The 69,786-nt window shown below is 39.2% G+C and overlaps 1 protein-coding gene across 4 annotated transcripts; it reads right to left on the bottom strand.

Moving 5' to 3' along the window:
* On the bottom strand, positions 30,755 to 63,271 carry UAP1 (UDP-N-acetylglucosamine pyrophosphorylase 1). 4 transcript variants are annotated; one of them, XM_018046424.1, is made up of 12 exons: positions 62,670 to 63,271; positions 59,437 to 59,508; positions 57,569 to 57,905; positions 48,794 to 48,998; positions 46,383 to 46,558; positions 44,906 to 45,078; positions 39,401 to 39,594; positions 38,137 to 38,277; positions 37,289 to 37,477; positions 35,908 to 35,958; positions 32,350 to 32,416; positions 30,757 to 31,334 (listed from the first exon to the last, which is right to left on the bottom strand). In XM_018046424.1, exons 3-12 carry the CDS (start codon positions 57,846 to 57,848, stop codon positions 31,242 to 31,244), a joined length of 1,569 nt encoding a protein of 522 aa, XP_017901913.1. In that variant the 5' UTR covers positions 57,849 to 57,905; positions 59,437 to 59,508; positions 62,670 to 63,271; the 3' UTR covers positions 30,757 to 31,241. The 4 variants fall into 4 exon arrangements, with proteins under 4 accessions (XP_017901912.1, XP_017901915.1, XP_017901913.1 ...); XM_018046423.1 differs by lacking the exon at positions 59,437 to 59,508 and having other exon boundaries at positions 30,755 to 31,334; XM_018046425.1 differs by lacking the exon at positions 59,437 to 59,508 and having other exon boundaries at positions 35,908 to 35,955.

Raw genomic sequence — 69,786 nt, 5'->3', positions numbered from 1 at the left:
ATTGACCTTTTTTTTTCTCCTTGTAGTCCAAGGGACTCTCAAGAGTCTTCTCCAACACCACAACTCAAAGACATCAAGTCCTCAGTACTCAGCCTTCTTTAAGGTCCAACTCTCACATCCATACATGACTACTGGAAAAACCATGGCTTTGACTAGACAGACCTTTGTCGGCAAAGTGATGTCTTTTCTTTTTAACACACTATCTAGGTTTGTTATCAGGTACAACTGATTTTAAAATATGCATAACTTAGGGTATATGATATGATGTTTTGATATATGCATACATTGTGAAAGAATCACCACAATCAACTAATTAATATATTCATCACTTCACAAAGTTACTCTTTTTATGTCTGGTGAGAATACTTAAGATATAACTTTGAGCAAACTTCAAATATACTATACAGTACTGTCGACTATATTCGTATTACTAGATCTCTAGAACTTATCCCTCCTGCATAGCTAAAACTTTCTTTCCCTTGACTCATCTCCCTTTCTCTGCTCTGTCACTTATTAACCATGAGAATTTGGTCAAGAATTACCAAAATTCTCACAACGAGAAAGGAAAGTTTCCATTTTAGGATTCTGTGCAACTTAAGAGGAAGCCATTCTACCCATGACCTAAATTTTCTGTGCTTCAGTATTCTCATCTATAAAATGGGCGTGCTAATAGTATCTATTCTGTGTAAATGTTAATAGGTGTAACTGAGTTGGTACTTTAAGACTTTAAGAATCTGTAATGGTACCACAATTCCTCATTTAATATTAGACATTTTTACAATTATTATTATACCATTTATGTTTCCTTTATAATTATTACTCTTAAATGCAAGCTTGACCAATTCTTTTAGGGGTCTCTGATCACTCGAGGTTCCCATCTGTCATTTCCTTCAACCCTACCCAGATCTAAGTTCATCACAGTGACTTAATTTCCTCTCAAGAGTTAAATGCTCCCTCCTGGAAACTATAAGTTATTTTCCTAAATGTTACAATAAGCCTTTGGTGTCTCTGCCAGAAATTTTCCAAGGAAAGAAAAAAAGGTCTTCTACACAGTTTCAAAGCATAATGATTAACTGGGGTCCATGAGCCTCTTCAGGAACCCCTCCCACAGTCATATTTGCAGTGGCGCTTCAGTATCAGTACCCCTTACTGACACAGTCCCTCTCCACCCAAGTAGCTTGAATTCAGCTGCTTGCTATCAGAGTGATTTTAAACAAGTTATGTAACCTCTCAAAGCCCCGTTTCCAGGATACATAGCTTGGATGAGCTAATCAATGTAAAGCAGTCACAACAGTATCTGTCTCATAGTAACCATTCAATAAATGTTAACTAGCTAGAACAGAGAAGGCAGAAATACACACATACATACACACAAACATGCACACATATAAATATATAGAAAGATGGTTATCAATGAAATTGCGAAAAGTCAGTTATTACATAACTAGAAATGTCTTTTGAGTTACAGAAAAGTGTACTTAAGCACATTGAACCCAGTGTTTTCCCTGCCACACACTCTGTTCCATTCTATAGATGAAGAAATCTGAGGCTCAGAAAAAACAAACAACTGGGCCTCCAAGTCACCCTGGTTAATAACAAGGCAAACTGAGGATCTAAGGATCTTGACACCCAATCCAGTGTAGAGCAGCCATTTCACAGAAAATGCTGTAAAGTTCTGAAGTAATTTACCAGTAGAATAAGAGGGGGACTCAGAGAACTTAAGGTGTGAAGGTTACTGAGGACCAGCTGCATTGAACTGGCCTCTTATCTCTCAGTTTCAATCCTCCAGAATTTTATTTCTATTTTGACATTAGTTTAAAAGACAGTGGCTCTAAAAACAACCCACAAATATCCAAATCTGAAACACAATATTATATAATCATAATTATATCCCAAAATGTACATTTGATAATAATGTCTCAAAGAAAATGGAAAAAAAAAAGTAGAAAAAGCAACCACACAAAAATCTTGTGGAATGATAAAAATAAAATATTGGTTAAACTTTTAATTTTCTACTTTCAAATTTTATCAAATGATATAATTTTGGTATATCCTGTTTTCTACTAAAAAGTCTCTATTGTCTATGGAAAACTAGATGAGAATGTCTTAGTCAGAAATAGAGATATATTATTCTCAAACATATTAAACAAAATTTGGTTACCCAATAGGTCAAATTGTGTTTCTGATTAAACAGCTTGCTAGCTAAATATAGGACTTAAACCAGCAACAGATTACCAGTGGTTTGCTATTGTTTGGTTCTTCACAAAGAAGCAATTATTTGAGAAACAAGGGATGGAGAAAAGAAAGGAAGCCTGTTTTTTGGATAATATAAAGGGACTTAATTTGCAGTTTTCAGAGAAAAGAAGAACCAAACAAAAATAAAATTGGTGTTCTGGGTTTAGGGACCTAAACAGACCCAATATAAAAAAAGAAAAAATAGATTATAGAAATGTGAAACTACCATTGTAATTTCAGTTGCACACTTGAAAAAAATGTCTAAAATAGAACTTTCATCTCATTTGCCAACTGAAAACTGATATTTTCATTATGCTTTCAGTCAAGGGTTTATTTGTAAATACTAGATAGAGTTTTCCTCCATGAGTTAAACAGCGTTTTACTTCACAGACTCTTCTCAAGATTATGGGAATTAAGAAAAGCAGTGTGTTGGGAGATTTTTTTTCATGACAGCAGAAACAGTGGTCTCATCTCTTGCATTCTTATAATGGTGTAGAAAAGTTCTGGGTCCAACTTTACTACTCATTAAATCTTTTTTGGTTCATTCACTTAAACCAAGTAAGGTGAGCAAAGACTCAAAGATTTATGGTTCTTAGCCAACAGTAGGTTATAAATTATTCTGGTCTGAACCATAAAATTTAATACTTCAGTTTGTTCACTTATAAAAATGAATGTTAAGGATGATGTCTGTACATATTTAAGGGAACTGTCAAGGGAGAAAATATTTTTATCTTCTAAAGGGTATCCTTTAAAAATAAAGCATATAGATGCATTGCCATCCACCAGTTTGTATTCTCTCCAAAAATCAAAGTCACTAGATCAGTTACGAGATGTGTTTTCTTTTAAGTTAAACCTCCAGGTTTTAACGTTATACTCACAAACCTTGAGACATGATTATAACATAATTTGCCTGTGTGAGATGTGTTGAGGCCAGTATCTTACAGGATGAATAATAATACAGAGGTTCAATTATTAAAAAATCAATTTAGCCATTTCAAGATAATCTGTTTACGTGCATTTGCATCTCCTTCCATCTGGGTTTGTATGCAAGTATTAGGAAAAGGGGAAGCACTTCCCAAGTGGTGGAGTAAGCGTCTTTAAAACTCTACTCCAATAGAGAAACAAAACACTGAAAAAAATTGTCAAAACCACCTTTTTCAAAACTGGAAATTAATCAAAGGTTTGCAACAATATGAGGAGCACTTATTGAAGAAAAATGGCTGAAACTAGGTAGGAAGAGTGAGCTTTGTGGAGTTTTAACTTGCTATTTTCTCATCCCCTTCTGCTCAGTTTTATGGTAAATTTTAAAAAACACAGCAGCTTCAAAATCATGATATGTGTAAAAAAACAGTACACTAGTAGCCACTAGGAGGGACAGAAGGGTTTAAAGCTCCCCAAAAGGCAAAATCCTCAGAAAACTCACTATTTTATCTGCCTGATAACTCCCTGGAAAAATTTCATTCATAGGGCCTGATCTGAGTCAGCTCTCAATCAGTAATAAAACTCTATCCCTAAGACCTTAGTCAAAAACAAGCAGTGGCAATGGTTTAACACTGCAGTGATATGACGCAGAAATACTAGCTAAGGGAAACAAGAGGCTGGCCAAAAAACTTAAAAGAAAAATCTGGGTATCCTGTGTCTGTAGTGGACTTTGAAAAGCCTCAACCTGTTCCTGGAAGGCCACATACATGTGTAAATCTGGAAGCATGCAAAGGAAAGATCTGAAAAAGACACAAATTGTCACCTCTGACCAATATCAAGGCTCTGCACAAGTAGGAACTGAAGACTAAAGAAGCGTAAGCTGCTAGTCAATGGATTTAAGGTGTGTCCAAGTCACAGTTCCTCAACAAAGAGTGGGAGACTTTTTGTTAAAAATATTTAAGGAAATCTCTGTCTAATCAATAACTGACCTTTAAAAATATAGCAAAGATTCCAGTGGCCACCTATGCAAAGGGTACAGAATTAGTCAAGAAAAGCCACTAACCAAACAAATAGTAACAGCAAAAATGCAACAAGCCCTGCTGAGAGAGAAGGACCTGATTTCTAGGTTGCCACATTATTATATTTGAATTGCTCAGTTAAAAAAAGAGACATATGCACACAATGAGGAAACTATGGCCCACACAGAAGAAAAAGGCGATCAATAAAAACTGTCCTTGAGGAAAACCAAATGTTGAACTCAAAGACCTTAAATCACCTATTATAAATATTTTTCTAAAAATCTAAGGAAGCCATATCAAACAAATTAAAAGTAAGAGAACAACACTTCACCTAATAGCATAAATAAAGAGCTAGAAGTTACAAAAATAACTAAATAGAAATTTTGGAGTTGAAAAATACAATAACTGAAGTCAAAAATTCATTAGAGGGGTTCAACAGAAGATCAACCTGGCTGAAGTGAGAATCAGTAAACTTGCTGCTGCTGCTGCTAAGTCACTTCAGTTGTGTCCGACTCTGTGTGACCCTATAGACAGCAGCCCACCAGGCTCCCCCGTCCCTGGGATTCTCTAGGCAAGAACACTGAAGTGGGTTGCCATTGCCTTCTCCAATGCATGAAAGTGAAAAGTGAAAGTGAAGTCGTTCAGTTGTGTTGTGACTCTTCACGACCCCATGGACTGCAGCCCACCAGGCTCCTCCGTCCATGGGATTTTCCAGGAAAGAGTACTGAAGTGGGGTGCCATTGCCTTCTCAGCAGTAAACTTGAGAAGAAATCAGTTGTAGTTACTTAGCCTGATAATTATAAAGAAAAATAATAAAGACAAAGGAACAAAACCGTAGAGACCTGTGGGACACTACTAAATGTACCAATATATCCATAATGGGAATCCTGAAAGAAAAGGACAAGAAGAATGAATGAGCAACCAACTATATTCCAATAAAAATTTTAAAGACTATAGACCACCTGACCTGCCTCTTGAGAAACTTATATGCAGGTCAGGAACCAACAGTTAGAAAGGGACATGGAACAACAGACTGGTTCCAAATAGGAAAAGGAGGACGTCAAGGCTGTATATTGTCACCCTGCTTATTTAACTTTTATGCAGAGTACATCATGAGAAACCCTGGGCTGGAAGAAGCACAAGCTGGAATCAAGATTGCAGGGAGAAATATCAATAACCTCAGATATGCAGATGACACTACCCTTATGGCAGAAAGTGAAGAGGAACTAAAAAGCCTCTTGATGAAAGTGAAAGAGGAGAGTGAAAAAGTTGGCTTAAAGCTCAACATTCAGAAAACGAAGATCATAGCATCTGGTCCCATCACTTCATGGGAAATAGATAAGGAAACAGTGGAAACAGTGTCAGAGTTTATTTTTGGGGGCTCCAAAATCACTGCAGATGGTGATTGCAGCCATGAAATTAAAAGACACTTACTCCTTGGAAGAAAAGTTATGACCAATCTAGATAGCATATTCAAAAGCAGAGACATTACTTTGCCAACAAAGGTCTGTCTAGTCAAGGCTATGGTTTTTCCAGTGGTCATGTATGGATGTGAGAGTTGGACTGTGAAGAAAGCTGAGGGCCGAAGAATTGATGCTTTTGAACTGTGGTATTGGAGAAGACGCCTGAGAGTCCCTTGGATTGCAAGGAAATCCAACCAGACCATTCTAAAGGAGATCAGCCCTGAGTGTTCTTTGGAAGCAATGATGCTAAAGCTCAAACTCCAGTACTTTGGCCACCTCATGCGAAGAGTTGACTCATTGGAAAAGACTCTGATGCTGGGAGGGATTGGGGGCAGGAGGAGAAGGGGACGACAGAGGATGAGAGGGCTGGATGGCATCACCGACTCGATGGACATGAGTTTGAGTGAACTCTGGGAGTTGGTGATGGACGGGGCGCCTGGCGTGCTGCGATTTATGGGGTCGCAAAGAGTCAGACATGATTGACTGACTGAACTGAAGTGAACTGATACGAGCAAATAATACCCAAAAACATACCAAATTTTATGACAAAAATTAATCTATATATCCAAGATCAATAAAATGCAAGGAGAATAAATGTAAAAGTTCTATGCTTGCATTCACCATCACTCAGTTGTGTCCAACTCTGCAATCCTATGGACTGTAGCCTGCCAGACTCCTCTGTCCATGGTATTCTTCAGGCAAAAGTACTGGAGTAGGTTGCCGTCTCCTCCTCCAGGAGATCTTCCCAACTTAGGGATCAAACCTTCGTCTCCTGCATTGCAAGTGGATTCTTTTACCACTGCACCACCTGGAAAACCCTGTAAAAGATCTATACCTAGATACATTATAGTCAGACTATTGAAAACAGAGTCTTGAAAGCATCGAGAGCAAATTTACTCATCATGACAAGAGATCCAAATTAAGATTAAATGCTGACTCCTCATCAGATATTACGAGACACCACAGGGGTCAGAAGGCAGTAGGATAACATATTTAAAGTACTGAAACAATAAGAATGCCACTCAAGAATTTTATGTACTATAAAACTATCCTTCAAAAATTGAAAAGAAATTAAGATATTACCAGTTATTTTTAAAACTGAAAGAACTCATTGTTAGCACACATTCTCTGAAAAGAAATACAAAAGGGAGTACTTTAGGCTCAAATGAAAGAATTAGAGACAGAATTTCAAATCTACATGAAGAAATTAAAAGGACTGATAAAAGTCACTACAAAATTATATGTAAAAACAGTATAAATGTATTTTGTTTTTAACATTTTTTCTTCTAGTTGATCTGAGATAACTACATAAGCAAGAATTATAAAAATGTGTTGATGGACTTATAATGTATAACAATGTAATTTGCATAATCACAGCAGAAAGGAGTTGGCTAGGAGCAGAGCAATACTGAATACTAATTTTTGTATATTACTAAAATTAAATTGGTGGCTTTTTATTGAGGTGACGTTGATTTATAACATCATATAAGTTTTATGTGTGCAGCATTGAAATTTGACTTCTGTTTACACGGCAGCATGCTCACAGGAAAAGTTTAGTTTCTGCTGGTCACCATAGAGTTGGTCCCCTTTATACATTCCCCTTCTCCATCCTCCTTCCCCTCTGGCAACCACCGCTCTCTTCTCTGAATCCGTGTGCTTGCTTTCATTTTGTTTTGTTTGCTTGTTTGTTTTCTACATATGAGTAAAATCATATATTTGTCTTTCTCCATCTGACTTATTTCACCTAGCAAATACCCTCCAACCCTATCTATATTATCACAAATGGCAAGATTTCATCTTTTCTAAGGCTGAGTAGTATTTTGTTGTGTGTGAATTGATGCTTTTGAACTGTGGTGTTGGAGAAGACTCTTGAGAGTCCCTTGGACTGCAAGGAGAGCCAAGCAATCCATCCCAAAGGAGATCAGTCCTGGGTGTTCATTGGAAGGACTGACGTTGAAGCTGAAACTCCAGTACTTTGACCACCTGATGTGAAGAGCTGACTCATTTGAAAAGACCCTGATGGTGTGAATAGAGGGTAAAAAAGACATAGGCAAATAGAAAGCAATAACAAAATGGCAGACTAAATCCTGCATTATTAGTAATTACATTAAATGTAAATGGATCAAATACCCAATCAAAAGGCCAAGATTAAACATATATCTGTATATTGGTGTTTCTGTATAATACATTACCTACCAGAGATTCACCTTCCTTAGATTTGAACACACACATAGATTAAAGTTAAAGGACAGAAAAAGATATACCATACAAACAATTACAAAAAGAGAGCTGGAGTAATTTTACTAATATCAGACAAAGTAGAATCTGAAACAAAAAACTGTTACTAGAGGGGAAATCCACTTTATAATGATAAAAAGATCAATCCTCTAGGAATACACCATAATTATCAACAATTATAAACATATATGCACTTAACAACAGAGCCAAAAACAAACAAACAAACATAAAGTGAAACCTGGCTGAATTGAAGGGTAAAATAGGTAATTGACCAATAATAGTTGGAGACTTCAATTTTCCACATTCGATAATGGGCAGAACAAGGCAGAAGACTGACAAGGAAATAGAACACTGAACAACAATATAAAGCAACCAGATCTAACAGACATCTATAAGCACTTTACCTAACAAAAGCAAAATACACATTCTTCTCAAGTGCCCACAGAATATTCTCCCACAGACTATATGTTAGGCATAAAATGAGCTTTACTAAATTAAAAAATATTGAAATCATTCAAAGTATGTTCTCTGACCACAGTGGAATTCAATTCGAAATCAGTAACAGAAGGAAATTTGGGAACATTCATATAGTGTGAAAATTAAACAAATGGCTAAGGAATCCATGTGTCAAACAAGAAATCCCAAGAAAATTAAAAATGCCAGGGAATTAATAAAGTGAAAACACAGTATGTCAAAAACTCAGATGATACAGCTAAGGCATGTATCACAATGGGTAATAACTATCTGACAATGTTTTATCTTTTCCAAAGAAATGAAGGTTGAAAAATCCCAGAGATATTAGCTCTCCCTGTCGTTATTTTATGGAATGCAAGTACTGTACTTAAGAGAAAGTAGTCCCATCACAACTGAATACTTCTAAGTAGAATTATCTATCATTGTAATAATGTGTTTATATTAATTCTTGAGATAAAACTTAAAAATTTTAAGAGAAAAAAACATATCTATTTAACCCACAAGTTCAGTTCAGTTCAGTTCAGTCACTCAGTCATGTCCGACTCTTTGTGACCCCATGAATCGCAGCACACCAGGCCGTCCTGTCCATCACCAACTCCCGGAGCTCACTCAAACTCATGTCCATCGAGTCAGTGATGCCATCCAGCCATCTCATCCTCTGTTGTCCCCTTCTCCTCCTGCCCCCAATCCCTCCCAGCATCAGAGTCTTTTCCAATGAGTCAACTCTTCGCATGAGGTGGACAAAGTACTGGAGTTTGAGCTTTAGCATCATTGCTTCCAAAGAAATCCCAGGGCTGATCTCCTTTAAAATGGACTGGTTGGATCTCCTTGCAGTCCAAGGGACTCTCAAGCGTCTTCTCCAACACCACAGTTCAAAAGCATCAATTCTTCGGCGCTCAGCTTTCTTCACAGTTCAACTCTCACATCCATACATGACTACTGGAAAAACCATAGCCTTGACTAGGTGAAACTTTGTTGGCAAAGTAATGTCTCTGCTTTTCAATATGCTATCTGGGTTGGGCACAAGAGAAGGTATTAATAAAGGAACACAGGGGAAAGAAAGATACAAGGCTAATAGAAAACAATAACAAAATGCTAGATGCGAAACACATTATTAGTAATGACATGAAATGTAAATGAATTAAGCATCCAATCAGAAGATCAGAATCAAAATATATGTATGTATATTTGTGTGTATATGAACATAATATCCACAAAAGACCCACTTTAGATTCAAACACATAGATTATAGTGAAAGGACAGAAAAAGATTAAAAAGAAATTTTAACCATAAATGTATCTGCTAAAAAAAATTGAAAATAAATAACCTGATTTCCAACTTCTTTCCAATTAACAAATTAGAAAAATGCAAGAAAGCTAAATGAGCCCAAAGTACACAAAAAATAAAGATTAGGGCAGACAGAAATAAAATAGAGATCAGAAAAATAATAGAGAAAATCGAAGAAAAACAAACATTCGTTCTTTGAAAAGATCAACAAAATTAACCAACTTTTTGCTACACTGACCAAAAGAAAAGAGACAGGACTCAAATTACCAAAATCAGAGATGAAAGGAGGACTTTATTATTAATCTTACAAAAATAATTTTAAAAGATCATAAGAGAATACTATAAACAATTGTATGCCAACAAATTGGAAATCTAGATGAAACTGTCAATTTCTTAGTAAAACACAAAATACAAGAACTGACTGAAGAAGTAGAAAGTCTGACTAGATTCAAAATAATAAAGGAAACTAAATTGATAATCAGAAAACTACACAAAGGGAAAAGCTCAGATCCAGATGATTTCACTGCTGAATTCTACCAAACATGTGAAGAAGATTTATGTCAATTCTTCTCAACTTCCTGCAAAATATAGTTGGGGCCACTTTATACTCATTTGATAAGACCAGCATTGTTGTTGGTGGTGTTCAGTTGCTAAATTGCGTCCAACTCTTTGCAACCCCATGGACTCCAGCACGCCAGGCTTCCTTGTCCTTCCCTGTCCTTCCTGGAGTTTGTTCAAACTCTTGTCCATTGAGTCAGTGATGCTATCTAACCATCTCAGTCTCTGCTGCCCCCTTCTCTTCTTGCCCTCTATCTTTCCTATCATCAGGGTCTTTTCAAATGAGTAGGCTCTTCACATCAGGTGGCCAAAGTATTGGAGCTTCAGCATCAGTTCTTCCAAAGAATATTCGGGGTTGATTTCCATTGGGGTTGACTGGTTTGATCTCCTTGCAGTCCAAGAACTCTCAAGAGTCTTCTCTAGCACCACGATTTGAAAGTATCTATTCTTTGGAAGTCAGCCTTCTTTATGGTCTAACTCTCACATCCACACATGATTACTAGAAAAACCATAGCTTTGACTAGATGGACCTTTGTCAACAAAGTGATGTCTCTGCTTTTTAATACACTGTCTAGGTTTGCCATAGCTTTTCTTCCAAGGACCTAGCATCTTTTAACTTCGTGGCTGCAGTCACTGTCTGCAGTGATTTTGGAGCTCAAGAAAAGGAAAATCTGTCACTGTTTCCACATTTTCCCCACCTATTTGAAGTGATGGGACCAGATGCCATAATTTTCTTTTTTGGAATGTTGAGTTTTAAATCAGTTTTTTCGCTCTCCTCTTTCACCTTCATCAAGAGGCTCTTTAGTTTCCCCTCACTTTCTGCCATGAAAGTGTTATTATCTGCATATCTGAGGTTGTTGATATTTCTCTCAGCAACCTTGATACCAGCTTCTGAGTCATTCATTTCCTTCAGGCATGCATTTCACATGATGTACTCTGTATATAAGTTACATAAGCAGGATGACAATATAAAGCCTTGACATAGTCCTTTCCCAATTTTGAATGAGCTCCATGGCAGAGCATTGGGCAGCAGAAGGCACAGATTTGAAAACAGAGTGAGCTTGGAGAAGCTGTCTGTACATTCTGAACCATCCAAATTGCCAGCTAAAACCCATCAGGACCCTAGAGTCAAGCTTACACAAACATGAGCCTCACTGTGCACACGGAGTTTCCTATTCCTTTTTAGAACTACTCTTAAATATGAATATATTTATAAATTAAAAATACATTTATTACTATATAGGAATGTTAGAGGAAAACTTCTGACATGAATATACTAAAATAAACCAAAATGAAGGGGATTTGGAAAAAAATATACATAATGCAGAAAAGAGAGGTAATAGAGACAAAATTTTAAAACTTCAAGATGTTTTTAGGGAACAAAGTAGAGGAATGACACTACACATAAAACAAGAGCAGGAGGAGATATATATATATTTATATATATTAAGAAGCATAACTGATTAAGGAAGAGCTTTTAGAAATTAAATAAATATGATAGACAACATAAAAAATTAAGGAAAAGGGGAGCCAGAGGCTAAATATAAGGAAATTCCCCATAAAACAGAACAAAGAGAAAAGAAAATAGATTGGACAATATGAGAAATTACAGGATAAATTCTGCAGGTCTAATATCTCATTGGAGTTTCAGAAGGAAAATGAAGGAGATTGAAGGAGAGGAGATTATCAAAGAAATAAGGCAAAAGATCTTCTAAAAGTGAAAGACAGGAATCTCAAGTCTGAAAGCATTCTCAAGAGGCCAAAAACTCAGTGACAGGAATTAAGCATGAAATCAGAACAATAGAGATAAAAGATTCTCAAAGCTTATAAACAATACCCACAGGGATCTATTCTGAGAATCCGTGTTCCATCAGATTTCTCAGCAGCAGTGCTTGAAGCCAGAGTCTTCCCTGGTGGGCCAGTGATTAAGAATGAAAACTTTCATTGCAGGGAGTACGGGTTTGATTCTTGGTAGAGGAGCTAAGATCCCACATGCCATGAAGCATGGCCAATAAATAGACAAATAATAAATTAGCAGTACTGGAAGCCAGAAGACAATGAGTCAATGCCTCCCAAATCTGAAAGAAAATATTTTTTAATGTAGAAAATAGTACCCAACCAAAATAATCTATCAAGTATGGCAGTAAACAAAAATATTTTAAAGTATGGAAGAACTCATAAAATTTACCTGTCATACGCCGTTTCTTAGGAAGTTACTGGAGTATGTTCTGCACCATTGCAAGGGAGTAAGCCAGTGAAAGAGGCATGCAAATAGACAATCCAACATACAGAAGGTACAAAAGAAAGAACCTGGACAAAAGCCAGGCAACAGGCTTAGAAAACAACCAGCTCAGGCGAGGAAGTGGAAGGGAGGGCTGATGCGTTTGAGAACATTTAAAATACTGTTGCTTTGTATTTGACAGATCTTTTGGAGCATTTGGATAAAACAGCAGTAGGTAAACAGAAAGAAAAGCAAATGGAAAAAAGGAAATCATTGACCCTAGGTTTACAAAAAGTTATGTATAAAAGAAAGCATAATCACAGCATACTACTTAGAACAATTGCAGGACATATTTACACCATTATGATACTATAAACGCTAATGTTGATTTGACCAAATGCTGTGATGTAACATTAGGACATTAAGAGGATGAAGGAGAGATAGCTAAAAGAGGGCATTAGAAAGCTGATTATCCATCTACCTAAATAGAAGGTTAATAGATAACATCTAAAATTGCTAAATTAATAAATCAGAGTATACACACACACACACACACACACACACACACACACATGCAGATGGTCCTTCACTTGCTAATTCAACCTAAAATTTTTCAAAATTAGGAAGGTACAAAAGCAATATGCATTCAGTAGAAATCATACTTTGAATCTGGAATTTTTTTTTTTTTCCCAGCTAGCAACATGGGATATAATACTCTCTTGTGATGTTGGGAGGCAACAGCAGCCATAGCTCCCAGTCAGTCACACAATCACGAAGGTAAACAACTGATATACTCACAACCAATCTGTACCCCAACAACCATTCTGTTTCCATTTTCAGTATAGTATTCAATAAATTACATGAGATATTCAACATTTGACTATAAAACAGGCTTTGAGTTAGATGACTTTACCCAACTGTGGGCTAATGTAAGGGCATGTTTAAAGTAGGTAGCAGTAAGCTATGATATTCAGTAGATTAGTTGTCTTACATACACTTAGACTTATATTTTCAACTGAGATGGGACATTGCTGCATTGTAAGTTGAGGAAGATCCATATATGGAAATATGGAAGTAAATATCAGAAGAAAAAGCTACAAGAGTTTAAAGTGGTTACTTCTACAGAACAGGACTGAGAAGAAGTTGAACAGAAGTGGGGTAGAGGATTAGCATTGTTTTATTAATCCTTTCTATATTATTTAACTTTCTAAACCCAAGATAAGTAACAGATTTAATTTGTGAAGCATCATTTTAGTATTAATAAATTTATCAGATACTTTTTGCAAAAGGGCTTTTGTTGGAGTGAAATCTGGAGAAAGCATGCAAAAATAAAAATTTTTACTAATTTCTTTAATCCATACCGTTGGTACTATTTGGGTTCAGGGTCCCATTCCACCCTGCCCTTCCCTGTCTTACACTAATAATCTCTAACATTTTATCCACATCTAGGCTTCCCTGGTAGCTCAGCTGGTAAAGAATCTGCCTGCAATGTGGGAGACCTGGGTTGGATCCCTGGGTTGGATCCCTGGGTTGGGAAGATCCACTGGAGAAGGAAAAGGCTACCCACTCCAGTATTCTGGCGTAGAGAATGCCATGGACTGTATAGTCCATGGGGTCGCAAAGAGTCAGACACAACCGAGCAACTTTCACTTCACTTCACTTCAGACCTTTAATTGCTCTCAGTAAATTCATGCCCCCAAATCCTAACTCCAGCACAGACCTAGAATCTAGTCTGAACCTTGTTACTAACAAGCTGTGTGACTTTGAGGGAGTCATTCCTTTTTGGCCCTCCGTTCTCTGTAAGTGAAGTACTCATGTAAGTAATCTCAGGTCTTTTGTGATGAAAGTTGTGCTGAAAGTGACATGTTTGTGTGGGTCTGGGCGTGGTAGGACTCGTCCTGAAATCTTGATCCAGAGTGGAAAGAGGGGTTATGGAACATTTATGCTGGCATTCTGAGATACATATACATATCCTAGTACTCTCAAATGTCAAGTTCCCACCTTTCTCCTAATGGCTAAGCATTTGAAAATGCTGCCCTCTACTGCACAGAAATAACCCTACCAGGAAGGCTAAAGAAAGAAAGAATTTTTTCCATACAATACTGGAGTGGCTGGCCATTTCCTTCTCCAGGGGGTCTTCCTGATCCAGTGATTGAACCCGGGTCTCCCGCACAGCAGGCAGACTCTACCATTTGAGCTACCAGGGAAGCCCCCCCAGGAAGGCTGGGAGGTTTCCAGTAACCAAAGCTAGCCAGGACAGTGCCCCCAGGGAAGTAGCTTAGTCACAGGAACTAGCCTAATTCAGTTAGAAAGTAAGTGAAAAATCAAGCCATAAAAATTCGCTTAAGTAAATACATTCTGCTCTAGGACTTCAGATATGACCTCATCATTACCCTCAAGTTTTGCTTACGCAGCCCCCCTGACACCAAGGCAGGTTAAGGTAGGACAAGCAAAGTGGACCAAGGGCTGCTGCTATATCCGGATGACCCAAAAAATCTCCAGAAACAAGTCCCTGAGAGGGTTATTGTTGGAGGCCAATTAATATGGATACAAGGATAGTGGGAGGCAAAAAAAAAAAAAAGCTTTTTCCTAATAGCTGTTAGTTGAAAGAGTATTGAGTCTTTAATTTGATCACCATTTGGATATTTTCATCTCTGACCAAGAATAGGCCAATAAGCAAAGAAGTTAGTCTTACAACTTTGTTCTCTGCAGGGGTCCAAGGCCCAATTGCAGTCTGTGCTTTTTTCTCCTTACTCCCCAGAAGCAAGCTATCAAGATTCCTATTCCATGTTCCAGTGGCTCACTAAAAGGGATTGAATAGAATTTAGTGTCCTGTGGCCTTTTTCTCTACTCAGACGATCCACACAGTGCCAAATTCAGCCTGCCAAATGCACTGCCCCTCAGTATGTCTTTTATAAGCAGTGGATAGATGTGTGCTGAGAATACCAGAGAGGGAGGGGGAAAAGTATGAGAAAAACTTTTCCACTGAAACAACTACATTTATCTAAATATAGCCCAATTCTACTCTCGAAGGTTGATTAGTTATTCCCATAACCGCTCTTTGCTATTCCCTGAAACTACACACACACACACACACACACACACATACACACACACACATACACACATTTTCCTATGAAGAGGAAACATAGTGTAGACTCAAGAACATTAACTGGCTTGGGACTGGTGTTGCATAATCTTGTTGTGATTCCCCTTATTTCACGTTGACTTGAGCATGGCCCTGGCAGTAGCCATCTGGTCCTGATCATCATATTGTATCTTGTGCTTGAAACCCTTCCTCCTTTGAAACTGCAGGCCAAATCAGTCTCTTAACCAAGTTGCCTTTCACTTGAACTGCTAATTGTGAACTTCACTGAAAGAAACTGCTTTCCCTTCACTATTATTTTTTTTCCAATCCTCCTCAACTCGGGCAGCTTAAGAATTGCAACACACAACGATTACATTCCTTTTCTCTTTCAAAATATAGTTAGTGCCTATAGCATTTTTTTTTTAGAACGTTGTTGGGATTAGGAGAGGGCATGGCAGGCAGCAGACAGATTAGTAATGAAAAACAGGGATTTTAGAGTGAGATAGAATTCCCTACTATTCTACTACATTATGGAATTTTAGGTAGGTTATTTAAACTTTCTCTTTGATCAGTGAATTATTTCTAAATATATTTTAAAACTTCAAAATGCATAGGGCGAAAGATATTTACTTTTTCTTCCTGAGGTACAACTTTGAAGAATAAACCAATGTATTAGTTCTAATGACTTTTACATAGATCCCATAGGATTTTATTGGTAGATGGTCATTTCATCTACAAATACAGGTTTCTTTCACCCTTTCCAAACTGGATGCCTTCTGTATCTTTTTCTTGCCTTATCATACTGGCTAAAACTTCCATACAACATTGAGGTGGCAATGACTAACACGCTGTCTTGTTCCTGATTTGGAATATATAATCTTTCACCACTGCCATTTTAAACTGTAGATTCTACATACATGACATTTACCACACTTACCCTTTCTATTCCTACCTAGCGCCGTCATACTTTGCATCAGGAAAAGATGTTATATTTTGTGAAATGCATTTTCTTAATCTATGAAAGTGAAAAGCGGTTCAGTCCTGTTAGGCTCTTTGGGATCCCATGGACTGTAGCCCACCAGGCTACACCAAGAATACTGGAGTAGGTTGCTGTTCCCTTCTCCAGGGGATCTTCCCAACCCAGGGATGGAACCAAGGTCTCCCGCATTGCAGGCTTACTTTTTATCATCTGAGACACCAGGGAAGCCCAAGAAAACTTGCGTGGGTAGCCTATCCCTTCTCCAGAGGATCTTTCTAACCCAGGGGTCAAAGTGGGGTCTCCTGCATTGCAGGCAAATTCTTTACCATCTGTGACGTGAAAGTCCCTCAGTCGTGTCTGACTCTTTGAGACCCCATGGAATTCTCCAGGCCAGAATACTGGAGTGGGTAGCCTTTCCTTTCTCCAGGAAAGTCTGCCCAATCCAGGGATCAAACTGAGGCCTCCTGCTTCACAGGTGGATTCTTTACCAGCTGAACCACAAGGGAAGCCCAAAGGGCACATTGCCTCTCTGTCAGGGAATTGAACCCCAGTCTCCTGCATGACAGGTGGGGAAACTCCCCACTATACTAACAAGGATAGCATTTACCAGCTGAGCTACCGTCTATAATTTGTCTTTTTTAGGCCAATATGGTGAATCACACTGATTAATTTTCAAATGTTAAACCAATCATAAATTCCCAAGATAAACCTGTTATAATACATTATCCATTTTATATATCATTGGATTCAATTTGCTAAAGTATTGTTAAGAATTTTATATCTATGTTCATGGTAGTCAGCCTCTAAGATGGCCCCCAATGATCTCGTCCACCTTTAAACAGCCCCTTCCCATGCTGCGCAATAAATGACCAGTACAGTATTCTCTAAATGCTGCTATTTCATTCCTGAGATTAGCTTTCAGAAGCTGTGGCTTCCATCTTGCTTGCTCTCTCTTGCTTGGATCACTTGTGCTGAGGAAAGCCAGTTTCCATGTTATAACCAGCCCTCTGGGAGAGGCCCCAGAGCAAAGGAACTGAGGCCTCTTGCCAACGGCCACATGAATGAGTTTAGCACCAGATTCCCCAGCCTTAGGCAAGACTTCAGATGATTTTGACCTTAGATGATGGACTGATTGCAACCTGTTGAGACAACCTTAACCAGAACCATCCAGCTAAATTCTAAGTTCCAAATCCTCAGAAACTCCAAAAAAATATATATGTTTTTGTTAGGCAGCAGTAAAAAATAATACAGACATCTTTATATGGAGACAGTTTGATCCATTCCAGTCTTGCTTTTAAATGTTGTTAGGCTGCATAAGAATTGTACTTAGTCCAAGCAAGATCTTCCTTAGTACCTTACCCAGTATTCTGTGAATTATAAGGTTTTCCACTTCTTTCTTTCAAGTGGTTCTTTCCTCAGCCTCAGGTACTTTCTCTGCACACATGTGTGCTGACCATACATAACTGAATACTCACAGGAGTGCCTTTGCAGATCTTGTTTCCTTTGTGCAGTTCTCTTTTCTCCAGTAGTCTGTCCAATGAACTCCAGCTACCTTGGCGTTCCCTAATGCCTAGCTTCATCTCCTCAAATTTCCTGGTTCCTCCTTTCTACAAATTCCCTTCAGGCAACCAGCTGGGACAATCACTGGACTTACTTATTTGTCTCCTGTCTCACAGGGATCACTGACGTTCACTGCCTGATGGCCAGTGTTTTCAGTGCCATCGTTTCATTTATTTAATTTGGTTTTCAATTGTTTCAGGTAGGAACGGCCAACTCAATCAGTCTCTCTTAAGCTCCAGAGAAACAGAACCAATAGGATATGTGTATTTAAAGGGAGATTTCTTTTAAGGAATTAGCTCATGCAATTGTAGAGACTGGCAAGTCCAAAATCTATAGGGTAAAGCCAGAAGTCTGGAGACTTGAGGGAAGAGCCAAGGTTGCAACTCAAGTTCAAAGGCCATCTTCTGGCAGAATTCCTACTTGCCCAGGAGAGATCAGTCTTGTTCTGTCAGGGACTTCAGCTGAGATTGGAGTTGAAACAATTGCCTCTATAATGAAGGGCAATCTCCTTTACTCAAAGTACAACAATGTAAAGGTTAATCTTACCCAGAAACATCTTCACAGAAACATCCAAAATAATGCTTGACCAAATAACTGGGCACCATGGCCCAGACAAGTTGACACATAAAATTAACTATAATGGTAATATAATGAAAATGAATAATTACGTTGATTGTTAGGAAGCAAGATTTTCAGCTTAAGAGACAGAGTCTAAAAAGTACCTGGTTTTTTAAAATTTGGAATTATCAGTATAATTATATTTGTCTTTTTCATAACCAACAAAATATATTTTCTAGGTCAGTGCCCTAAAAAGGTCCAGAACCTCTAGCAATAAATACTACTAGGGCCTATAGTATCTAGACATCATTTCTTATTAAAAGGAAAAAGACTTCTTGAAGAAAAGGCTTCCTTTGACAGGTTGGACCCATTTCCCACTGCTAGGCACCACTGTGTGCCTCTCTTTAAAGGGCCTGCAATCTCATTTGAAGGTGACCTCAGTGGTGTCTGTAGGAATCATACAGATTTAACTTGTATTAGGTGAGTCACGGCTCCTAGGAACATGCAGAGAGAGTGCAGGTGCCACAGCTCCTAGGACTCTGACTCCTGGCCCATCTCTTGACTCTACTCAACTCTCATCCCAGAGAGGATTCACTCTTTCTAGCATGTAATCTCATCCCTTGGATCAAGAGTATAGGCTTGATTCCATGGATAAACTTAGACTTACAAACCTAAATTTTCGTTACAAGGATTTTTCCAAATTAAAGTCAGGAAAATAAATGTGTCACAATAAATGAGTTAGTAAACATATTTTATAAAACATCTAAAGTGGTATTTTTAAAAAATTTGTCTAGAGTAGGGCTAGAAATAATTAATTTTTGTCCTGAGACATCTTGTGATATCAGAAAGCAAAGAAGCTATCAATACAAAAGAATATTATGAGTTATGTCAGAAGAACATAGGAGACAATTCAAAGGGGCTCACTGGCCAAAACTAATAATGAGTGTAATGGATGGAAACACATCAAGTATTTTTTTTTAACCCATAAATTCATAATGATATTTAGAGTTGGAGAGGATTTCATTATCTTGGGAGTTTTGCTAACATATAACTCATTCTGGAAACTAGTAAAGGAAAAAGCAGTTACAACTGCTTTTGTTGTAACTAATCAAATAATTGATGACAATGTTTCTTTACAAATAATCTTGCTAATAAATACAAAAGAAATACTAATGAAATTGCCATTTTTCATCCCTTAATGAAATAATGACTCTAGGAAACAGTCATCAATATCTGCTAAGACATTAAATAAATGCAGAACCACCTACAAAGTATTTTTCATCAAAAGAAAAGAGGAGAGCCTGAATCTGGTCAAACTTCAGATTCAATGACAATTTTTTGGAAATAAGGAAGACAGAGGAAAATGTTAAAGGATACCATGAACATGAATTCCAAAATCTACAAAGTGACAATGGAAAAATAACTGGTTTTTTCCAACAAATATTTTTAGAAAGGAGGACATGGATAGGCTAAAAACCATTTAAGAGTCTTAACAAAGAACCTGATTCAGCAGTTCTAATGAGGACGATGAAACTGGGGCCTATTATACAGACTGAAGTAAGTCAGAAAGAAAAACACCAATACAGTATATTAACACATATATATGGAATTTAGAAAGATGGTAACGATGACCCTATATGCAAGACAGCAAAAAAGACACAGATGTAAAGAACAGACTTTTGGACTCTGTGGGAGAGGGCAAGGGTGGGATGCTTTGAGAGAATAGCACTGAAACATGTATATTACCATATGTGAAACAGATCGCCAGTCCAGGTTGGATGCATAAGACAGGGTGCTCGGGGCTGGTGCACTGGGATGACCCAGAGGGATGGGATGGGGAGGGAGGTGGGATGGGGGTTCAGGATGGGGGACACATGTACACCCATGGCTGATTCATGTCAGTGTATGGCAAAAACCACCACAATATTGTAAAGTAATTAGCCTCTCCAATAAAAATAAAAAAAAGAACCTGATTCAGATACATCAATATTCAGTTCAGTTCAGTCGCTCAGTCGTGTCCGACCCCATGAACCACAGCACACCAGGCCTCCCTGTCCGTCACTAACTCCCGGAGTTTATCCAAACCCATGTCCATTGAGCCGGTGATGCCATCCAACCATCTCATACTCTGTTGTTCCTTTCTCCTCCTGCCCTTAATCTTTCCTAACATCAGGGTCTCTTCAAATGAGTCAGCTCTTCGCATCAGGTGGCCAAAGTATTGGAGTTTCAGCTTCAACATCAGTCCTTCCAATGAACACCCAGGACTGATCTCCTTTAGGATGGACTGGTTGGATCTCCTTGCAGTCCAAGGGACTCTCAGGAGTCTTCTCCAACACCACAGCTCAAAAGCATCAATTCTTCAGTGCTCAACTTTCTTTATAGTCCAACTCTCACATCCATACCTGACCACTGGAAAAACCATAGCCTCGACTAGATGGACCTTTGTTGACAAAGTAATGTCTCTGCTTTTGAATATTAGAAAGGTGTATATGTGATAGTTGGGGAAATCTGAACATTGGCTGGATATTAGATAACATCTTAGTCTGTTCAGGCTACTATGACAAAAGTACCATAGACTCTGTGACTTATAAAAAATAGAAATTTCTTTTTCACATTTCTGAAGGTTGGGAAGTCCAAGACCAAAGTGCTGGAAGATTTGGTGTCTGGTGAGTTCCTACTTACTGGTCCATAGATGAATGGCTATCCTTTTTTCCCTGTATCCTCGCAATATGGAAGGGGCAAGGGAAATCTCTGGGGTCTCTTTTATAAAGGCACTAATCCTACTCATTGAGGACTACACCTTCATGACCTAGTCACCCCCTAAAGGCCTCATTTCCTGATATTATCACATTGAGGGTTAGCTTTCAAAATATGAATCCTGAGAGGACATAAACATCCCACCGATAGCAGATGATATTAAATAATTATTTTTAAGGTATGGGGTTTTATATACACACATATACCAAAGTGTTAGTCACTCAGTGGTGTCAGACCCTTTGCGACTCCACAGAATGTAGCCCACCAGTCTCCTCTGTCCATGGAATTCTCCAGGCAAGAATACTGGAATGGGTAACCATTCCCTTCTCCAGGGGATCTTCCCAATCCAGAAATTGAACCTGAGTCTCCTGCATTGCAGGCAGACTCTTTGCTGTTGGAGCTACCAGGGAAGCCCATATATAATAGATTGATTATACACACACACACACACACACATATATACATATGTATAATAGAAATCTCTCTCAGATATAATCTGAAGTATAACATCCAACATGTAGAATTACTCTTAAAGTAATTCCCTGGAGGCTTGGGAGGTGGGCATTAAATGAAACAGTATTAGCCAATGTTAGTTGTTAGAAACTAAGGAACAGGCTGTCATTATTCTGTTCTCTACTACTGGGTATGTTTGAAAATTTTAAAGAAAAATATTAACAAAAAGAGGAGGTCTCTGGATTCAGACTCTGGGTTCACTTTCCAGCTTTGCTTCTTACTAGTCATATAATCTTAAAAAATTTACTTAACTTCTAAGCCTCAGTTTCCTTAAGGACTGAACAGTAAGAATTCTCATCTCATAGGAAAGTAACAAGGATTACATGAGACAGTGTACATAACATACTTAACACAATGCCTGGCTCACAGGTAAGCCCCATTATAAGATGCTGGGCATAGTCATCATTACTTAATTACTTTTTATGTTCATGAGATTTAATTTCCTTTCTGTCAAAGTTCAGATCTTTTAAAAATATATAAATTAGGAGAAATTTTAAACTTTAAAAGGAAATCTATCAAATCTCCTTATAATCTTATTCATACCACCTATATTATATATTTTACTATATAATATATATATACATGAAGAGTTCTACACATAATTTTGTCAATTAAAAAAAAAAAAACAACTTTGTCCACCAGAACAAAATCTGCAAAGGAACATTTCCTAAGAAGTAGAATCACTGAGATAGAAATAAGAAACTGATGTGGAAACAATGAGTCATGAAGTTATAATGATAGACTTTCCGTTCTTACATTGTCCTCATTTTGTGCAGGACTTCGAAAACACTATGCCTATATAAACATCTTTGGTGTCACTACTGACTCACTGAGCTTTTGGCTAGCCTACTAGGCCTCTCATCTTTAAGAGGCCATAATAAAATACTCAATTCATGTATTACATCAGAGGACTCACAGTAAGCCTCTTGCAGAAAGGTTTTAACTCCAAGTGTGTTACCCAGAATTCTTACAGCAAATTTGCTTCATACACCCTTCTGAATTAAGACATTATCATTTTCCACAAAGAAGTTCCAAGTAATGCCCAAGCTCAGTTGTTCAGTTAAGTCGTATCTTACTCTGTAACCCCATGGACTGCAGCACTTCAGGCTTCCTTGCCCTGCACTATCTCCCAGAATTTGCTCAAACTCAGGTCCGTCTGAGTCAGTGATGCCATCCAACCATCTCATCCTCTGTTGCTCCCTTCTCCTCATGCCCTCAATCATTCCCAGCATCAGGGTCTTTTCCAATGAGTCAGTTCTTCACATCAGGTGGCCAAAGAAAGTATTGGAGCTTCAGCTTCAGCATCAGTCCTTTCAATGAATATTCAGGGTTGATTTCCTTTAGGAATGACTGATTTGATCTCCTTGCTGTACAAGGGACTCTCAGGAGTCTTCTCCAGCATCGCAATTTGAAAGTATCAATTCTTCAGCCCTCAATCTTCTTTATAGTTCAACTCTCAAATCCATACATGACTACTGGAAAAACCATAACTTTGACTACATGGACCTTTGTCCTCAAAGTGATGTCTCTACTTTTTAAAACACTGTCTAGGTTTGTCTTAGCTTTCCTTCCAAGGAGCAAGTGTCTTTTAATCTCCTGGCTGAAGTCACCATCTGCAGTGATTTTGGAGCCCAAGAAAATCTGTCACTGTTTCCCCATCTATTTGCCATGAAGTGATGGGACTGGATGCCATGACCTTAGTTTTCTGAATGTTGAGTTTTAAGCCAGCTTTTTCACTCTCCTCTTTCACTTTCATCAACAGGCTCTTTAGCTCCTCTTCACTTCTGCCGTAAGGGTGGTGTCATCTGTGTGTCTGAGGTTATTGATATTTCTCCCAGAAAACTTGAGTCCAGCTTGTGCTTCATCCAGCCTGGCATTTCACATGATGTACTCTGCATCATGTGAAGGCAATGGCAACCCACTCCAGTACTCTTGCCTGGAAAATCCCATGGACAGAGGAGCCTGGCAGGCTGCAGTCAACGGGGTCACACAGAGTCGGACACGACTGAAGCGACTTAGCAGTAGCAGCAACTCTGCATATAAGTTAAATAAACAGGGTGACAATATACAACTTTGATGTACTCCTTTCCCAGTTTTGAACCAGTCTATTGTTCCATGTCTGGTTCTAACTGTTGTTTCTTGTCCTGCATACAGGTTTCTCAGGAGACAGGTAAGGTGGTCTGGTATTCCCATCTCTAAGAATTTTCCAATTTGTGATCCACACAAAGGCTTTAGCGTAGTCAATGAAGCAGATGTTTTTTGGAGTTCCTTGCTTTTTCTATGATCCAATGGATGCTGGCAATTTGATTTGTGGTTTCTGTCTTTTCTAAATCCAACTTGTATATCTGGAAATTCTTCACGTATTGTTGAAGCCCAGCTTGAAGGATTTTGAGCATTATCTTGCTAGTAGCATATGAAGATCATGTTGTTTTACATGACAGTGGTACACTGTCAACATTCTATTATCTGAAAGTATGGTTATATCCCCCTAAGTTTACCACAGCCAATTTTACCTCCAAGTTTTCTTACAGCTGTACCTAACTAGTTAATGTGGATACCCGTGGTTTGACTCTTGAGCCTTCATAAAACGTAAAACTTTTTATCATAAAACTACTAATAATGCATTATCCAAAAATTTATGCAATATTAGAAAAAAAACCCATCCATTACACCATCACCTTAACACGTTATTTTAGTTTTTACTTCTCATTCAGCCTGAAACATATTTTTTAACCAAATTATGAAATAACTTTCCCTTGTCCCCTACCATTCCTTGTTTTAGGAAATGCTAAGTCAATGAGGGATAAAATTTAGGAAGAGCACTATTTAGGGTGGTTCCTTTCTAGCAGTGTGAGATATCTGCAAAGTCAAATCACCTCCAGAGCACTTGTATCTGGGCCCTATCTGCCCATTCTGTCTGTGCTGTTCAAGTGAAAACTTCCTCACTCTTCGCCCCACCCCTTGTCTATTTTTCCAAAGCCAGGACACATTCAAACTTTTCCCATCTCAGCCTTGGTTGTTGATCTCTGCACTAAGTACACATCTTCAAGTCAGTGATTCTCACTTCTAGCTGCCATTTACAATCGTCAAATCCTTTTTATAATCAGCCACCCAGGCCTTCTACCAGACAGAATCATAATCTCTAGGACTGGAGTATGTTTTTCTTAAGGCCCTCCAAGTAATTCAGAGACTCCACAGGACTTGGAAACCACTATTCTAACAATTATAATTGTCCTATCAGGTCTTACAAATTCCATCCTCTATTCTTCTACCAGTATGAGTACATTCTCTTGGCATTTTAAAGAATAAAGCTCACAAAGGACGTATCTATTTGGCTTCTGACTTAACTATTCTAGATCAACTACTCTTACTCTAGGAACACTGACCTCTCTGTTTCTCCCCCTAATTTATGTTCTTTATGGTACCATCTGTGAACTTTTGATTAGCTACTCTGAATTCTCTTATGGTAGTTATTCTCTAGGTATGCAGCAGAATCACCTGGAGGGTTTGTTAAAACACAAATTTCTGGGCCCCATCCACAAACATCTACTACAGCAGTGCTCAGAATTTGCATTTCAAACAAGTTTCCAGGGGTACTGGAAACTGATGAACCTCATCAGGGGACTACACTGAGAAAATCACTGTCACAGTTTTTCCTATTAACCCTTAACTTGGGCATAACCTGACAACGTAACAAGGCAAGTGACTCCTTTTTCCCATAATAACAATATCCCTTTAATCCATTTCTGAATCATTTGCATTTTAAGGTAATTAAAATTAATAAATCAGCGTTAACTTACTTGAGTGCTTACTAGGAGCAAAACAGGATTCCAACAACTAAAAACCTCACTGATTTTTCATAACACATGTTGAAATGATTGAAGTACATCTTTTTAGAACACAAACCTCTGATCCCAATTTGAGAAGGAAATAGCTCTATTCTCAAAATGCTGAGGTTTGTTGGGGAGTTCTGCCACACCAAACTACAGGTCATAATGACCTTTAACTGTTACTGGACTTGATTTCATTCCGAGTATTTTAGTACTAGAGTATCTTCCTATTGTGTTAAGTGAGTTAATTTTACCTCTTTAAGCAGCATTCAAAGACCCTGTGTTACACTTTCTGTCCCCTAGTGGTGCTGGATACATGACAGGCACTCAACCTTTATTGGCTGACTCATTCATTCATCACTTCCAACATGCTTTTCCTAAACTGGAGCTCTAAAGAGGGCCATGAATTGTAAAAGCATCAGTCTCAGTCTGAGCAGAAACAGATTTCCAAGCCAACTGAATGATCTGTGTTTTAGTCACTCTCCTGGGTTATGCATGATTCTTCCTTGCCTCTTTTTACCTGAATAATCGAGATCTTACCGTACCATGATGAATCATCAACAGAAAATGCTGGAGATAGTAAGTTAGGGTTAGAAATGAAATCACATATTACCAGCAACAGCCCAAACTTCCAGGAATAGAAGGGCTAGAAATTGAAAATGGAATTCTTTTTGCTCCCCTTCCTATATACTTCACTAGTAATTCCTTTTTAGGCATCAAAACTGGATCGATTTTGAGAAGCAAGAAGGAAATGAAGAAAAAAATCAAGTATTCAAATAACACACTCAGTTGGACTTAGATGTTCATTTGTGACTATCAGCAAAGTTGTTAACACATAGTAAGGGTGATTTTGACCAAACTCAGTGGTTACTAACTCTCACATAAATTCTACCGTGTTGTTGCCAAGTGATTCCAATTCACGTTTTAATAAACATTTTACCTGGTTCTATATTTGCTGAATTAGAACAATAACTTGACAAGGACTCATGAAGATATACAATGATATTACCTTAAGATTTCATGGCTCAGAGGCTCTTAAACTCCTTAGCCTTACATCCAATGTTGCCCAACCACTGCTGCTCTATAGTGAAACCACTGCCACAACCCCACACTGCCAGAGCTCCCCTGCCCAGCAGTATTAGTATACGATCTTAAAACAGGGAGACAGGAAATAGGAGATGAAGGTTCAGAAAAAGGAAAAGCAAGCATACCATTCAGAGGCTAAAGACTCTGCAGATCTGTCCTCGACAATCCAGTTTAGAGCTTGCTCTGATGAAGAATTCAAATCCTACATCCTTTTGAGAAATGGAATGGATAACAACAGCAAAACTGAGCTATTATTTTGAAATAAAACAAAATATGCTAGACACACTATTTAAACTTTACCACAAACACTATGAATAGATATAAATATCATAGTTTAAAGGAAAAACCACTAGACCATTCAGTTCAGTTCAGTCACTCAGTCGTGTCCGACTCGTTGCAACCACATGAATCGCACCATGCCAGGCCTCCCTGTCTATCACCATCTCCCGCAGTTCACTCAGACTCACGTCCGTCGAATCAGTGATGCCATCCAGCCATCTCATCCTCTGTCGTCCCCTTCTCCTCCTGCCCCAATCCCTCCCAGCATCAGAGTCTATTCCAATGAGTCAACTCTTCGCATGAGGTGGCCAAAGTACTGGAGTTTCAGCTTTAGCATCATTCCTTCCAAAGAAATCCCAGGGCTGATCTCCTTCAGAATGGACTGGTTGGATCTCCTTGCAGTCCAAGGGGCTCTCAAGAGTCTTCTCCAACACCACAGTTCGAAAGCATCAATTCTTCGGCGCTCAGCTTACTTCACAGTCCAACTCTCGCATCCATACATGGCCACTGGAAAAACCATAGCCTTGACTAGACCTTAATCAGCAAAGTAATGTCTCTGCTTTTCAATATGCTATCTAGGTTGGTCATAACTTTCAGGTATGACCTAGATCAAATCCCTTACGACTATACAGTGGAACTAACAAATAGATTCAAGGGATTAGATCTGATAGACAGAGTGCCTGAAGAACTATGGACGGTGTGTGAAGGACTATGGAGGTGTGTGACACTCTATAGGAGGCAGTGATCAAATTCATCTCCAAGAAAAAGAAACGCAAAAAGTCAAAATGGTTGTCTGAGGAGACCTTACAAACAGCTATGAAAAGAGAAGTGAAAGGCAAAGGAGAAAAGGAAAGACATACTCATTAGAATGCAGAGTTCCAAAGAACAGCAAGGAAAGATAAGAAAGCCTTCCTCAGTGATCAATGCAAAGAAATAGAAGAAAATGACAGAATGGGAAAGACTAGAGATCTCTTCAAGAAAATTAGAGATACCAAGGGAACATTTCATGCAAAGATAGGCTTGATAAAGGACAGAAATGGTATGGACCTAACAGAAGCAGAAGATATTAAGAAGAGGTGGCAAGAATACACGGAAGAACTGTACAAAAAAGATCTTCACGACCCAGATACTCATGATGGTGTTAGCACTAATCTAGAGCCAGACATCCTGGAATGTGAAGTCAAGTGGGCCTTAGGAAGCAGCCCTATGAATAAAGCTTGTAGAGGTAATGGAATTCCAGTTGAGCTATTTCAAATCCTGAAAAATGATGCTGTGAAAGTGCTGCACTCAATATGCCAGCATATTTGGAAAACTCAGCAGTGGCCACAGGACTGGAAAATGTCAGTTTTCATTTCAATCCCAAAGAAAGGCAATGCCAAAGATGCTCAAACTACCGCACAGTTGCACTCATCTCACGTGCTAGCAAAGTAATGCTCAAAATTTTCCAAGCCAGGCTTCAACTTTATGTGAACGGTGAACTTCCAGATGTTCAAGTTGGATTTAGAAAAGGCAGAGGAATCAGAGATCAAATTGCCAACATCTGTTGGATCATTAAAAAAGCAAGCGAGTTCCAGAAAAACTTCTGCTTTATTGACTATGCCAAAGCCTTTGACTGTATGGATCACAACAAACTGGAAAATTCTTCAAGAGATAGGAATACCAGACCACTTGACCTGACTCCTGAGAAATCTGTATGTAGGTTAAGAAGCAACAGTTAGAACTGGACATGGAACAACAGACTGGTTCCAAAGCAAGAAAGGAGTACATCAAGGCCATATATAGTCACCCTGCTTATTCAACTTATATACAGCGTACATCATAAGAAATGCTGGACTGGATGAAGCACAAGCTGGAATCAAGATTGCTGGGAGAAATATCAATAAATTACCTCAGATATACAGATGACACCACCCTTATGGCAGAAAGCCAAGAACTAAAGAGTCTCTTGATGAAAGTGAAAGAGGAGAGTGAAAAAGTTGGCTTAAAACTCAACATTCAGAAAACTTAAGATCATGGCATCTGGTCCCATCACTTCATGGCAAATAGATAGGGAAACAATGGAAACAGTGACAGACTTTAATTTTGGGGGCTCCAAAATCACTGCAGATGGTTAACTGCAGCCATGAAATTAAAAGACGCTTATTCCTTGGTAGAAAAGTTATAGCAGCATATTAAAAAGCAGAGACATTACTTTGCCAACCAAAGGTCCATCTAGTCAAAGCTATGGTTTTTCCAGTAGTCATGTATAGATGTGAGAGTTGGACCATAAAGAAAGCTGAGCACCGAAGAATTGATGCTTTTCAACTATGGTGTTGGAGAAGACTCTTGAAAGTCCCTTGGACTGCAAGGAGATCCAACCAGTCCATCCTAAAGGAGATCAGTCCTGAATATTCATTGGAAGGACTGATGCCTGAAGCTAGAACTCCAATACTTTGGCTACCTGATGCAAAGAACTGACTCATTTGAAAAGACCCTGATGCTGGGAAAGACTGAAGGCGGGAAGAGAAGGGGACAACAGAAGATGAGATAGTTAGATGGCATCACCAACTTATTGGACATGAGTTTGAACAAGCTCCAGGAGTTGGTGATGGACAGGGAGGCCTGGTGCTCTGCAGTACATGGGGTTGCAAAGAGTCAGACACGACTTGGTGACTGAACTGAGCTGAACCAAAGGAAAAAAGGGATCCTTAAACTTTGTACCTCTAGAGAACAGAGGATCAGCCATGACATTCTATCTTGTGATATCAATAGAAAATGAAATTTATTAATCTCTTCTCTAGACATAATTTTAAATTTTTTTTCATTTACCTAGATATCAATTTTTATGCTTTTGGTCAATAGTCAAAGGCTATATAAAATGCATTTATAAAGCTCAATATTTTTATGCAAACTACATTTTAGACACAGAGGACCCTTACTAATATCCAGTGACCTATGGCCTATATTTAGAGAACCACCTTTCTCTTTTTAATCCTCTGTGCTAGTCTACAGCTCAGTCATGTCTGACTCTTTGCAACCCCATGGAGCCCACTGCACATGGGGATTCTCCTGGCAAGAACACTGGAGTGGGTTGCCATGCCCTCCTCCAGGGGATCTTCCCAATCCAAGGATTGAACCGAGGTCTCCCTCATTGCAGGCAGATGCTAAGCCACCACAGAAGCCCTTTAATCCTCTAGCTGAAAGCAAACCAACAAACCAAAAACCTGGATGTTAGTGATTAACTTGCTGAGGAAATGCAAAAATTACAATCTTTTGAAATTCCAAGTGTCACCAAATATTTGAGCAAAAGAGAATAAAGCAGTGATATGAAACAAGGTTTTTCAACCTTTACAGTTTGAGCCAGATTAATTCTTGTTTATAGGGGGTTGTCCTGTGCATTGTAAGATGGGTAGGACTATTCCTGATCTCTATTCATTAGATGCCAGTACTACCATTTCACCCTCTCAGTATGATAACAAAAAATGTCTCAAGACACTGCCAAATATGTCCTGGAGAAGGGCAAAGCCATCTTTGGCTAAGGGCTGCTATTGTAAAGTGATAGGAAGATAAAGTCCAAAGTTAGATAATCAATAAAAAGCTGGAAGACTGCAGTCATAGAAGTATTAATTTGGTTTTTCTTGTATTATCTCAAAGTTTCTCCAAAGTTTCATATTTTCCCAATGGAATAATTTCTTCACAGTACAAATGACACTTGAGACAAGAAGAAAAGTTTATTTTACTGTCCAATTATTTTCTTAAAAAAATTTAATTTTTGATAAAATAAAACAAACTTTTAGTACCATAGAAACCTTTCGACATGTACAATGACATATTATTACTATGTACAACTTCAAAACAAATGCTTCCAGCTCCAAGTAAAGTGATGTTGAACACCCTGACTATACTTAAGTTGTAAGAAATTTCCAAGATGGCCAATGTTTTCCTTAGCTTGGAAAAAAATACAATTGAAAAATATAAATAAGACCTTCAATCAGCTGTGAATCATAAAAATGCTTTCTGAAGTTCAGTCATCTGGATCTTATGAAATATGTAGTAGTTACAAGAGTTCAACAAGCAAAATGAAAGCCTGTGTATATTCAAACATGAGTATTCCAGGAGAGATCCTGTAGGTTCACAGTCAGTCTATCAAAAATAAAAGCTATTCTTATTGTGGTGGAACTTATTCAGTATCTGGCTCATATACCATTCTTCACCAGCTCATGGACTCCATTCTCATCAATGATTAAAGGTGCATGAAATTCTTTATCTGCCACATAACTTTCTAGTCCCTAAAAGAAGGGTTGAAATAAAAACATAGTTAGAACACTGATCAACACAAGTCATGCAGTGATGGACTTAGTGGCTGTAATAATGACATAAAGCATGAATGCTATAAGTTGGATTGAGATACAGAAATTTTAAAGTCAATAAAAAGATCTATTTAGTTTACTTTTAAAACTGGGTTTAATGGCCTATTTATGGAAGCATAAAACAAATAACAAAAAGAGGGAAAAGTGTTCTGATTATAACATAATATTTAAAGTTAATAAAATGACAGTCATTCTTCCTATAACCATCACCCAACAGTTAACATTCTAAGCAAGGTGGCTATTTCTGATGCTAGAACTAAGCAAGCTGACAAGGATCTCCAGAAACAAAAACAAAACCCTGTACATATTAGAATAAAAGGACCTCTACATCCCCTGGTCTTAAAAGTGAAAGTACTAAGCATATGAACAAAGTAGACCCACTGAAAAAAAATTTTTTTTAATTATATTGCACTGAAAAAAGCCAGAAGAGTTACCTAAAAAGCAAGGCTTATTTTTAAAAGACCACTGCATTTCGATATACAGGTAAAATGAACTAAACATGAAACATTCTGTTCATGGCAACTAAGGCACTGATACAAAGCCATACCAGGAATTTTCCAAGAGGTTTCTCATTCTCAGGATGAGTTCCTCAGGGGACACCCACTGGAAAATGCTGTATCTTCTACAAGGACACCTCTGTGCTGTGCTGTGCTTAGTTGCTCAGTCATGTCCAACTCTTTGGGACCCCAAGGACTGTAGCCCACCAGGCTCCTCTGTCCATGGCATTCTCCATGCAAGAATACCTGAGTGGGTTGCCATGCCCTCCTCCAGGGGATCTTCCCAACCCAGGGATCAAACCCAGGTCTCCTGCATTGTAGGTGGATTCTTTATCAGCTGAGCTACCATGGAAGCCCAAGGACAACTCTACTTCAACATAAAACAGTATCACAATTCTACTTTTAAAAGAATAGGGAAAAGAATAAAGCAGACTTACTTCTCCAGCATAGGAGATAAGAGGAGAGATTTCACACTGGATTGGCACATCATTGGCATCCTTCAAGCTAAGAAAAAAAATCAGACATGAAGACTTTGCTTCCAATGTTGCTTGCCAGAATGAAAATACAGATTGTAACTTCCCTCTGAGAAGCCTGCAGGTAACAAAATTTTCCTAAACAATTAGAGTAGCTCCTACCCTCATGATCACTAAATTTCCTGGGGAGTAAGTTAATAGAAACTCATCGTGGTTCAAAGGGCACTACTTGGGATATGTGCCAGTAATCACCAGTAGCTCTTCACAGTACTTCACCAACCTTGCTATACTTATCCCTTAATGTACACACTATTTTTTATCATTTCCAAATTTTAATTCCATAAAGAAAGGACTATTTATTGAGTACACACTGCATTCCAGGCTCACAGCTAGACAATTTGAATCCTTCAAAATTCATTTTAATCTTTGTCACAACCTCGCATGTTAGGTGCTAATGTTGACCAGCATTCTAAAGCTACCCGGTCCAATACAATGACCACTGGCCACATACTGTTATTTAAACTTGGATTAATTAAAATTTTAAAAATTAATTCAAAATTCAGTCTCTCGTTCATAATAACCACATTTCAAGTGCTCAGTAGCCATGAACAGGTAGCGACTACCAAACTGGACAGCACAGATGTGGAACATTTCCTTCACTGCAGAAAATTCTAATTGGACTAAAAGGTCAGTTAGATTATCTCCCAGTACAGCCTACATCTCCTAGATTAGCTGAGCTGATTTATTCAATGCTTCAAGGAGCTTCACTGTTACTTTTTTACCAAAGTCCCTTCACTGCACCCTAGTGAAAGCAAAGCTGAAGTCACCACTTGCTTCCTCTAGATCACACTCTTAACATTTACATCCACTTGCAATACTGAGTTCCTAAATTACATAACACAAAAGTCAAATAAGAGTGCTTTTAGTATGTTTAAAGTCACTAACCTCGAGATTTTTCACCATTTTGAGAATTTAGCCAGTAAGATACAGGGCACACAAAAAATCTAGTATTTTGCAGCCTCAAACCGTTGGCTCTCTTTTGTTTCACCAAATATGTAAGTCTGAGGCTTTGGTGGGGTCAATAATATCAGAGACCTTCTGAGGTCAGCCACACCCAATCTTTCTCCAAACAACCATTTAGTGAGCCTTCCAGGCACTCTATACCCTACTCCAACTCACTTGCCTGCTACTTCCCAGTCAAACCAGGCTAGATACAGGCACTTTAGATTATTGCAAGTCATTCTAAACTATGGTCCCTTTAACTATCTAAATCATATCCACCCTCTAAGACTTAATTTAAGCCCCAACTTTCCTTTGACCACTGCATTGTACAGTGATTGTTCTCATTCATTTACTTATAAAAACAAATAAATTTATTAGACATGTGATAAGTCACATGCTTCCTAGGGTAATTACTATTTATATCACACATTTAACACATAAACAACATCACTGTCTGATGATTTACTTAATTTTAATGTATGTGCATTTTGAATCTCCCAGGAGGCTATAAGAAATGACTAATTTCTCTTATGTATGCTCCTTCAGCCCCTGGGATTTCAGTACCTGAAGGTCTGTGTGCAGGCCTGCAAATGCTTGTTGGCTGAATGAACGAATGACCTATGAGGGTAGACAGATGGGAGACTAATTCAAGTAAAAGATGAATTAAGAAATGGAGCACTTGTCTCCACAGCCTGAGATGTAGATATGTGTCAGATTTTATCAAAAGAGCTCAAGAGGTCTGGTCCAGACCCTCTGGGGACAGCTTGGAGTCACATAAAACCAGATGGGAAAATGAGGGCCCATTCCATTGATAAGATGTATATAGCCCCTAAAGGATTTGGTGTGCCAGTAATTAACTGAAGATGTTTCTGAAACCAAGGAACACGCAACCAACTTGAATATAACTTCCCTTCCATACCACAGATATCTCCCACAAAACTAAGCAAGCTGGGTGCCAGAGAGGAGAAAAGATAGCTACCATTACCAAATGTAAAATCTCAGGGGATAGGCAAATTAGTCGTCCCCTATTCTTTAGTCAAGCATCCTTTGGGTAGCTAACAGTGCTGAGCAGGTGTAAGGTAAAAAATAAAAACAATGTCATTTTGTCAAAATTTAGCATCCAGCCTTCCCTTCTTTCAGAATACCTCCAAGCTGCTTCTTCCCACTTTTATAAAAAATACTTCCCTTTCATCTCTCATTTTTAAATAATCTTTTTCTATTCTCTGAGGGTATCCTTTAGTGCTAAGAATTTAGGAAGACCTATTTCTAAGTCCATGATCTCATTTGGGGCCAAACTTTGATTTCAGTTTAACTATACAAGAAATGACTACAAATGAAGTAAATGAGGGTGAGGGAGTGTGAAATAAAGAACTCAAGCAAGAATTAAATAACATTTAAAACACTCTGTATCTTAGCTGAGATGTTCCGTGTTGTTTTCAGTTGTATACTTAAGACGCTATCTCACTTAACAGACAGACAGCTGTGTTTCAACGAAACGGAAATTCAGGATCAAAACATCATTTTGTCAAATTGTAAAAGCAGCTTGCTTCCACATATTAAAAATGATGGATGGGACAGAAAATGACAAAGGGCTCTATGTCCCAGCTGCCATGGCACAAGGGGCAACAGTCACCTACGGCTGCTCTAAGAACTAGCCAGCTTTGAGTGTACTTCCTCATGTCCAGGGCCACATCCCGGAAACACCTGATACTCACAGGGACTTGTCTCTGCAGGGTCAGGATGAGGGGCTCAGGCAGGAAAAAACACACCAATGAAACGGACATCCCTGCTACTCTATTTCTGAGATAAATGCCATCCTCGGCTCTGTACACATGTCCTAAATTATCCTAAAAATTTTAAATTCAAACTAAACCCAATAACTTTCAAAGTGTAATAAGAATATCAAGCTGTCTCTTTGGCTATAAAGATAATGGCTTTTTCTAACTTAATCAGTACCCAAATAAGAGAGGGTATATGCTACTGCTAGCTAAAAATTATCAACCGTTAAGACAAAACTGTTAAGATACCAAAAATGGAGTGGTTACTATGAAACTAAATTAAAAGAACAGTTTTTCCACATTAAGAGCCATCCAGTATGTCAGGAGCAGTTAGCCTTTGTACTGAGAGCAGGTATCTAATTCAGTAAGACACATCCATAGAATATCATTCTTATCCAGCTGACGCTCATGCTAAAAAGGGTACTCGGACTCACATTTGTTCTTCTTGGTCTGTGACCTGCTCTAGATTTTATCTTTCACTTGTAAACTTGTCAGTACAGGCTCAAATACCTATGGTGAGAGTCTTCAGAAAAGCATGCTCCCCTTTCCAGCATGCACTGAGATTCTGAGTTAGTGCCATCCAGACAGAGACCTGCCACCAAGTAAGCAATAATCCCACCACAGCTTCAACCCTTCACCCCCAGACCACCAAAAGGCAGAGAGCACTAAACTATAATGCCAGTTAGTATGGAGGGAAGCACAGCCCCACCACCATGCACTGCAGGCAGGCTGGTATATTTACTTGTGATTGACATCAGCTGTGATGGCCTCTGACTTTCCATGTGTAGCACTGCTATGTAGGAATAAATAAGCATTAATGGGAATGGAAACAAACCAAACAATAAAAATGAAGTGGAACTGCAAAATATACTTGACTGAAAGGCATGTACTTGGCAAAGGAGATCTGAGGGGGAAAAACAAACAAACAAACAAAAACCCACAACAATAAAAAAAAACATCAATGGTGAAAGATGAAGCGTGAGGACCATCTGACATGCCACAGAGCTAGCTTGTTGACAAGACAGAGCCTGAAAGTGGCCTTGGACTGAGACAGTCTGCCACTGCTCCTTCTTAATAAAAAGAGTTATAACCCCAGCTCCAATACCCAATGTTGGAACTTTTAACAAGGCATTCTAGCACTTTGTGTATAGTCTTTTTATCCCTTAAGAATTATAAATTTTATGGCAAAACGTTTTTGACAAAAGTATAGAAACATCAAATGATTTAGAAAGGGGGAATTCTAAGTATCAAGGGAGGTTTTATCATAAAATATAAGACAGATGAAAAGCACTTTATCTCATATTTGAATAGCTCCAAAGATCTTCTTTTTTTTTTTAAACTTCTAAAATCCTAAACATTTCAACAGTTTGAGTATCAGTGACTGTAAGTAGCATGCACATCCCTTCCTGGCACCTCCCTCTGTGATCTGAAAGTTCCACAAGCAGAACTGAAGTATGCGTATGTCTCAGAGGCAGCCTGTGGGTGCCAGGTTTTTTGGGGTGGGGGGTTTGTAGATAACACTTGAGGCCACAGATATATGGGCACTAATAATCAATATCTTTCCCTGTGGCATAGTGGCTGCTGATGGTCTTTAATCCTGTAGCATAGCAAAAGAACTACCTTCTGACCATTCTTCAGTAGGAGTCATTTCACTGATATGGTAGAGGGGCATCCAAAAAACGGAGAAGGCAATGGCACCCCACTCCAGTACTCTTGCCTGGAAAATCCCATGGATGGAGGAGCCTGGTGGGCTGCAGTCCATGGGGTCGCTAAGAGTCGGACATGACTGAGCGACTTCACTTTCACTTTTCACTTTCATGCATTGGAGAAGGAAATGGCAACCGCAACCCACTCTAGTGTTCTTGCCTGGAGAATCCCAGGGACAGGGGAGCCTGGTGGGCTGCCGTCTCTGGGGTCGCAGAGTCGGACATGACTGAAGCGACTTAGCAGCAGCAGCAGCAGCAAAGCTACTGCTCTCTATGTAAAGGGGCCAAGCCTTCATTACTTCACATCATGAACTGCCACAACAATACTTAGCTCTTTTAAAAGTTCTAGGAATACATCAGAGATAAGAGGACAAGCACAGGAGGCAGCCACACAAAGAAGCAAAGATATCAACCTACCGGGGAATTGCTGGGAGCCGAGAGCCATTTTCATCTATGAAGTGGCCCCCTGCATTGAGGACCCAGCAATGATGGAGGGACATCAAAGCATGCCTTGCAGTAGTAGGATTGTCCTTCCCATTCTGACTGTCTGCATTCTTTAGTGGGGAAAACTCATCTTCCCGTAATACTTCATATACCACAAACTTCCTAGAGTGAAACCATACAAACACTGCTTTATTATGAAGCAAAATGCATACACAGCTTCTGACTCTTCTCCACGTAGCTAAGCCTTTGGTCTTCAATTACAGTCTCTCTTAATGTAATTTCAAATGAATGCTGAAAGAAATAATGTTCATCCTTGGATGAAATAAATTTGGAATTATCTTCTCCACACAAAATGAGAAATTATTTCCTTCCCCAACAATATATATATATAACACAAATCTCAACTCAAGTTAATGTGATCTTTAATCAAGAGAACAAAGAGCAATATAAGTTAAAAACAATCTCACTGAAACATTTACTCATAGTCCAGTAAAGGCCTCCTAACCACAAAATGGGCCGATTTTCTATCTCAACCTTTTTTGTCTCTCAGCCAAAGTAAGAGACTTTAACAAGTTTTCAGGAGAGCCAGATAATATAATAATTGAAAATTTTTAAAAAGCACTCACAGGCAACTCAAACCATATTCTCGCATTGGTGGTTTCATACTAGAGAATAATAATGAATTTAAACTACATACTCACAGTCAAAACACCATGCCTGTCATACCTGCTGTCAACTGTTTTCTACAGTGTCCTGCCTAGAAGAGCAAAAAGCAACATCTCAAGACATACTTAATCTTACTGATGCTGTTCGAAACATACTTTGCAAACTGGAAGATATCAAAGACAAATTTTTCCATCTTTATTCCATTTGGTTTGTCTGGCTTAATTAACTGTCCCTGGGAATCCACAAATGGAATCTTCTTTTGAGCCACATGGTGCTGCAACTGAGGTTCATAAATACTATGGAGGAAAAAAAAAAAAAAAAAAAAGACAATCACTTTCCAAATTTAAAATGCCAGAGAATCTGATAATCACACTCAGGAGCTAATGCATCAGTAAGTACTAAGACTTTCAAAGGGAAGGGCATTCATTAAATTTCAGTTCATATTTAAATATTAAATATACAGATTTCCCTATACATTTTTTTTAAAAAATCAAATGATCTCTACAAAAAAAAAAAAAAAAATACACACACACACAGCTCGTAACAACATCTCTCCCATAATTTCCATGTCTTGTATAAAAATGTTCCACTCTCAGCCTCAATTTTCCCAATTGGGATCCTGTGAAGTGTTAGATGAAAAGATGAGTATTTATAGTTACTACGGGTGAATTAGTAACACAGCTACAAAAAGCACAGCAGGAAATATTGTGGAACTGGAGCTGAAATTGTAAGGTAAAGCTTAGTAACTTTTTAAACAGTAGGCAGTCATCTTGAATGCCCAAAAAGCAATCAAGTGAAGAATCAGATATTGAGAATGTCCTTCATTTAAAAATCTGGCGGGATAAAACAACTCTTTATTACTAGCTGACACCACTATGTTGATTTCCATGCTTGGTCTCAAGATCTTTTTCCTTTACTTTCCAATCTACTAGTTCCTAAATGCTAGTGAGAGAACCAGTTAAATTAAATTGCGTGGGCAGCTTTTTAAAAATTACAGATGTCTACATCGACCTTCAGAAATTCTGATTCCACAGATGTAGGGCAGATATGTGTATCTTTTGAGGTTTCCAGTTGTGGTAGAAAGAGGGGGTGTGGCCTTTCTTACTCGTTACTTCACTAGAACTGAGCACAGTTAGAGGGAAGGAGAAGAAAAGGGAGAAGTGCTTTGGACTCTAGTTAATGCACAGTTAATGCACTTCACATTCTATACAGTGGGTATCTCAGGGCTGCTACAAATTTGCACCTGGTGATAATAGCTTACTAAAAACCACCACAGTGTCAAGTAAACTTCTATCTGATAAAGGAGATCCTCAGGAAGGAAGATGAATTATGGATTTGAAGTTTCTTCCTACTTCTCAGGTGACTTAGCTTCTGATTAACAATAAATAAAGTTTTTAAAAGCCCCCATCTTGCCCATACTTGACAACATCTCTCAGAAATGGCACAGTGAAGAAATGGTTGGCAATGTTCCCAGCATTGAACAGCAGTCGTCCATCTGAGCTTCGCTTCTGAGCTGTTGCCAGAGAAATCTCACTATATTCCACCACCTGGTATACTCCATCCACTCTGCAAACCACTCCAACTGGTTCTGTAGGGTTTGTTTTCTCCACCACCTACCCACCAAAGGAAGAAAACAGTAGAGAAAGAAATCTGATCAGGTGCTATGCTGGAGACTTGTCTTTTTCCAAGATCTGCTTACTTTAAGGTATAAAATCAAGAGGAATCTTTAGATAATCATCTATCTTTACATTTGATAGACTACTTTTCAGAAAGAGGTAAATTATCTCCCTCCTATTTATCAACTAACTAAACTGCAGAGTAGAAATTCCATCACACACATAGGGCCCAGAAGAAATCACACTGGAGTGTGAATAACTACATCCCCCCATCTAATATATTTTCACTATTGAATTGATCCTCAGTCAGACTCAACTACTTTGAGAATAAATGAAACAAAATCTATCTGAGATTCACAAGACAAAAGAAGGCATTTTGCCTCTCATTTTATATTGCACAAGTCATTATTTCATTTGAAAATGGTATTCCTTTCATTTTCATTCATGAATATAGCAAATTCCTTATTTTTCAGGCACTTGGCTAGCTGGTAGCAGGGTTAGAGCAGGCAGGTCACAGGGCTCCCACTCCAACTTAAACCAGAAAAGTCCACTCACATTTATGTCTTGCAGGTTTGGTTTTATTTGAAGTAAGAGAGTCTATTCTTTTTTAAAGTCTGAAAACCAGTGATTTGATCATCTAGCAAAGGTTCTAGGATGGTGAGGGAGCTGAGAGAAAAGTGTTTAGTCAAAATCAGAGGGAAAACATAAGAGTATGTAATTTTAAAAAAAAAACCTCACAGGTGATTCTGACACCCCACCACCCTATTTACGTATCACTGACCTAAATTAAGTGTTTAGAATACAATTATAAAGGAACCCTATGTAATGCACTAATAGAAAACTCAAGCCTCAGACAAGATGAATATCCAGCAGAAGAATCAAACAATTAAAAGATTTGAAAATATTTGTTTTGCCTTGTTCTATTAACAATTCAGTATACTCCAGAGTATTTTGAAAAACTGTCCCCAACTTGAAAAGTCTATCCAAAGTATACATGAAATTATTCCAACGAAATTAAAGCTTTTCTTCAGCAACTGATTTCATAAAATAAATACAGCCAGTCAGGCCCTTGCAGACAACTGAAGTCACTACTGAGTGCTTTGTTTACACTGCAATTAGAGACACAGGCACTGAGTGTAGCTCAGTGAGGCTGGGCTACTGCATACGCAGGTCTGCTGTGCAGTTTCACTGTTTGCCACCCTGAAAGGAGTACAGTATTCAATGAAAAGGATCCTTCTACCACCAAAGTGGATAAAACTGAGAGAAACATACAGCAAAAGGATTTAAACCAATCATGAGCCCACTTCCAATTCCAGTCTATCAAGCCATCACCACCTCTCACTTCACATTCTATACAGTGGGTATCTCAGTAGACAGGGCATCTAGAACAGATTCCTCCTATCCACATAAACACACACACACACACACATATGAGGTTAGTTTTCCAATCACTTCTATATAACCGTACTCCTGACCAGCCATGGAAAATAAAAATAAGCATATTCATGCTTTACTTTCCAAGTGTTAATCTGCCAGTGAAAGGTTTGCTTTTATAACAACATGAACCTCCAAATACTGTAAAAGTCTAGATTACAAAAGAAAGCATTTGTAAAATACATGAAGTTGGAAGTCAGTTTATATTCTACAGAAAAGATACGCAGCATAGAATTAAGAGGTCTCTTGATTTCCTACAAGTTAAATCCTGAAAAGCTGAGCTCAAAATAACTTTAACCTCAAAGTTACTATAAGTGTTTTACAAAATTATCTTTAATTAACAATCATTCCTACTCTCTCAGCTGTGGACTTCTGTAAACCACTCCACTAAGTCTTTTCTCAAGGCTCTCACTTCATTAAAAATACTTCATTTCCCAAGGCAGGAGACTGTTAAATAAGAACTAAAAAGAATTCTCTGCAAAGAATTCTACTACCCTCTATGAATCACTTCCTAATTTAGGTGTTTTTTAAAGTATATTTTAACATCTATGATTTTTAAAATAAAAGGGTGGGAAGACAAATTAAATAAATGGTTTCTAACATCTCTAAATCTTTTTAACGTATACCAATCTCTTAATATTTCAGTTGCATCCGAATATTTATTTATTCATTCATTGAGAGACCACTAGATTATATACTAGACACAGAACAAGCAGGAAGACTGAGAACGGATTTGTCCTAGAGGACCCACCGGCAGTAAAGAGAGAATGGTTATGTTTACATCCCTGTATGATTAGAATACTCAAAAAAGTTAGCAGACCAATTCAAAGGTTTTTGAGTTGCCAGCAAAAACATAAAGAACTGCTTTATTAAAGTGATATAATACTAAAACTAAGAGTTGGAAAACATTTCTAATTCTGCCTCTGCTAATGTGATGATAGACCTAGAGCCTGGAACTTATTTAGTACTGGAACTCATTTCTAGATCAAAGGGGTTGACCAGATGATCTCTGAGGTCCCTCCCAGGTTCAGCATTCTCTAATCATTTAGAATTTAAATTGATTCTGAAGCTGAGTCGGAGAAGGAAATGGCAACCCACTCCAGTACTCTTGCCCGGAAAATTCCATGGACAGAGGAGACTGGCAGGCTACAGACCATGGGGTCACAAAGTCAGACACGCCTGAGCGACTGAGCACGCACATGCTGAAGCTCAGCACAGTAAAATTTTCAGCTTCTAGCTTAGAAAGAAGAGTGACACCAAGTGGAACAAAGTCAGAAATACAGTTTTGTTTTGCTTTTCAAAGCTGAGTAGCTTTAAAAAGTTAATCTACTATTCCTGTTAGGGGAGGGGAGGCGGTTCTGAAGGAACTGTGGGCTGCTATCAGTCACCAGCGGGCGCCCCTGCCAGGGCACAGCTGAGTACAGTTTCTGATCTTCCCCATTCTCCTCTCCAAAGTGCAGAGCTCCCTGAAACCACTCAGAGCTGAGCCCCACCCCAGACCAGGCAGGAGGACTGAAAGCCAAACCTAGAATCTTCCGAGGTGGAGCAAACCTCAGCGAGTACAATCCAATGCACTATTACAGTTCAATAGCTATTTACAGTAGGGCACAGACACTCATAGAGTACTGAAAGGGACAGAGATCTTCAATCAGTGAACTAAGCCCTTTATTTTCAGAGTCAGGAGGAGTCTTATTAGGCCTCTCAGCTTAATCTCTCAAAACTTATACTGGTAAATTTAAGACTTTAGCTTCTATGACTTTGCATTGATTTGTAGATTAATTTTGAAATGGCATCTTTATAACAGAAAATCTCCAAACAAAGATACATCTCTTATGGCAGCACTTCTATTTTTCTCTTTCATTTTTTATTGAAGGATAATTGCTTTACAGAATTTTGCTGTTTTCTGTCAAACCTCAACATGAATCAGCCATAGGTATACATATATCTCCTCCCTTTTGAACCTCCCTCCCATCTCCTGCCCCATCCCACCCCTCTAGGTTGATACAGAGCCCCTGTCTGACTTTCCTGAGCCATACAGCAAATTCCCATTGGCTATCTATTTTACATATGGTAATTTAAGATTAAGTCTATTCTCTATGTCTGTTTCTCCACTGCTGCCCTGTAAGTAAATTCTTCAGCACCATTTTTCTAAATTCCATATATATGTGTTAGAATACGATATTTATCTTTCTCTTTCTGACCTACTTCACTCTGTGTAATAAGTTCTAGGTTCATCCATCTCACTAAAACTGACTCAAAGGTGTTCCTTTTTATGGCTGAGTAATACTCCACTGTGTATATGTACCACAATTTTTTTATCCATTCATCTGTCGATGGACATCTACGTTGCTTCCATGTTCTAGCTATTGTAAAAACAATGGGATACATGTGTCTTTTTCAATTTTGGTTTCATCAGGGTATATGCCTAGGAATGGGACTGCTGGGTCATATGGTGGTTTTATTCCTAGTTTCTTAAGAAATCTCCATACCGTCTTTCATAGTGGCTGTATCAATTTACATTCCCACCAACAGGGCAGCACTTCTTTTTAAATTCATATATTTAAAGTTTATATGTAACTTAACTTGCTTTTGTCAGAAACCTATACATGGCTTTTGCTTTTGGCAGAAAGGTTCCCCCTTCATGTTGATTATAAAATTATTCCAACAATACTATAAATCAACTAACTGCAATAAATGAATAAATAAAATTATTTTTAACTTTCTTCTATGTTTTTTCACTTTGTTTTATGTTTTATCATTTTGTAATCCATTTGAAATCGATTTTGATATGAGCTCTGAGGGAGACATCTTAGTTTATTTTAAGCCAGTTTCCCATTAATCTCCCTGCAACGATTTGAAATGCCATCTTTGTATACAGTACATTCTTATATATGTGAGTTTGTTTCTGATTATCTGTTCCATTATTCTGTCATTCTATTCTGGTTTCAGTACTACACTCCTAGTTACTTTTTATTTACAACCCATTTTAATAGCTGATAGACTGTTAACACTCTTCCTTCCTAATTATCATTTTTTCAAAATTTTCCTGGTCGTCTTTATATGTTTCTTCTAAACTTTACAACCATTTTTTCAAATGTCCCCAGTATAGCCTCATTGGGACTTTGATCAGAATTGTGTTATACTTTAATTCAGTGAGACCTGATACCTTTACAGATTTCCAGGAAAGTAATATTTACATTAGCATTTTAAAATCTTCCAAAAGTATTATTAAGGCCCTTCATGTCACAAAGTCAAGTCTCTTATATTATCATCTATGCAACTAAGAAAAAAATGCTAAAAATTACTATGGCAAGGACAGTCTTGTTATATGGCATTACAAACCTCCCTCTATTTCAGTATCAGTATGTCTGTGGTCACTCAAGCAGTTCTTTAATCTCTGCAACTTCCGTTCCCCCCAATCTGCATATTTCCATCTTTATGCGCAAGACTATCATGAGTTACCTTGTCAAATGCCTTGCTGAAGTCTTCATGTGCCATTTCTACCATATTTCTTTTACTTACTACTCCAGTAACTTTGCCATAGGAAGAAACTTGATATTAATGAATCCAACAACTTGGTATTATTAAGTCCATCCCAGACCCAGTGATGACCATTCACTTTCCCAGGTACTTACAAATCATCCTCACATACTGTAAACTCTTACTTGTGATAAACTAAGCATACACCATTATTTATAGAATCAAATGCTGCAAATTAAAGAAAAAGCAGGTATGGGACATTTCAGCTACTTTAGAAGATGAATGATCCTAAAATATCCACATCACCCTAAAAAGTATAGCTTGACTCCTGGAACATATATACTGACAAAAGAAAGACCACAAAAAGCCTCATTACAGTTGAGAAAGGCATTACCTTTGCTCCACAGTCTGCTCCTTTCTGAATGCAAAATCCAATAAACCGTGGGTCTGCCACTTTTACTAATATGTTGTCAACACAATAGACATGAATGCTCCAAATGCCTCTTCGTTCCATATCCTCCACAATATTCTGGGCTGCAAGAGCCCGATAAAGACCACCATTCCCATCTGGAAAAAAAAAAAAAACTGCCTGTTAGTAGCAAACCAAAACTCATTATGAAGGTAACTCAAAGATAGCTCAATGTTTCTAAACAGGGCAGAAGCTCTCTAAAAACCAGTTTTACATGACAGGGCCAACAAAAACTGAGTATCCATAAGTAAGGATTTAGCGGTCAAAAGTTATACTATGTGATTTTGAGATAATTTACCATAAGAATACAGAGAATAACATTATTAATATAAGACTAGGCAAACCTTAAGAACATACTTCTAACTCAGTCCTTTAATACATAATACACAGTGTCCCATAATACACAGTGAAACATAAAATTCTTTACCAGGCAATGATTATTTTATAACATTTCAAGTTTTATTTGCATGATTCAAATTAGCTCTGTATTTACAGCCCCAACACTGCCAATTTCATCCACCTCAATAATAAAAATATATGACCATCTATACCAAATGATTTGTTAAGAAAGCAGATTAATATGAAGGTCTATGGTGATTTAAATTAACTACAGGTCAAAGCCTCTTCTTTCTCCATCTATTTTTAGTGCTGCTTTAATATACTTCTTCCATAACAGCCTCAGTTACAGCCTAAATGATGACAAAAAAAAATTAGACAACTGCACAAAACTAAGCTAAAAATAGTAAACTCTTCCATTAATTAAAAGAATTAAGTAGGGGTAAAAAAAAAAAAAAAACAGTTGAGATGAAATAAAAGTCTACATCTGCAGACCATCACTGTAAATACTATTTTTCATTTCCTTTCACCTTTTTCTCCAAGAAGTGAGTCACACAGATGAGAATCTGTGAGTTCTGTATTTTCCATTCTCTTACTGAACCTACTGAAACTATTTCACTTTGTCTTTTGATATCTACAAATGATTATTTTAATACTGTTTAAGAATGAATGCTACAGATAAACTATAATCTAGCCTCATTTTTTAAACAGCAGATGCTTTCCAATTTTTCACTACGATAAGTAACGAGGCTATGAACAATACTGTATATAAAATACTGAGTAAAGAGAATAAATACTCTGAATGATGCTCAAATTTCTGTCAAGTGCACAGGAAGTATAAATGCATATTCACTTCACCCATGGGCATTTCCGTTTTTTTTAATCACTGACAAATTTAATTATATTAAGCAAAATATTAATTTTTGACATCAAAATCACCATAGTGAAAAAAATCAAAACTTTCTGAGCTACACTGTGTAAATCAACCATACTTCAAAAACAAAAAAAGTTAATGAATTGTGTTAAGTCTATTTCTATTCACAATTAAGTAAGCACAGTTACAAACCTGGAGCCATAGAAACCTTATTCTTCTCTTCCAAAATAATTTTCCCATCAAAACTCATAGCAGGCAGCATTCCCTGCTGGAAAAAGATTACATTCTCTTTCTTTAAACCAAAGTACTTGTGCTTTGTGAAGAACTCCTTTGTAGATTCCATTGTTCTGCCACTGGTCATTATATACCTTGCAAGAGAAAAGCAGATCTTCTAAGCAATAATGCTATGTGAATTAGGGGAAAATAAAGTTTATTTCCTAAGAAAAAGAAAATTTTTGAGAGCACTGTTTATTGTTTTCACTTCCTTCATCCCTTTCCTGAATAAGGCAGTATTAGTTGTTACCCAATGGGAATTTCTTCTAGCAACTTCTTTAATCTTTATGCATAAAATAAATCTGCGGCCTCTCCTTGGGGGCTGGCCCGCTCCCATGTCTCCGGAGTATACTATCTGCTGCCTGTTTTAATAAAGTTCTGCTGCTTGAGCTGTAAAATAACTCTGCTATTTTACAATATTTAAACACATCTCCTGTAACAGAGAACCTGCAACAGAGAGGCTCAAGAAAACATTTCAGAACTCTGTGAAAAGTATAGTCTAAGTCAAAATCTCTCCTATTCTAATAAAAGGGATAAAGGCATAAATGCAATACATTCTAATTACCTCTTATGGTTCTTTTTACTAAAATTTTGAAATGAAATCTGGGCTCTGCACACCCTTTATTTACAATCATAAAAGTATAAGTATACACTCTGTTGTCACAAAAATCCAACCCATGCTAATGTAGTAAAAGAGAAAAAAATTCTATCTAAAATTGTAATTATTGACTACAATAGCTAAATGTAAACTATGTGTAAGTAGGGATTTTTATCTGTTTTGCTTACTGATATATTCCCAGCACCTAGAGGTAGCTACTCACGTAATACCTGTTAAATACAAAAATGAAGAAAACTGTAAAATTTCCCAGGACAGTCAGTATCTGCCTGATTAACAAATTATCCTGGATATTTGAACCCTGGGCACAAAAACTTCGGGCATCACGATTCAAATGAAAAGGGACTAAACTGTTTCACATAAGAAAAACAAACTGAGTTGTGAGGAGAAAGAAAGAGAAGAAAATCCAACATGAAAGTTGGGAGACTAAGGCTTGTAAGTAGAATTTTGGCCACTTAAAACACAGATGTCCCTCAAAAGTCCCCAAGGGAACCAAGATGAAAAAAAAAAAACACACAAAAAAGTTCACAACTGGCCAATACCCTTCTTAAGAACTAGAAAAGCTGAGGCAATTATAAAAAGCCTATTTTTAAAGGCATCAGAGAGCTACAAAAGCAACATGGATTAGAACTTAAAATTTAAGATAGTGAGAATCTTTCAAAGGAGACCTTCAGATATGCCTTTTCCTGGGGGTATTTGCTGATCTGGGGCAAAGGCCAGTGGTAAGGAATCTGAGCTTGGACCAGGCAGGACAGAGAAACCAGCAGAGCTTTTGTTAGTCTCCTGGGGCTAAAATAACAAGATTAGTGACTTCAGGGATTCCAAACACACAGCTGGTTTCCCCCTCAAAACAGGACAACTTCCAAAGCTGCTCTGAGAAACAGATTCAAGAGCTAAATCAAAACCTTTTAAAAAACAGAGCAGAATTCTCATAATCTCCTGGTGTTCAGAAGATGAACAATGGCTGAGATAGGCCCTGGGGAGCTGGCATACAAGCAGAGACAGAATCCAAGTTTGGCCCACAGCAGAGAAATCAGTGAGGCTTTCAGGTTTGGTTTGGTTTTGATTGGGGTGGGGGAGGGGGCGGGGGCAAAAGGGTGGGGTTTCAGGAGGACAAGATAACCCAATATTTAAGGACATGAGTTTCCAGAGTGAGAGAACCCACTGAGTACCCACAGCAGTGACTGGAAACAGATCCATACATCATCATGAAATTTCAGTTATTAAAGATAAGAGACTCCAAATGCTTTCAGAGGAAAAAGGGAGAAAAAAAGACTGAGAATCAGAATGGCAACAGATCTCTCAAAAGCAACGCTGGAACAATAGACCAATGCCTCCAAATTTCAGAGGGAAACTGATTTTCAATCAAACTCTGTACACAGACAAACTACCAATCAGTATGAAGTTTACAGACTGAGAGAACCCTCTGAGGATCCAAAAGTACTCAGGTAGGGGTTAAAGTTGGAAATAAATATATACTGCTCATTAAGGCTATAGTGATTATCTACCTAGCTATAATACATATTGATTTTAACATATAAAGTACAGCTCCCAAGAAAACCTGTAGTAACAGGAAATACCTCTGCTTATGAATAAAGTATATATGCATTTTGAATATTATAAGCCAATATATGTTCAGACACTCTCCCATAATGAGAGATATCTTACCATGGTATGATGCATTTGTTGCTATGAATAATGAGAGATATCTTACCATGGAATGATGCATTTGTTGCCATGATATTTTTCAGCTAACTGCTGAAGCTTCAGGATACGCTCTGCTTGAATCTGAAAAAGTGTCTTATGGGATGGCAAACCAACATCATACATCCCCTTGGGATATGCAACACCAAGTCTTGTCCCCTGCCCACCAGCTAGAAGAAGAACTGCCACTTTGTTCTGAGAAATCTGGAAAAGTCCTAAAAAAGAAAACACTTGTATCATTCTATAATTCAACACTTTAGGGTTACACATAGAAAGATAGCTGCAGAGAGTCACCCTAACTGCATAAGCCATAAAGAACAAGGAATTCACAAGTAATCATGGATGACTACATTGTTAATAAAAACATTTTATTATTAAAAAATGAAGTTTATATAATCCAAACAAACACCAGATAATTAATAATATACTGTAATGAACCAATAATTGTTATTCTGATAAGGTTGGAAGGCAAAGACCAAGAGATGCTGCAAATGTTTTATAAGCACCTGACAACTTACTAGTTGCGGCAGCTAAAGAAAAAGGAAAGAAGATCCCCAGACTTCAGGATGAATGATGATGCTATTAAGTTACCTCCAGCCTACAAATCAATCAATAATAACTGATTAATCAATTGGCATGTAAATATACTAGAAAACTGCCATCCAGTAAATGGAAAGAGAAGAAATCCTGAGTTGGGGAAGCAGTGTAGAACAATGGTTAAGAAGCTAGGATCTGATGTCAGGATACCTGGGTACAAAACCAAACTCAACTGAATGAGCTTAGGGATCGTGCCTGCCAAAGGGCATTAGGACACTCTGTGGGATGATGGAAATATTCTATATTTTGATTGGGGCGGTAGTTTTATGGATGTATAAATTTTTTAAAAACTCATAAAACTAGTGCATTTTATTGCATGTAATTATACTTCAATAAAATTGTTTAAAATGCCTTTTTTTTTAATGGGCAGCTCAGAAGGATGTGAAACACAGAGTTCTTGTGAAACTGCAAGTGAAACAATAAAACTAAAAATGGTATTAAAAGACAGAGGCTCTCAGTTTAGATTTGAAAAGAAACAAAAATAAAATCTTGCCATATACCATTTCTAGGAACTACCTCATCTCTCTAGGTGGACAGTTTCAGCACCAGAAGGTAGAATAACCTGCAGGAAGAGGTAAAATATAGAGCGGATCTCTCAGAAGCTAAAAAAGCTGTAAAAGGTCAAATGCGATAAAGCTATGCTTGATAGGTTTTGTTCTTTTTTCTGAATTTCACACTTTTATTAAATTTCTCAGAAATTCTATGAATGAGGCAGGTCACTATCCATAACTATAGATCAAGCCAGAGGGAGCAGTGGTGGCCAGTAACAATATTTTTTGTTTGTCTAAATTACCAACTTTATGCTTTATGTGTGTGTGTGGTGGGGGGGGGGTTGGTCTTACATGTTTTTGATACACTGTGTGTCTGTGTGAGTTGCTCAGTCATGTCTGACACTTTGTAACTCCATAGACTGTAGTCCATCAGGCTTCTCAGTCCATGGAATGTTCCAGGCAAGAATGCTGGAGTGGGTAGCCATTCCCTTCTTCCATGGGATCTTCCCAACAAAGGGATCAAATCCCAGTCTCCTGCACTGCAGACAGTTTCTTTACCGTCCTGAGCCACCAGGGAAGCCCTAGGCTTTCCTACAGCTAATATACTAGTACATTGTGAACTCAGAAAAATATTCTTAATAAACCTAATATAAAATCAAAACTATCCTGATTCTACGACCTGTCTTCACTAGTAACTAAGCACAGCCAAGGATATTATGCAGGAACTTTCTGGCAATTTTTTCAATCAAAAAGTTTAAAAACACATTAGATATTTCCATAGTTTTCCCCTTTGATATGAAGCAGAGAGCTTAGCTACCTGAGAACTAATCTTTTCTCTTTCTTCCTTGCTTATGATGAGACTGTCCTTGTTTTCTCCACAGCATTTCACTGTACCTTATTAAAGTTTGAAAATAAAATATCAAGACTAATGCTAGACTCCAGTAATTATTACAGTAACTATAATCTAAGAGGTAAGTATAATTTTCCCCTTTTTAGACATAATAGGCTCATATGAGTTAAGGATCTTGCCCAAGGTCATACAGCTAAACAGTGTGAATCAGGATTAGAACTTGACTCCGAGGCCTATTCACCAGCACTGCACTGACTCCAGCAGTCTCCCCAAACATTTAACAGATATATTACACAGCACCACAACTTTTAGGTGCTGCGTAACAGTCATACCTATTGCCTTCTTGACCCTTCTTCTCTTTTCCATTGAATTAATGAGAAGTTGTGCTGCCTTGTCTTACATCTTACCCACCACCCTACATGAAAAAGCTGCTGAGGTGGCCAAGAGCCTACAGTCTCCAAAATTTGTCAAAGACTGAATTTCTAACAGCATTCAAGCTCTCTGTTGCCCTTAAAACAGTCCCTACAACCACCATGTAACAAAGACTGGCTGAGACGAAGCAATCTGAAGGGAACAGGAACCATATAAAGCAGCTCTGAAAACCATTTTCCATTTGATTATGTCTTCAGTTACCAAAGAAACCATGGTTTCTAGGAAATAAATTTAACTCTGTCGTCGCTGACCCAAAAAGCATTATTTAAAATTACAGGTCCACAAACCCTTACCTAAACTAGATTTATTTAAGAAGCTTACTTCAGAATGCAGAACTCTTCAAAATTTAGAAAACAGATATAATACATATACAATATGTTCATATTTTAACCCAGCAGATCTGAGACAGTTCCTTCTAAATCACATTAAGTGAGACAAAAAAAAAGTTTTTCAATACTATCTCAGGCTTCCCTGGTTGCTCATTAGGTAAAGAATCTGCCTGCAATGCAGGAGACCCAGGTTTCATCCCAGGGTCGGAAAGATCCCCTGGAGATGGAAATGGCTACCCACTCCAGTACTCTTGCCTGGAGAATCCTGTGGACAGAGGAGCCTGGAGGGCTACAGTCCATGCGGCTGCAAAGAATCAGACATAACTGAATGACTAACACTACTGCTACTACTACTTGCTCAACCCTCATATACCACCAAAGGTGCTGGAATCAAAAATATTTCTAAATGTGTTCCCCAAAAGTCCCAGATAAATATTCTGGACACAAAGATCTTTGTTCTTTTTGTACTATTTATTTTCTTTACAGAGCACATGTGTTTTAAGTTGTTGTACTATTAATGTGGCTTTCCTGGTGGCTCAGTGGTAAAGAATCTCCCTGCCAAGGCAGGAGACACAGGTTTGATCCCTGGGTCAGGAAGATCCCCTGGAGAAGGAAATGGTAACCCACTCCAGTAGTCTTGCCTGGAGAATCCGTATAGACAGAGGAGTCTGTCTATATGAGCTACAGTCCATGGTGTCACAAAAGAAACAGACATGACTTAGCAACTAAACAACGAACTGTTAATGTGGTTCTAGTCATCCTTCCTGATTTTTCACTTTTACCTTCAGTCCAAAGTTACATTATTTCTCTCAGCTCCCTTTAAGAGCCACACTTCCAGAGTCACTTCCATGTCTCAGCTCTGGCTCGCCTCATGGCCACCCAACATCAATCGGCACTTTCCCTAGGTTCTAACGAGTTATCAAAATTATCACTGTATAACCTTTTCTCTTCCTTGGATCAGTTCCCTAAACCACTGCTTCATTCCATATGGTTTCCAAATGGTTCTGCTTTAAAGCTTTGCAAACCAACAGCTGGTAGTGGCCTCTTCCTTCATTCAAATAAATGGCATGTGTTTGTTTCCTAAGCCCTCCAATGCCACACTTTCTCCAATTCTTTTTTTTTTTCTAATTTTTTCATCTATTTATTTTTTTTAATTAAGTAATTTTTTATTGAAGGATAATTGCTTTACATCTCCAATTCTTTCTCCATACTTTCTCCAATTCTTCTTTCCACCTGTGGACCTGATAACACATATAATCACTATGTCTTAAAAACAGCACTGACGCCATGCTTGCCAGGTGTACATTTACAGGCAGATCTACATTTACAACTCATCTCCAGCTAGCCACAACTATTATAACGAATTATAACACAATTCATAAATATTTGTGATAAAAAGGTGTCTGCATTAACTTCTTCCTGCTTATACATCTGACTCATGAGCAGACAGAGAAAAACAAAAGGAAAGAAAGCAGTCCCTAGAGTATTAAAGCCAGCTGCAATTCAAGAACTAAGTGCAGCTATAGCTGTTGTTAACAATATCAAATCCTGCCGAGCTGAAGTATTCATCTACTTGATCCATGTTACCGCAATAAAACTGCATTGTTTTATCACATCGAAAGTGTGTAATGCATAAATTAGTATCTGCTTTATAACAGACCAAATATTTCTTGAAATTAAGTAGGCCAATAAAATTCTGTAAGCCTCATAGTTACATGGCAATACACATGATTTCAAACTGTTTAATTCTATACAGGCAGCACTGCACCTATCTAAAAAATGTTGACTGTTTCTATAAACAGGCTTAAAACGTACTTAACCTATGTGACACTTAGGAAATTATGAACTTTTATTTCAAAACTTCCACAAAAATATGGGAAAAAAAACTTGAGAAGTTTAGTACTATATCATCCTTCCCATCTTTTCATTATATGACACGAGAGTTAATTACCTTCCCACAGAGGTCAGGACCTAACACACATCAAATCACAGGTTTAAAAAAAAAAGAGAGAAAAGAAATCAAGCCAGAGTGAGCAATTTCCAGGACACAGGTAGAGCTCTCTCCTCAGAGTGAGGCATGTGGGCCCAACAGAGTCTGAACAGTTTTCCTAGTAACACTTACAGAAAACAGAGAGTTTACAGTAGCCTCTCCCAGGTCAACTGCTTCCTGGATAACTTCCTGCTTAGACTAGTTCCTCTCAAACATACTCTTTGATTTGGGCATGTGCCTAAAACAAAGAGGCTAGCAGAGGTGCTTTCGAAATACAGCATCGTCAGAATTTTCTGTCTAAACTGTCGGCACTACTGGACAAGCAGTGGGATAAACAGGCTAATCAACTGGTGCAAACAAAGGAAGACTATACAAGAAAGAGGAGGTATTCCAAGAGTTTAATTTTTAATCACATTTCACAGATTAAACAATTATTTTATAGATTAACTACTTCCCCAAAATATTAAGAATGAAAAGTAGACTAATAAAGGAAATCTCTATTTGGAATGGTTTCAGATACTGGGAGATTATTATAAATTTCATTAAGTATAATGATGGCACTGTAATTAGAGGAAGAAAATGTCCTTGTACTTAAGAGACGCATACTAAACTTTATGAGGATAAAAATAACATAATGTTTGCAATTTGCCTTAAAATACTATAGCAGAGAAAAATAAGAGGGATATATGAAGCACAATTTTGAAAATTATGTAATTAAGGTGATATATATGTGGAATTTCATTATACTATTTTTTGTCCCAAATATCTGTTTCCAAATAAGCTTGAAATTTCTTCCTAATAACAATTCTTAGGCAGGCTACATGACTATACATAAACTATGAACCTAATGTATGTGTGTGTATATAAGAAAATACTATAAAATATTACTAGTCTCTGGATTGTGAGACAGCAGAGATTTATCTTTTTTCTCTTATAACTCTTAGTATTTCCCAACCTCTCCAAAATATGTGTGACTTTTAAAATAAAACAAATCTATTAGAAATATCAGAGCACTAGATTTCAGAAAATGTAGAGGAAATAATGTTATTAATACATTTTTTCTAAACAATCCATTTACTTTTCTACCATAATGCTATATAAATTAATTTTTTAAATGTCTCATAGGCAAAAAAAAAAAAAGGCTAACACTGACTACTAATTTATTATAACATAAAGTTAAAAGATTGTTTTCTGTTCAGTTCAAGCATGGGTTGCTTTTATAAAGAATGGAATTTTTTAAGCAAATATATTTTTCCAGAGTAAGTATCCTTTCTAAAATAATATTCTCATCGAAGCTTCTAAATTACTTCTTTCAAGATCTGAGTTTTATAAGACAGATTTTTCAGACTCCTCTACCTTTTTTTCTGTGCTTTAAGAATTAAATTAAAACAAGAACTCTCTTCAGGAAGGACCACAGTGGTCACTTACGTATTCATCCTTCAGCAATAATTTTCCACCCTAGATATTAAAATGTCTGATGTCAATAGTCACCAGACACTCTAAAATTACTGTAGAATGCTTTTACTTTCCCTCCCCTGGGGCACTGGGATGGGGCAGGGGCAGCAAAGGTGTGGGGGTTGGGGCCCGGTTGTCTTTGATACAATTATCAGTAATCTCCTATTGTCTGAAATAACGCATCCTAATCTTTGCAATGGAACTCTCTTTTCTTAGATAACTTACTGAAGAAACTTCATTTTGTTACAAACTTTGCACACATATGGTAGTTTCTAAGCGAAAAGGATGTAAAGTCTGTTCCAAAGTCTCCTTCTCCACCCCTACTGGTAAAGCCACAATTGGCTATTGCTCCCTTGACCGTAAGCCAAAAGGAAGTTTGCTTTGTACTTTCTTATACTAGACTTGCTTGTAACCGTTCTGGATTTTAATTTAAATGAAAGGTCACTGGGCTTGTTCCATAGATTCCAACATAAGAAGAATTAAATTATACATAGATTCCATGTATAAGAAGTCTTCATTGCTGCTCATGGTCCCCATTATACAAGGTCAAAGTTTTATCTTTCCAAAGAGTTAATTCTAAGACTTTATCCCCATAGAACCACAAGGAGAAATATAGGCAGTTGGCATACCAGAGGATAAGAAAGGCCTTGTGTGGCTTGTGGTCTGAAGTAGAAGCCTTTCTGAAGCCCAGGGAGGGAGAGAAGGATTAATGAATCCAAAGTCAGTGAGGGTCAGTGTCACCACAGTCCTCCATTCAGAAGGATCTGCCTGCAAGTCCCTCTCACATCTTAGTGCCAGGGCCCTGTTCTAAGTGAGAGGTTACATTAGACACTAACAAACATTTTAAAATCTGAAAGGGCCCTCCCTGAAGATCATCCAATTATTTCAATGTTTTTAATTTCCAAGCCCTTTTAAATAAAACTTCAGGTAGCAAGCTTTATGCATGTATCAAAATAAGTCAAAGTAGAACTGCTCCTGGAGCGGGAACGTGAAGGGGTTGGAGACCTACTGTTTAGCATCTGTTCCTGCCCTTCCCACATGAAACAGTCTCACCAGCAGTCAAAACCCTAGAGGTCTTTAGAATACAGTTTGAAAAAGAGTAAATCTGTAAGCCCAGAGAAAGACATGAAGATAATGGTACAGAAGAAGGTTGATAATGGTAGTTATGTTTCTTTTCTGGGAAGATGCAGAGAGTGCCAAAGAGCAAAAGACAAAATAAAAATAGCCACAGTGTAGTGTGAATTCAGGCTATAAATCATATCCATAAAAGTAAATATGTATATTACCAACTACTAGGTGGCAATGCAGGCAAATGAAAACACAGATATGATGAGGTTATCAGCAACTTCTCTACAGTTATTTCTGTTACTTTGATATTATTAATATTCTTTTGCCATAAAGTAATGTTTTTCTAAAAAGAAAAGAAAAGTATTAGTCCAGCCTGTTCTTTCTACAGCTGAGGAAATAAGGTCCAGATTTGCCAAGAAACATGGACAAATACTCAAGGGCCTGAGCTGCAATATTTAGTCACTTGTACTTACAGAATAGCAGATTATAAAAACCACAGAATAGTAGATCATAAAAACCACAGTTCTTAACCCCACCAAAAGAAAAACTAAATTTTAGTTATTTTACCATTTTCAAAAGCATTCATTAGTACTCATTATGGGGTTAGAGTTAGATTTTATGATATGCTTTAGAGGAGAAAGCACTCGAGTAATTCAGGAAACATTTATCAATCAACTTATAACTGCAAAATACTGTTCTAAATACTATGGATATACATAGAAACTAGGACATGGGCTGCTCTTTAAAAGTTTACATTGTGACAATGAAGATAGACATAAACAACCCTTATTATAAGAAAGAATGAAAGAAAAGCTTGCACAAATAACTCCAGCCTGGAACACTGAAAAAGAGGTGATGAACCATGGAAAATGAACCACTGCACTACACAGCTCCAGGAGATGGGCAGCCTCACAAGGAGATCCAGTCACATAGAGAAGGTACAAAGGCCAGAAGCAGCTAAGGACAAACACCAGCAAAGGCAGGAAAGGCGTTAACAGAATGTTCAGAGAAAGATGAATTATGGGTTCCAGCTGAGATGTGTGGGGCAGTAGAATCAGAGAGAAACACAAAAGACAAGACTAGATACGCAAGCTAGGGCTGGGTTAGGGAAGGTTTTTGGAGTAAGCCAGCATGAACTGAAACATTTAGCTTGTGCTCCAGGAAGGGAAATCTAATAGCAGTACAGATAATTAGAAAGGAAAGAGACTGGAATTAATTTTGGACTTGAAGGAGAAAAGCCATGAACTAGGCACATGAGTCTGGGTAAACTCCAGGAGTTGGTGATGGACAGGGAGGCCTGGCATGCTATGGTTCACGGGGTCGCAAAGAGTCGGACACGACTGAGCGACTGAACTGAGGCACCAGAAACGAAAAGAGAATGGAGGGACTGGCAACAGGAGCTACCACAGTGTCCTGGCCACACAATCTGTCACTTCTGGATCAGTCACCTGGTTTAAGGTCTTAGGGAAGTCAAAATATTAATGATGTGACTCAAGTTACTTTAGCGGATTTAAATCCATTAAATGGTATATCTCATAAAAAACCTTACACCAAATCTTTCCAAGCTCAGTACCTTCACTCTCCCAGGCCTGCAGCTGATCTTGATCCCTGGTAGCACTGCCCAGCACCTCTCGAGGGACAGGTTCCATCCGTGCATCCACTTTCTCTGGTTGGGAGGAATGGTTAAATCCTTCAATGGCCTTTTGGAAAAACAAGTTCAGCTCCTGGAAGTTCATGGCCTGGAGCTCCGCATAAAGTTCTACCTGTTGGGCCTCCTCCAACTCATTCCAGAAGTCCAGCAGGTGTTCCTGCCCAGCTTTGGACAACCTGAGTTTGAGGTCATTAACATTCATAATGCTCTAATAGCCAAGTTTTGTGATAACGGAGGTATAATCTCTGCACCAGTACACCTGAAAGAGAAAAGGAATCAACAGCAGGTCAAAGTCCAACACTGAAACCTAAAGAAATTTTTCCTGCTAAAAATGAGTACATTAAAAAGAAAAACACCTTGAGAGTTCCCTGGTGGTTACAACTCAGTGCTTCACTGCTAGGGCTCAGGTTCAATCCCTACTTGGGGAAGTAAGATCCCACAAGCAGCACAACACAGCCAAAAAATATTTTTTTAGTAAAATTAAAATAAATAATAATTAAACACTTGATGTTAGGAAATATTGCTTTTCCATCATGATCATACTCATAAGAGACCAAACTTGTAAGACAATGTTAATTATTCTTATATACCAGTACTGCACCACGTACTTTGCTTACATGGTCTCATTTTATTTTCAACAACTCTATTCCTAGGTGGTACAGTATTAAAGGATCCACCTGGTGATGCAGAAGATGCAAGAGACACAGGTTCGATCCCTGTGTCAGGAAGATCCCCTGCAGAAGAAAATGGCACCCCACTCCAGGATTCTTGCCTGGAAAATCCCATGGACAAAGGTGCCTGGTGGGCTTCAGTCCATGGGGTTGCAAAAAGTCAGACACGACTGAGCAACTAAGCACAGCACACATGGCCCTTTATCTTTGCCTGCTATATAGCAATTTATTCTTGGCTATCCTGGGGCCTTGGCCAACTTGAAAACTGAACATAAACATTTACTGGGGTAGAAAACAAGACATAAACCAAAGAAAGACATAACTTAAATTTTATGCAAACCTAATGAAGTGTTTCAGAGAAGGCAATGGCAACCCACTCCAGTACTCTTGCCTGGCAAATCCCATGGACAGAGGAGCCTGGTGGGCTGCCGTCTCTGGGGTCGCACAGAGTTGGACACGACTGAAGCGACTTAGCAGCAGCAGCAATGAAGTGTTTTACCCTGTTTACTGGAATAGGAAACGGCAACCCACTCCAGTATTCTTGCCTGGAAAACAGCATGGACAGAGGAGTGTGGCAGGCAACAGTCCATGGGGTAGCAAAAGAGTCGGACGTGACTGAGCAACTGAGCACACACACGACAGAAATACTACTATCATCATTACTTTACAGGTGAGAAGACCAAGGCACAGAGAAGCAAAGCAACCCAGCTGACTCATGCAGCTGGGGTATGAACATAGGCAGTCCGATTCCCAGGCTCTAGCTGCCTCTTTACACTCCACTAAACTACTACTGAAAGAATAACTAACTGCCTAATATTTTCAACCTTTCTCCTTTTATCTCTAAGAACAGAAATAGAGAATTCAGAATACAACAATATCAAGGAGACAGAAATACCTACAGTCATAAAAAATATGGTTTTATCTCAAAGACAACTCCTGCAAAGAAGGAATAAAATAAGTCCACCATCTTTACTAAGAATTAAACCCTAAAGGATAAGCAATCTACACAAAACAATCCAGGGATAAGACAATGCTTTTTAAGAGTATTCCATGATAATCCAGCAAAATGTTAAATTGCATACAATAAAAAGAGAATGAGGAAATATTTAGTCTACTTACCTAATACAGATAAATGCAAAAGACAGGCATTGTCCAGAAAGGGTTCACAAAGGAAGCGTGATCTAGCTGTGCCTCAAGGGTTGAGCACATTATATAGATAAGTTTAGGAAATAAGTGGGCTTCTCAAGTGGCTCAGTGGTAAAAATCCATCTGCCAAGCAGGAGACATGGGTTCAAAACCTAGGCCGGGAAGATTCCCTAGAGAAGGAAATGGCAACCCACTCCAGTATTCTGCGTAGGAAATCCCATGGATAGAAAAGCCTGGCGGGCTACAGTACCCAGGGTCCAAAAAAGTTGGACAAGACTTAGTGACTAAAAACAACAACAGAAATAAGCAGAGCCTGTTGTCCAAGAGAAGTACACATGAACAGGACAGAGAGCGGCAAGAAAGTTAAAGTTTTATGTAGAATGATGGGAAATGATTTAAGGTAGGGTTAACATGTGAACAGCGAGCCCTGAAAACTAAACAAAGGAATTTAGATCTAACCAAGTACGTAACAGGAAGCCAACACAGCTTATTAACAGGGCCGGGCCACCATGCTTTAGAGACATGAGAGAAAAGAGCATCGCACAAAAGAGACTGTAAGGAGAGACAACTAGAAGCAGGAAAACGAGTTAAAACACATCTGCAGGTATGAAAAACCAAAGAGGAACCAGATTAGTTGCAGAGGAAATAAAAGTGAGAAGGATAATTTGAGACATACTGTAAAGAATCATAACTGAGATATAAAAGACGGAGGAAAAGTAGTTATTAAAGAAAAACCCAACTTCTTCTCCTCTAAGAATAGTAAAAGGTAGTTCAGAGAAAATTCTGCAGCTCAGTTAAATTGCTTATTTTCCCTGTTTCCTTTTGCTAGTAAAGTGGGATTAATAATCCTCGCTACCTGATGAAGACTATTAAGCATCAAACATCATTTACGAACTCAGGTTAAGAAAACCTACATCTGGGTGTCCCCTGAAGGGGCAATAACAACAAACACTAAGATATACAGAAACACAGTTCTAACTGCATTATAGACAGCTGTTACTTAATCCTCAAAACAACCCTTAGGTCCTGTTATTGCGGTTACTTTACAGAGGAAGAAACTGAGCCACAGAGATAACTTGCCGACAGTCCAAAACCAGGAGGGTGATAGAGTTAGGATTCAAATCCGGACAGCCTGACTCCTAACTGCATGCTCTTAATCATCATGCTGTATTGCCTCTCAGGAGAAAAAAGGACTCTGTTATCTTCATGTAGATGTCTATGCGTGTGTGTGTATGTGTGTGTGTGTGTGTGACTCTGTTATCTTCATGTAGGTGTGTGTGTGTGTGTGTGTGTGTGTGTGTGTGTGTGTGTGTAACAGAGAGACGTCAAGAAAAAGAATTTGGACTTTCTTTATTCAGAAATATAGACACATTTGATGTTCTTATACCTGACTCACTGTGCAAAACTGATTTCATATGCCATCATGGAAAAGGAAGGAAATGTGCAGGACAGCGGGAGAGGAACTTCACAGGATGAACCAGATATAACTACCTCTATCCCACAAAAAGAACAGCACTTCCTCCATTGATTCTGATAAGAGGTGTGTGCGTGCGTGTAATGGTAAGCAGTAGTGAATAAGAGACTAGGTTAGGATTTTTATTTTGACAGCCAAAGTCTGAAAAAGTTGGAGATCTATAAATTATGACAAAATTTCTGATATGCCCACCCCAATGCACCTGCATCAACAACAATGACATATTTGTAGTAGTCCACCATTATCAAATATACCTTTGGTGGTGGTGGTTTGGTGGGGGTTTAGTCACCAAGTTGTGTCAGATTCTTGCAACCCCATGGACTGTAGCCCGCCAGGCTCCTCTGTCCATGGGATTCTCCAGGCAAGCATAGTGGAGTAGGTTGCCATTTCCTTCTCCAGGGGATCTTCCCGATCCAGGAATCGAACCTGGGTCTCCTGCAGTGCAGGCAGATGATTTACCAACTGAGTTATAAGGGAAGTAAATATACCTTTATTGGAATTTAAACCCTAGCATAAAAGATATCTGGCCTTCCCAGGTGGCTCAGGGGTGAAAAAGGAGGCACAGGTTCAATCCCTGGGTTGGGAAGAATCCCTGGAGTAGGAAATGGCAACCCACTCCAGTATTTTTGCCTGGAAAATTCCATGGACAGAAGAGCCTGGTGGGCTACAGTCCCTGGGGTCCCAAAGAGTCTGACAGACTGAACACATGCAGACAGGAATAAAAGATATCTAGTACTTCACGCTCCTTTTCTGCTTTCCTTATGCCTCCCAAATTGGTAAGTAAACCTCTCAAACCTTTAGAAAAACACAGGGGCCATAACCATCGAATCCTATAAATACTTCACAGCATAGTATATTAAATCTTTTTTAGCCTTAGCTAAGGGAGCCAGCTCAGCAACAGTGAAGGAATAGAAACTGCCTTCATTTTCCTAATTTCACCACAAAGACCTTACACTAAAGGCACTACGTAATAACATACATATAGTATCATAATCACTATTACCTGGTTTCAGATATCATAAGCCACGTACAAATAAATATAACATAGGGTCGGGCCAAACTTAATAAAATCTTCAGGAAACCATATGTTCAGCACATGTGTGCTCTAAACCCTCCAATCTCATCTTTCTGCTTGGCCAACCGAGGGGAAAGCCAGACATTTCAACCCTCTCCCATTGCCAGTATTAAAACAAAAGCGGCAAGTAAGGTTTTGTTCCACTCTCACGCAGGTCCTCCACAGGTAACTCGAATCCTCACTGTACTGTCAACGCTTCCAGAGTCTTTCCCTCATATATTCAAGACACCCCAACTCGCTCCCATGGGACGGTTGCAACGACTTCTCCCACTGTAGGATCCCACCCCAAGGTTGGCCTAAGGCCCCTGCCTGAGAACCTCAAGGCCCCCGTCCAGGTCCAGGTGAGGCTCCACTCCCAACCGCACGACAAGCAGACCCTGCCCTTCTGGGGCCCCCTCACGCCAGCGCTCGCGGCCAGGTAGCCGAGGCTGAGAGGCGCCGCAGGGCACAGGAGGCGGTGTGGGTGTGAGGCGGGCTCTTCCGCGTGTGCCCAGACGCCGGCTCTGTGCACGTACGTGCACCGCGTGTCCACGTCGCGCGCGAGGCCTCGGAAGCGTGTGCGTGGCGGCACCGGCCCCCCACCGCCCCAGCTCCCGAATCCCGCCGTCTACTCCAGGATGGCGGGAGGAGACAGCGACTGCGTTGGGCGCCCCTCACCTTTCTCGGCGCGACCGCAGCTCCTCCCGGCTCCGACTGCTTCGGCGCGGCCACTCATCTGCGTCCAGCGCCAGCTCCTGATATATACCTTCATCCGGGGGGCCGGGGCGGCGGGGCGGGCCGGGAGCTGGGGCCAGGGGGAGCGCCGGCCCCGGCCACCCCGCCCCTCCGTCTCTGCAACGAGTGGCTGCCGCTCGGGGAGGAGCCGCAACCCGCCTCCCAGACACGTCAGCTCCCTGAGCGCTAGCGACTCGGCGGACGCGGGGAGGAGCGCCGGGAGAGGCGGGGCGGGGCGGGGCCTCCGCGTCACTCATCCTCCGGCCCAATGGGGACGGCGCGGGGGTCCTGTCAGCAAGCGGCCCCGCCCCCCAGGGCCCTGAGGCCAGGAGGGGTGCCTTTTGCGTCCGATGGAGGGGGCGAGGCCCGAGGCCCGCGATGGTATAGCGACCAGGTTCTAAGCGCCCTGATTTCACCGCGTTGTCCCTCAAGGGTCCCTCCCGTGGCTCCTAGTCAGCCCAGTGGCCCCGCGGCTCGGGGCGTTCCCCCCCTTTCCCGAAATGGACCGCAGAGTTAGTCGGGGAGCTGTGTCATCGGGTGGCGGATTTCCGACCGCCCACACGGAGGATTGCGAAAGCGCGTCGGCCAACGTCTTGGCGCGGAACACCAGGGCGTGCCCTCTGACCTGGGGCTGCTGTTTCGTCTTGAGTTGGCCAGATAGGCAGGGCTCTGACCGTCTTTTCTGTTTTATCGTGGTTTACGTCCCAAGCACGTGAAGCAGGCCCATTTACTTTTGCATAAATAAGCACACACACACACACACACACACACACAAATAGGAAATGCAAGCAAATGTATTAGGTAGCCCGAGGAAATGAAAAGCGCGCCATTGAGACTGAGCCCGCACATCAGCTTTGTGTGACTGTGGTCTTAACCTCCCTGGGCCTCCATATATGACAGGAAAATGGTCTTTGGGCTGGCTGACCTCCAAGGCCCTCCAAGGCAGTGCAACTGTTTATAATTGGGTGTGTACCATGTATCTTTGTGTGGATGTGCCCTGCAGATTATATGCTTGACATATAAAAGCTGTGTTTACCTGTAGCACAGCTTTTGCAAGAAGTTCAATATGTTGAAATATCAAAACATCTAGATTTAACAAAACACCTGACAGAAATTCAGCTACTTAGGTGCCTTTCTTCTGCTTTCTTGAGTGAAAATGCCTTTTAATTTTCTTTATCAATTTCAAAATTATCCACTGCATTAAGTAACAGAAAAATTTACACCAGATAAGTACTCCTGGTAGTAATACATTCAGGAGGTTGAATATTCTATCTTTCATCATCCCAGAATGTCATCCATTTGTTTGAAAGATTTATAGTATAGTGGTTACCAACATGACATCTACAGACAGAATTCCAACTTCTTTATTGCTTGGAATCTTTGGCAAGTTGATTAACTCTTGCTCATCAGTTTTCTTATCTATAAAATATAGAAAATAATAAAAATGCCCCTTAAGGTTGTTGTGAGAACTAAATAAGTCAATACAATAACAGAATGTAGAACAGAGTAAACACTAAATAAATTGTAATTGTTTTTATATGAGTGTGCATGCTGTCAGGTCCTGGAAACCTTGATATACTTCTCATCATTTGGAAAACCTTCCATTGTTTGGTCCCTGATACTACAAAGAACATTTCTCTTAAACCTTTCATAACTAAGAACAAAATTGCTCCCATTAATGTTTATAACAGTTCATTTGAAACACTTGTGTTGGGACTAATTCTACCTTTTTTTTTTAAATAAATGAACTCTTTACTAATGATTTTCCTCTTTATTCATTCATTCATCTAAAATTAATAGAATGCCCATAATACTCCAGACACTACTATAGAGTCTTGTTTAAAGATATTTTTCTTTTTAAAAAGTTATTTATTTTTATTTATTTATTTGTTTGGCTGCCCTCGGTCCTGGTTGGGCATGCCGAATCTTTCATTGCAGCACACGGCATCTTTTTGAAAAATTTTGGCTTTGCTGGGTCTTCGTTGTGGTGCGAGGGGTCTTCACTGGTTCATGCAGGCTTCTTAGAACAGAGGCTCTAGAGTTTGAGGGCTCACTACTTGAGGCATGCAGGTTTCTCTCTAGTTGTCCCGCAGCACGTAAGATCTGAGTTCCCCAACCAGGTATCAAACCCACATCCCCTGCATTGGAAGGTGGATCCTTAACCACTGAATCACCAAATAGCCCTAAAAAGTCTTTATCTTTTCATTTTTACCATACTCATGTGAGCAAATTACAAATATGGAAAGGGAGTGAGACTAGAATAACCTCTTAAGATTGGAATTGAAGTTAGCATGAACTCATGATTATTCATCCAAATACAGAATTGGCATAGATACATGTGCATATGTCGTAGTACTGAATATTTGGGGTGGGGGGTGAACTATCAGTTAATGAATCTGGGTAACAGGCATATGAAACTTTACACTGCTCAACAATTTCTCCATAAGGCTGAAATTACATACAAATTTTAAAGTTCAAAAAATTGAAATACAACTAATGCTGGGTCGTCATCGTCAGTCCAAAAGAAAATCTTTATCCCGTGGAGCACTCAACCCAGGAAGAAAGGACCGAGGATGAAAGACTCTATCACAAGCCCTCCTCCACCAGGTTAAAAAGCCACATCACTTGGGAAGCTGTAAATACCACCCAGTGCTGTTTTGGTTGGCAGTTGTGCTCCCCTGGGACAGGAATAATGCTAGGAAAGTGTTTTCTCTAACGCTCAACCTTCCAGTTGAAAACAGTGAGGCTTAGATGAGGGATGTGGGAACCTATTGTGCAGAGTGGGGAATGGCCTGGAACCTCTGGATATTTATATGCCTGAACCTGAGGTTGAGCTATTCTCTGAAGAACAAACTGACACATTTTTTTCAGCATTCAATCAAGAACGAACAGGTGCTTATTCAGAATATGTTTATTAAGTAGTTCTGTGCAGTCCTTGTGATGGAAACCATGGGGAATCAAAAGCTAGGGTGTCTGGGTCTCCAGAGAATATATACTGCAAAAGTACATGTGGGGGAGAGGTGCCTTTCCAGGCCAGAGGCCGTAAGTGCCATGGTGAATGCAAACGTGAAGGATTTCAGAGCTCAGAGGAGGGAGAGAATAAAGAAACGAAGACATTTCTTAAAAGGACATGCATTCAGTAGAGTTTGAGAGAGAGCTAGGAGGTGAGACAGAGAAGGCAATGGCAACCCACTCCAATATTCTTGCTTGGAAAATCCCATGGAAGGAGGAGCCTGATAGGCTGCAGTCCATGGGGTCTCGAAGAGTCGGACACAACTGAGTGACTTCACTTTCACTTTTCACTTTCATGCATTGGAGAAGGAAATGGCAACCCACTCCAGTGTTCTTTCCTGGAGAATCCCAGGGATAGCAGAGCCTGGTGGGCTGCCATCTATGGGGTAGCACAGAGTTGGACACGACTGAAGCAACTTAGCAGCAGCAGCAGCAGCAGGAGGTGAGAAGCCTCACTCTCCACAAAGGCTATCCCTAGGTTTTCAGCCTGGGCTGAAGATGAGATGGTTATTTGTGTTCATACTGGCAACACCTGATGCCCCCTCAGCAGAAGAAACCAAGGAATTTGTACTCAGAGAACTTAGCAGGCAAGAGATCTACATAGAAAATGGTACTAAATAAACCATGAAATCAGAAGAGAGGTGTTTTATATGGGCTATTATCAGTTCAGTTCAGTCACTCAGTCGTGTCCAACTCTTTGGGACCCCATAAATCGCAGCACGCCAGGCCTCCCTGTCTATCACCAACTCTCGGAGTTCACTCAGACTCACGTCCATTGAGTCAGTGATGCCATCCAGCCATCTCATCCTCGGTTGCGCTCTTCTCCTCCTGCCCCCAATGCCTCCCAGCATCAGAGTCTTTTCCAATGAGTCAACTCTTCGCATGAGGTAGCCAAAGTACTGGAGTTTCAGCTTTAGCATCATTCCTTCCAAAGAAATCCCAGGGCTGATCTCCTTCAGAATGGACTGGTTGGATCTCCTTGCAGTCCAAGGGACTCTCAAGAGTCTTCTCCAACACCACAGTTCAAAAGCATCAATTCTTCGGCACTCAGCTTTCTTCACAGTCCAACTCTCACATCCATACATGACCACGGGAAAAACCATAGCCTTGACGAGATGGACCTATGTTGGCAAAGTAATGTCTCTACTTTTCAATATGCTATATAGGTTGGTCATAACTTTTCTTCCAAGGAGTAAGTGTCTTTTAATCTCCTGGCTGAAGTCACCATCTGCAGTGATTTTGGAGCCCCCAAAAATAAAGTCTGACACTGTTTCTACTGTTTCCCCCATCTATTTCCCATGAAGTGACGGGACCAGATGTCATGATCTTCGTTTTCTGAATGTTGAGCTTTAAGCCAACTTTGTCACTCTCCACTTTCAGTTTCATCAAGAGGCTTTTTAGTTCCTCTTCACTTTCTGCCATAAGGGTAGTGTCATCTGCATATCTGAGGTTATTGATATTTCTCCCTGCAATCTTGATTCCAGCTTGTGCTTCTTCCAGTCCAGCATTTCTCATGATGTACTCTGCATATAAATTAAATAAGCAGGGTGACAATATACAGCCTTGACGTACTCCTTTTCCTATTTGGAACAAGTCTGTTGTTCTATGTCCAGTTCTAACTGTTGCTTCCTGGCCTGCATACAGATTTCTCAAGAGGCAGGTTAGGTGGTCTGGTATTCCCATCACTTTCAGAATTCTCCACAGTTTCTTGTGATCCACACAGTCTAAGGCTTTGGCATCGTCAATAAAGCAGAAATAGATGTTTTTCTGGAACTCTCTTGCTTTTTCCATGATCCAGCAGATGTTGGCAATTTGATCTCTGGTTCCTCTGCCTTTTCTAAAACCAGCTTGAACATCAGGAATTTCACGGTTCACATATTGCTGAAGCCTGGCTTGGAGAATTTTGAACATTACTTTACTAGCATGTGAGATGAGTGCAACTGTGCGGGAGTTTGAGCATTCTTTGGCATTGCCTTTCTTTGGAATTGTAATGAAAACTGACATTTTCCAGTCCTGTGGCCACTGCTGAGTTGTCCAAATTTGCTGGCATATTGAGTGCAGCACTTTCACAACATCATCTTTCAGGATTTGAAATTGGACTCAACTGGAATTCCATCACCTCCACTAGCTTTGTTCATAGTGATGTTTTCTAAGGCCCACTTGACTTCACATTCCAGGATGTCCGGCTCTAGGTGAGTGATCACACTATCATGATTATCTTGGTCGTGAAGATCTTTTTTGTCCAGTTCTTCTGTGTATTCTTGCCACCTCTTCTTAATATCCTCTGCTTCTGTTAGGTCCATACCATTTCTGTCCTTTATCGAGCCCATCTTTGCATGAAATGTTCCCTTGGTATCTCTAATTTTCTTGAAGAGATCCTAGTCTTTCCCATCCTGTTGTTTTCCTCTATTTCTTTGCATTGATCGCTGAAGAAGGCTTTCTTATCTCTTCTTGCTATTCTTTGGAACTCTGCATTGAGATGCTTGTATCTTTCCTTTTCTCCTTAGCTTTTCACTTCTCTTCTTTTACAGCTATTTGTAAGGCCTCCCCAGACAGCTATTTTACTTTTTTGCATTTCTTTTCCATGGCGATAGTCTTGATTCCTGTCTCCTGCACAATGTCACGAAACTCATTCCATAGTTCATCAAGCACTCTATTTATCAGATCTAGTCCCTTAAATCTATTTCTCACTTCCATTGTATAATCATAAGGGATTTGATTTAGGTCATACCTGAATGGTCTAGTGGTTTTCCCTACTTTCTTCAATTTAAGTCTGAATTTGGCAATAAGGAGTTCAGCTGACTGAGCCACAGTCAGCTCCTGGTCTTGTTTTTGTTGACTGTATAAAGCTTCTCCATCTTTGGCTGCAAAGAATATAATCAATCTGATTTCGGTGTTGACCGTCTGGTGATGTGCATGTGTAGAGTTTTCTCTTGTGTTGTTGGAAGAGGGTGTTTGCTATGACCAGTGCATTTTCTTGGCAAAACTCTATTAGTCTTTGCCCTGCTTCATTCCATATTCCAAGGCCAAATTTGTCTGTTACTCCAGGTGTTTCTTGACTTCCTACTTTTGCATTCCAGTCCCCTATAATGGAAAGGACATCTTTTTTGGCGTGTTAGTTCTAAAACGTCTTGTAGGTCTTCATAGAACCGTTCAACTTCAGCTTCTTCAGCATTACTGGTTGGGGCATAGACTTGGATTACCATGATATTGAATGGTTTGCCTTGGAGACAAACAGAGATCATTCTGTCGTTTTTGAGATTGCATCCAAGTACTGCATTTCGGACTCTTTTGTTGATCATGATGGCTACTCCATTTCTTCTAAGGGATTCCTACCCACACTAGTAGATACAATGGTCATCTGAGTTAAATTCACCCATTCCAGTCCATTTTAGTTCGCTGATTCCTAGAATGTGGATGTTCACTCTTGCCATCTCCTGTCTGACCACTTCCAATTTGCCTTGATTCATGGACCTGACATTCCAGGTTCCTATGCAATATTGCTCTTTACAGAATTGGATCTTGCTTCTGTCACCAGTCACATCCATAACTGGGTAGTGTTTTTGCTTTGGCTCCATCCCTACATTCTTTCTGGAGTTATTTCTCCACTGATATCCAGGAACATATTGGGCACCTACTGAGCTGGGGAGTTCCTCTTTTAGTATCCTATCATTTTGCCTTTTCATACTGTTCATGGGGTTCTCAAGGCAAGAATACTGAAGTGGTTTGCCATTCCCTTCTCCAATGGACCACATTGTGTCAGACCTCTCCGCCATGCCCATCCATCTTGGCCCCACAGGGTGTGGCTGTGACGAGAGGAGCTACCCCAAGTCCAAGGTCAGGGGTGGCAGTCGAAATGAGTTATCCCACGTCCGAGGTCAGGGGAGGCAACCTAGAGGAGCCACCCTGCATCCGAGGTCAGGGGCGGCAGCCGAGAGGAGCGACTCTGCATCTGAGGTCAGGGGAGGCAGTCTAGAGGACCTATGCCGCGTCCGAGGTCAGGGGCAGCGGCCAGGAGGAGCGACCCTACGCCCAAGGAGCGGTGGCT

Source organism: Capra hircus, chromosome 3, assembly GCF_001704415.2.
Source record: "Capra hircus breed San Clemente chromosome 3, ASM170441v1, whole genome shotgun sequence".
Taxonomy (NCBI): Eukaryota; Metazoa; Chordata; class Mammalia; order Artiodactyla; family Bovidae; genus Capra; species Capra hircus.
Note: the sequence above shows the minus strand (reverse complement) of the source record. Positions and strands in the feature narration are given on the sequence as shown.

Excerpts from the sequence above, each read along its gene's own strand:
- UAP1 (XM_018046423.1), bottom strand. The coding sequence starts at position 57,848 with ATGAATGTTAATGACCTCAAACTCAGGTTGTCCAAAGCTGGGCAGGAA. Across the intron at positions 45,079-46,382 it reads TAAGGTTTCTATGGCTCCAG|ATGGGAATGGTGGTCTTTAT; the intron begins GTTTGTAACTGT and ends TTTTTTTTCCAG. Across the intron at positions 39,595-44,905 it reads GAGCAGACTGTGGAGCAAAG|GTGGTGGAGAAAACAAACCC; the intron begins GTAATGCCTTTC and ends TTTGGTGGGTAG.